The sequence below is a fragment of the Cannabis sativa genome, chromosome 2 (assembly GCF_029168945.1).
Source record: "Cannabis sativa cultivar Pink pepper isolate KNU-18-1 chromosome 2, ASM2916894v1, whole genome shotgun sequence".
NCBI lineage: Eukaryota > Viridiplantae > Streptophyta > Magnoliopsida > Rosales > Cannabaceae > Cannabis > Cannabis sativa.
The window spans coordinates 56542580-56614668 of NC_083602.1; the positions used below are offsets into that span (position 1 = coordinate 56542580).

At 32.7% G+C, this 72089-nt stretch overlaps 4 protein-coding genes and 2 long non-coding RNA genes across 8 annotated transcripts; 5 read left to right on the plus strand and 1 right to left on the minus strand.

Annotated features, from left to right (window-relative positions):
• Positions 1-14: 14 nt before the first annotated feature.
• On the plus strand, positions 15-2178 carry LOC115721425 (PHD finger-like domain-containing protein 5A). Of its 3 annotated transcripts, XR_009686308.1 has the most exons (3): positions 15-200; positions 536-1852; positions 1991-2178. XR_009686308.1 is itself a non-coding variant. In XM_061110660.1 (2 exons), exon 2 carries the CDS (start codon positions 542-544, stop codon positions 872-874), a length of 333 nt encoding a protein of 110 aa, XP_060966643.1. In that variant the 5' UTR covers positions 41-200; positions 536-541; the 3' UTR covers positions 875-1168. The 3 variants fall into 3 exon arrangements, 2 of the variants coding, with proteins under 2 accessions (XP_060966643.1, XP_030506578.1); XM_061110660.1 differs by lacking the exon at positions 1991-2178 and having other exon boundaries at positions 41-200; positions 536-1168; XM_030650718.2 differs by lacking the exon at positions 1991-2178 and having other exon boundaries at positions 41-196; positions 536-1168.
• Positions 2179-12232: 10054 nt separating this feature from the next.
• Positions 12233-13687, plus strand: LOC133034000 (early nodule-specific protein 2-like). Its single transcript, XM_061109034.1, has 2 exons — positions 12233-12756; positions 13077-13687. Exons 1-2 carry the CDS (start codon positions 12663-12665, stop codon positions 13424-13426), a joined length of 444 nt encoding a protein of 147 aa, XP_060965017.1. The 5' UTR covers positions 12233-12662; the 3' UTR covers positions 13427-13687.
• A 10720-nt stretch (positions 13688-24407) lies between these two features.
• Positions 24408-27499, plus strand: LOC115720374 (early nodule-specific protein 2-like). The gene is made up of 2 exons (XM_061110659.1): positions 24408-24764; positions 25095-27499. Exons 1-2 carry the CDS (start codon positions 24659-24661, stop codon positions 26078-26080), a joined length of 1092 nt encoding a protein of 363 aa, XP_060966642.1. The 5' UTR covers positions 24408-24658; the 3' UTR covers positions 26081-27499.
• Positions 27500-34239: 6740 nt separating this feature from the next.
• LOC133035022 (uncharacterized) lies at positions 34240-36004 on the minus strand. Its single transcript, XR_009686307.1, has 2 exons — positions 34956-36004; positions 34240-34488 (listed from the first exon to the last, which is right to left on the minus strand). It is a non-coding gene; the product is annotated as an uncharacterized LOC133035022 (long non-coding RNA).
• An 18349-nt stretch (positions 36005-54353) lies between these two features.
• On the plus strand, positions 54354-55458 carry LOC133034001 (uncharacterized). The gene is made up of 3 exons (XM_061109035.1): positions 54354-54512; positions 54811-54972; positions 55249-55458. The coding sequence occupies exons 1-3, from the start codon at positions 54419-54421 to the stop codon at positions 55323-55325; spliced, it is 333 nt and encodes a 110-aa protein (XP_060965018.1). The 5' UTR covers positions 54354-54418; the 3' UTR covers positions 55326-55458.
• An 11708-nt stretch (positions 55459-67166) lies between these two features.
• On the plus strand, positions 67167-70590 carry LOC133035023 (uncharacterized). Its single transcript, XR_009686309.1, has 2 exons — positions 67167-69109; positions 70316-70590. It is a non-coding gene; the product is annotated as an uncharacterized LOC133035023 (long non-coding RNA).
• Positions 70591-72089: the final 1499 nt, after the last annotated feature.

The following is a 72089-nucleotide window of genomic DNA, read 5'->3' on the forward strand; positions in this document are numbered from 1 at the left end:
AAATGAATTGGGCTGCCACATATTTTGGCCCAACCCAACATCTATTCTCTTCTAGAAACCTAACCTCAAATCACCTTACTCAGCCGTCATCACCATTTCTCACTCGCACCTTCTCCTACATTCTCACTCTCCCCAACCCGATCACCCACGCCCCGTCTCTTCAGTCGAACCCGCCGCCGAGTGTACTGCATATCCTGTAGGTAATTTCAATGATTGGTACTGCTGTTTCTTGATGCGTTTATGTTTTTTCTTTCGCAACTTTTGTATCATTTATGTTGTTCTTTTTTTCTTTCTTGATAAATTACTAATTGGTTTATAATTTTGTTCGTAACTTTATTATTTTTGGGTTGATTTATATTCATATACATAGTCCAATTCAATTTCAGTTATATATTCTCCCAGCAACTCTAAATTTATGCATGCCTAACTTTTTTTAGTTTGATTTTCATTTAAAACTGCCCTTGAATTTAACCCTTTCCGTTTTGGGGGGCTAATGAATCTAACAATTATAAATGATGGGGCACTGTGTCTGCAGATTATCATGGCTAAGCATCATCCCGATCTGATTATGTGCCGGAAACAACCGGGAATTGCAATTGGAAGACTATGTGAGAAATGTGATGGAAAGTGTGTGATATGCGACTCGTACGTGCGACCCTGCACTCTCGTGCGGGTCTGTGATGAATGCAACTATGGATCCTTTCAAGGTCGGTGTGTCATCTGTGGTGGAGTTGGTATATCCGATGCTTATTACTGCAAGGAGTGTACTCAGCAAGAGAAAGACAGAGATGGGTGTCCTAAGATTGTTAATTTAGGAAGTGCCAAGACTGATTTGTTCTACGAACGTAAGAAATATGGCTTTAAGAAAAGATGATGATGATGATGATTAATGCTGGTGAGTATCAGTCTACTCTGCTATTGATGCCATTTTCTTTTATGTAAAGTTTATTATATAAGCATTGGCTAATATTTTGACTTACTATTGTGTACCATTGACACTGTCAAGTTTAGGATTGTTTAGCACTAATGTAGATGATGGACCTGAGTCTGTAGTGTCTATATTGCTACTACTATTAAGTTTGGTAGACGGTCCTGATTTTGTACTTGTAGACAGTATAGTAACATTTCATGATATACATTTTATGGCCTCTCGAGTCCCTTTACTGCATTTGTGTTATTTGGTTTTAAGTATTTTATTCTTTACATCATCTTGTTTATCATGTCACCAAACATGGCTGGAAGAGATTCAGCAAAAAAAGACATGGCTCGAAGAGTTGTGTTTGGAGTTTGCGGTTGCGAAAGCTTTTATATTTAGTAAAAGTTTTTACTTATATTTTATTTCGTCAATTATAATAGGGTAAATACCATTTTGGACTCTGTTTTACAAAAGTTACCAATTGGACCCTGTGTTTTGTTAAATGACAAAATGGATCCTGTATTTTTTAAAATAGTACAAATAGAACCCTGAATTGATTTTTTGTCAAAATAAAGTTTAATTATAATCTGATCTAAAAGTGCTATGACAAAACTGTTTACATTTTTTGTATTAAAAGTATTAAAAAAAAAGTTGTCAAAAATTAAACTCAGGTCCTATTTTTACTATTTTAGAAAATACAGAGTCCATTTTGTCATTTAACAAAATACAGGGTCCAATCTGTAATTTTTGCAAAACACAGGGTTCAAAATGGTATTTACCCATTATAATAATGTTAGTGTTTATTTTTTTCCTTTTTGAAGTGTTGGGCTTATGCTAATGGGAGCCTTTGTGTATAAATAGGGGCTTAGCTGCCTATGAATAGGGTTAGGGTGGGATTCAATTTTCAATTTAAAAGTTGCCAAAGAGCTTTGCAAGGTCTTTGTTAATATTTTTTTTTTTTTATTTAAGCGTTTATTTATATATTACAACATGTTTTATCTAGGACTCGAACTCAAGATCTCCAAGACTCACACACCCACCTATGGCCACTTGAGCTAGTCTCAAGTGGTTAAGGTCTTTGTTAATACAAGAATCGCAAGTTTTTCCTCTTAAATGAAAGTAGAGTTTATTAATGGCCAAACTACCATAAACCTTCTTGTTGTTTCTTCTCTAAATCTTCAACCTATCTAGTTTGACTTCAAATCCAGCTTATGCAATTTTAAAAATATATTTGTATAATTGTATATCCGTTTCTTTATCTATTGTTTAATTTTCATTTCTATAAATCATTTTTATTCTTTACAATCATCTCATCAGGGTGGTTTATTCTTAAGTAAATGTGTTTATTGACCAATTACTTGTTTTATATACATACATTCTTTTAAACCTCAACTACTTGTTTTATATACTCTCTTTAAAACTTTAGTTGTGGTGAAGAAATTACTCCTCGTGGGTAGACTCATCCTTTTCTTCACGTTTTTAGACAAAAACCCATAAATAAATTATTGAAATTTTGGGATAATTTATGAATTCTAGCTATTTCGTCTAAGTAGGATGTTTGCTTGAGAATCTGATTGTCGTAGCGGCCTCTCGTTGATTCAATAAATTCACTTCTAATGTGGATGAAAATTTAGGGGTACGTTTTGGTCAAAGTTTGAAGGATAAGATTTGATACATATTAAAATTCGGGGGAAATAATTTGGTAAGGATAATTATTACGTTAAACAATATTAATAGTTTTGAGAGAATTTTTAGCGGCTTAGAAAGTAGGTGTATGATTTGGTTTATGTTAAAGTTCGTGGTCGAGTGAATTCTAATTAGCTTATAAAATTATAATACAACATTTAATGAGAATGAAGTTGAATGCTCTTGTTAATAATTGACGTAGAATAAAAGAATGGGGAGGAGAGTAATAATTTTCTTAAGTTGTTTGGGGATTTATTTATGAAATTAATATAGTTTTTAGAATAATATATTATTTCTTATAGAAATTTACAATAATATTTTAATAATATATTAGATTTATAAACTTAAAACTATTGAAGTTGGAGAGTGGATATCTAAGAGCATCCCCATCAGCTGCTTCAAAACACTTATATCTTTAAAATAAAATAAAGAATGAGTAAAAATAGCCTTCCATCAGATGAGTCATTTTATCTTCATTTTACATATAGCTACAGTACTGTCGCTACATGTGAAGATTACTGTTCATGCTTCAAACTATATTTTATTAATTTATCACACTTCTTCTCTTTCCTCTCTCTATTTTCTTCACTTTTTCTCTTTGTTTCCCTCGCTTTCTCAGAGGATTGGCTAAAGAAAATATTTTAAATTGAATAAAAATGTATTAAAAAAATTAATATTTAAATGAGTTAGAGTAAAAATAAAGAAGTTGTTGTATGATGTAAGGTAAAAATTTGAGGTAAAATAGAAAAAGTAGAGTTTTGGTGATGTATTTTAAAGAATGGAATAAAGAAGCTGTTGGGAGTGCTCATTGGAGTTTTAAAAGGATCTACTGTTCATCAAATTATCTCTGCCCGTCCTCAATCAATCTTGACAAACAATAACACCATGTTTGGTAGGAGAGATAAGTGGATGGATGGAGAGAGGTAGAGTGATGGAAGAAAAGACTGATTCTCTTGTTTGGAAAGAAAGAGGGGGAGAAGAATGTTGGAAAATCTTCTCTTTCTAAAATTTGCAAATTTATTCTCTCAAATTTTAAAAGAATTGTAGAAAATGAACAAAAAAAAAAATTGCTAAATACAATAAGTATTCCTTTAAAAAGTGATAAATATTTATGTTCAAAAAAAGGTAATATTGTAATTATACTAATTAATTTTCACTTATCATTCCAACTTCACGCCTAATGTCAAATACAATTATCATTTCCATTATTTTTTTCAACTTTCTAGGCTCTCCATCCATCCTATTATGCATCCATTCTACTAAGCATAGTCTAAGAAATTGTCATATCCTTCCATCTCTCTCATTTCTTTCCTCTCCATCTACCAACTTCTCGATTCTATAGACATAGTCTAAATTAGGGGTGTTCATAAAATAGCTGATTTAATCCAATTTCCACGATTCAATCCAATTCAATCCGCAAAGTGCGGATATATTCGCACTTGAGATTAGATGTTGATTGACATGTAAAATTAAATAATCTAATCTAATACACACATATTTATAAAAAAAAAAATAAAAAATTATATATACAAATAACATTTTAATGTAAAGAAAATAGTAATTTAAAGGTCTAATACATATAATACAATTATATTGCAAAACTTAATAAATCAAATGTATATTCTACTCTTGTATATATTTTTCTTTCTACATACAACTGAAAATAAAATCAAATATTTTTTTATACATACAATTTTATTTTCTTCTTTTGAATTTGTTATTTGTTATTTTATTTATTTTAATGTATTGTTGGAGACATAAAATAACAATAATTTGTTTTATTTTGTTGCTAGTTATGTGAAAAAAAAAATATTTTTTAATAAATATTAAATAATTTAATATTAAAAAGTAGCCAATCCAATCCGTACTTTTGCAGATTGGATTTGAGCTATTGTGTGAATTACTGAATTGGATTGGATCCAAAAAAATGAAATCTGCATTTAGTGCAGATCGGATGTACTATAAGCAAAATAGTACAGATTAGATTGGATGAACATTCTTAGTCTAAATATAAGTTTAACTAGTTATAATAAAATAGCTTGTTTAATTTGTTAAAAAAAAAATATACTGCTTAATTGAAAAGTAACATTTATTAACTAACATAACATTTATGTGAACCATTATTAAAATAGTTTTTAGATTTAGCTTAACAAATCACATGTTTTATTTTGTTCTATTATCCGATTATCAACTAAACACATTTATTATATTCGATTTTTGAGAAATTAAAATAGTCAAATTTTAAGACTTTGAATAAGACGTGAGAAGACTTGATGGGTCAGAACTCAAACAATGGACTAGATGGCACCTTGTTTGAGTGCCACATGGCGCATGAGGAGTGTTAAGTGAGTACTGACATCCCTGAGGTGTCAATACTCGCTCCTTAGGGTTAGCATTATTCATAAATCTGAGATAGGATTATTTAATATGAAACCCTAATTATATGAGAAGAAATCCAACAAGTAGCTACCAATACTTAACTTATTGGAGTAGAAGAGCATACATGACAAGATGACATCACCAAATGCAAAGAGAAGCAGTCATACACGACTATTGACACTTCCTTGGTGTCAGCATATCAAGAAATTCTCAAGGAGAATTGCTACTTTAACAAAAATATCACATGCATGCACCAAGTCTTGAATCCTATAGTCAAAAGTGCACAAGAAATGAAGGGAAATGGTGCTACATGAACACTCCCCAAGGGGCAGTTTTCGCATAGCACAAGTGAAGTCCCAAAAGGGTATAGGAGTGCTATACATGAGTACTGACACTCTCTTTGGGGCAATACTCGTGTAGGTTAGGGCGAAGGAGGTCCTTGGGTGTTTAAAGCATAAACCCTAGGAAATGTACTAATCTTCAAAGACTTGTCAAAGACAATCCAAGAAGTCCAAGTAGAGAAGTGCCACACAAGTATTGACACCAACATAGTTTTAGTACTCGCCCAAATTAATACCACACATACTAACACTCTCTTAGTTGTTAGGAATCGCCTGAGACCACTTCTCTCCATGAAGGAGCCTAAACAAGCACGCCACACGAGTACTAGCACCTTCCTAGTGCCAGTAGTCACCCAAATAGTCCCTTACACCAGTAATAACACTTCTTTGGTGTCAGTTTTTGCTCACTATGGTGCTCTCCAAAGGAGAAGCCCTTTCAACACATCCTCAACTTATCTCTTGAAGATGAAGTTTCTAGAAGACTTTCAACGCTTAACTATCTCCAGTAAGATATTTAATTTTTACGTAATTCCTTATTATTATTAAATGTTAAAGTGCGGAATAAATGTAACATTCTCCCAGATTATGGGGGAATGAGTAGCAAACCCTAAGCGTATATAGACATAATGTTTAGACCTAGGAAAGGAAGGAGATCTGAGTTGATTATCTGACTTAAGACCTGGCGCCTCTCTTTTTCTCTCTAACTCTTATGCATTCCTAGAAATATTCAGTCGTTCACATCAAATAGAATTCTGACACGTTGGCCTATTCTTCTAAAGTCAATCACAAAGACACTCAAAGAGATCTTATTTTTAATCTTGCTCGATCTAATCTCCCTAAACGCACTCTTGAGAACATAATTCTGGTGTGTTTGGGTCTTGATTAATAAAACGACTAGCCCATTACTGTCAATCAAATAGGGTGAATTACTATAAAAATTGTTGTCTCATTTTTTACGATTTATTTCTGACAACCACTGATCTTAGTCTAATCTCTTTTTTTTTTTTTAACGACCTCCTTAAGTTAGATTGATGAAAAACCGCGTTATTGTTGAATTAAAATTCTATTTATGGGCACATATGTATAATGTATTTATTATACAGTGATACAAAAGTAAGTGACCAATTACTTTATGGGTATCAAAAGGGTATTAAATTGTCATGGAAATATGTTGTGTAGATACCATAAGTTAATTTATAATTTGTTGAGGGGTCAAATTAAAAATACTCAAAACTCATTCTATAATGAGCCTGTAAATAGGTAGTGGTCTCCAAGAAACACTAAGGTTCTTGTATTTTCTCCTTCCCCATAAGAAAAAATACGTGTATTCTTGGAAGATTATAACCTCATGAGCAATCTCCACAATGTTTTCAGTTTAGTACTTCTGCTTATTTGCATTCATATTATTTTTCTTTAATTTAGCAAAGGTTATATAGAAAGATAATTTAGGAGTTTTTTTATGTTAAAATACTTTTTGAAATATGATTAGATTTGTGTGAGATATCTCCAACAATGACTTCAGTTTAGTGCTTCTGCTCATCTGTATTTATATTATTTTTCTTTAATTTAGCAAAGGTTCTATAGAAAGATAATTTAGGATTTTTTTATGTTAAAATACTTTTTGAAATATGACTAAATTTGTGATTATTGTATTTCTGGAGTGTTTTATAAATTCTAACATGTGATATCAAAGCCACATTTATCAAATTGATTAAAAATCTGATGATTTTCTTTATGAAATTTCGAAAATTTGAAAATTAAGGTTATGATTTTTGTTCGAATAATACTGCCATAAAGTTTTAATATATTTGCTGATTGATATGATATTTTGATTAATGTATATATATTGGCATGTAGGCCGGCAAAATGGTCAGATACGATAACATGACTCGAAACCCGCATGAGAGTTAGTGGGTTTGGGTTTACCTTAATTTGGTTCGGGTTGGGTTCGGGCCGAGCTTGAGTTGACTCGTCTAACCTGTTTAATAAAATGGGTTGTGTTCGGGTTGACATGACTTACATGAAATTGACCTGTTAATGACCTATTTAAAGTTATTTTAGTACTTTAACATGTTATAAATGTGTTATAAACGTGTTGAATATTTTATAAACGTGTTATTGGTTGACATGTTTAAATAAAATATACTTATAAACAGGTTACACGGGTTGTGTCGTGTTAACCTGTTTATAAACATGTCGTGTTCGGATTTTATTTTTTGACACGATTATTAAACGGGTTGCCTTCGGATTGAGCATGTACTTGTTGTACATGGGTCTCGACATGACACGAACACGACCTGCGATTATAAATTACCACCCCTATTGGCATGTATATAGATAATTATAGGTGTATTGCTTTAGTTTCCTTTTGCCTTCAATAATTATTTGTATATATGTCTCATGAAATTTTGTTTATTAATTAATGATTTTTGAAATCATTCATATTTTTGTTTGGATTGATTTATATATCTATTCTATATAAAATGTGGCCATATAACAGAATTCCTGGTTTATGAGAAATTATTGGGTGACTTTTTTTTTAAATAAAAAAATATAACAAATTATTAGATGTTGCCACGTAAAGGTCAGCATCCATGTAGTTAGTTAAACCTAAATATAATTAATCCACCTAAAGTGTTGCAATTAATAATAAATTTGTTCGTTTATTTTTTTATTAAAAATTATTTTTGAATTTTGATATTTAGATCGAATTAGTTAAATTTTAAATTAAATTTGAATGTTTTGATAGTTTAACCAGATGAACATTTTCATTAATTGCGAAGATAAATTTGACGAAGAATAATTTTTTTTAATTACTATTACAAAGTATAATAGTAATTTTTATTTTTATTTAAATCACTATTATGCTTTTAAATTTCAATGATTATCACTACATTAAATATTATTAATTTTAAAATTATGATATTAAAAAAAACTAAAAACTAAAATAAAATTAACATACGTGACTTGGCACGTAACATCTATCTAGTATATATATATATATGATGCGCATGATATTATATTCGTGGTTGTTGTAATTGACGTGTGAGGAGTGAGATTTAATGAGTATGATTCAAGCTTCTATCACTTTTGGTTGAAAAATTTCTCTTTTATTAATCAATTAACTAAATTTACTTTTAATTTTTATTTAATTAATACATCTTTTTATAAGTACTGTACTTAAAATGATTAAAAAAAGAGATAAAAATGATACACTTTAAAAAAAGTGAATAAAAATAAAAGAGAATAATATAAAAATAGCATAGAGTCTAAGAGCATATTTGGTATTATTTTTTGTTTTCAAAAAATTGTTTTTAGAAATGAGAACAAAAAATAGTTTTTGAAGTTTTTAAAAACAAGTCATGTTTGGTTAGTGTTTTTTAAAAACAATATTGACTAAAAGTAAATTGGTTTTTAAAACAGAAAACAACATTTTGTTGTTTTCAAAATTCTTGTTTTTTGTAACTTTGTTTTCTGAAAACTGTTTTCAAAAAACAAGGCCAAACAAGCCAAATTATTTTTTGACAAAAAACAATTTTCTGTTTTTAAAAACAAAAAACAGTTTTTTAGTTATGATGCCAAACATGCACTAATTTCCCCTACTTTTCTCTTAAACTATAAAGTATCACTTTTCTCAAAACTATAAAAGTCCAATCCATCATGTTTTAGTATTATTATTTATTAAAGTTTTTCTTTTATAGATTACTAGGGAATTAAGTTGCGATTCGCGCGGTGTTGCTTAATTTTTATAATTTTTTTTTTATTTTTTATGATACAATTTAAAATATATTTATGTGTATACTATAAACAAAGTAAAAGTGTACAAAATAGAAATGTAATTTACTATTTTTAAAATATATAAAAAAATAGTAATATTGTGACAAATATTAAAATTAGTGAAATTAACAAAAAAATTGCAATAGCATACTTCTCTATTTGCGTCTTGACTTCAACAATGTGGAGTCGAATCAAATTGTCAACATGTTATTTATGTCTTGTAGAAAAGATATTTGTTCTTGGATGAATTTGGCTTGATTTTTAAAAATATTTATACTATTTTTAATCGTGTTAATGTTTTTAATTTTTTTTTTGTAATCATTCTGTTAACTCTTTAGCTCACACACTTGCTAAATTTGTCTTGTCTATAGATATGACAAGAGTGTGGTAGTCGGGTCCTTGAGACTTAATTTGGCATTTTACCTTTTAATGAGAAATTCATTCTATTCGAAAAAAAAACCCAAGAAATCACAATGTGTTTTTAAAATACAATAAATGAAAAGATAATAATTTTTCAGTTTAATAAAATGGGCTTGTGATTGACTATGTAATTGCTTTTCAAAGACTATTTAGACTTTTTTTTTTCAATAAAAAGAAATAATTGAACTACTGTTTATGAATTTTTTTACATTTTCTTTTATGATTTTGTTGGAATGCTTTCTCCACAAAAGTAATTGTAACTGGATGATAATTGTAAAATAAGTCGCAAAACTTAATTTATTTTTGGAGAATTTATATAAAAATGTTAGTGTTAGAAGTATTTACCTGAAATATTTTGATAAAAAAATAAATTTTAATAAATTATGTAAATGTGTAATTTATATTTTAAATTATAATAATAAAATTTCATCCGCGCCCAATATTAATAATTTCTTAAAATTATATATTAAACTAATTAATTTATTATTTATGAATTAAATTTTAAGTCTAGTATTTTTAAATTGCTTATTAATAAAATAAAATTATATAATATATTTATATTATATTTGATTAGTACAAATATTAATCATAATACAATAAAAATAAAAATATAGATTGTACGAAGTTATTTATAATAATTAAAAACTATCAAAAATAAAAATTCATTTTAAATAGTCAGATATTAATAATAATTAATAAAATATTTATTATTGTAGATTACACATTAGATAATTTTAAAAATTATAAATAATTATTTGAAAAAAATAAAAATGGCAATTTTTTTTAATATAAACATATAAATATATAAATACATATTATTATAGAGTATAGATTAGATGAATTAAAAAAAAATCACAACTAATTAATTGGTTATGTGCGATAAATGTAAAGTTATTGCTGAACGACAATGAGTTTGGAGCTGGATGAAGATTGTACATATCGAGACAGTTCAACTTGGAGTGTTGGATCTTTGGAACAGCCAGAACTCACGATTTTGTAGTCGATGTGCGACATCTTTTGATTATATATATAGTTAAAAAATATAGATATGAGATTCCATATTTTACAAATAAAATACAATTTATGTTTAGTAATTAAAGTTTAAATTAAATCACCTTTACATTAAAGCTTTTGATTAGCAAAGGTTGCATAATAATTGAGAAAAGTACCGTAGCATGCCTAAACTAATAGGATGTTACAGTAAGCTCGTAACCCTAAGAGTAAAATGGTCTAATTCCATTACCTTGATATAACTCGTATCCATGTGACTTAAATTGTTGTTCGACCTATTTCTACTATTATCGGGTAGAAAAATATAAAAATATTTTATACATAGCATGCATATCACACACTAGAATCTCATAAAACACAAAACACACATATAACCACGTAATACAATTAATTAGTGCTAAGTGCCTTACTAATCTCATGTCTAAGTATGACAGTCATTACACTTGGACCTGAACCCCATCTCTAGACCCCGACCTTAGACCCGGGACCTAGACCTAGACCCGTACCCCAAACCAGACCCAGATCAGGACACGAGACTTGAACTCGGGACTCAGACCTAGACCCAAACCTAGCCTCAAACTTTGGACCTGAACTTGAAACCCCAGTCAGACTCGAGGTCTAGGGCCTGGGTTTGGGTCTGGGTTTGGGCCAGGGTCCAACTTTGAGTTTCGGGTCAGGGTTAGGGTTTGGGTTCGAGTCGGGGTCTAAGTCCGATTCTCGGGTTTGGGTAGGTTTTAGGGTCCGAACTAGGTCCGGGGTCTTGTCTCGGTCTCGAGTTTGGCTCGAGGTTCGGGCTGGGTCTGGGTCTGTGTCCAATTCTAAGGTCCAACCTAGCTCTAGGTACTGAGTTCAGGTCAGGCTTTAGGTTCGAGTCTAGGGTTGAGGTCCGAGGTTTGGGGCCAGGGTTGACCCCAGACCCTTTGTAAATATCATAATACAAGCTAATACAAATAATTTGTTATGTACGAAATAATACGATTCACATTGTATTAAAATATAAAGTCATGATGATTAATACAATACAACATTTTATCAAAATATAATGTTATTTGTTATTTAATACAGTGCCACCCTTATATGGCCCACTAAGTAAGCCGAAAATTTATAAAATAATTTTTTTTAAAAGGAGAAGATTATCTATATGTAAAGCCTCTACTACCAAGAAAGGTGGGTGTGAAGAATCGTAAAAGTTTGCAATTTATATATTTTTATATATATATATATAATATTTTAATCTTTAATAAAAAAATGAAAAAAAATATTCAAGTATTTAATAATTTTTTATTTAAATGATTTTTTAAATAAACTTTTATGATGTGGACCAATAAATTTTTTGACATGTGGCAATTTTAAGAATTACAAACAAAGCTGTTAAATTACTTAGTATTAACACTTGGTACTTTTAGAAATAGTTAATGAATCATTTGACATGAGGACTAACAGACTTACAAAAAAAAAAAAAATAAAATAAAACTATTACTACTATTTTTTAAGATTGAGAATAAATCTACATCAAAATAAATTTTGGGGACTTATGCTGCTATTTTCCGTAAAATTTATAATTTTTAAATTTTGTATGAAATCCTATTATGTTAAAATATATAGTTTTTTATGGAACTATTATGCTAAGTACTTAATCCAAAGAACATATATAATCTTTTCTTCCCAAAAAAAGAGTATATAAATTCTATAACATTACAGAAAGATAAACCGAACAAGTAATTATTTAAATTTTAAAAACATAAAAAGAATATATGAAGTATTATTTCAAAAAAGTAAATCAAATATAAAATCCTCAGTAACATATAGCAAATACACCTTTCTTTCTTTTTTTTTTTCTCTAGAAAAAAAAAATCTTCTGAAAAAGAAAAAAAATATTTTTTACATGTAAAATTAAGATTACCAGTTAAATTTGTTTCCCTTTTAAGTGGTATAAAATCCTAATATGCATCTTTATTTTTTTTTTCAAAAAATAATAATTATAAAAAACACCTGGTATGCCAATAAAAAGACTAGATTCGTAACTTAGGAAAAAACTATAAATAGAGAGATATGAAGTGCAAGTGTACTCAAGTACCATTATCTTAGTTTCTCATCTTCTCTATGTATATTTGTGAAAAGGAGTCTAGAGTATGGGTTTTAAAGCATATAACTCTGTTCAGTTCTTCTTCTTCTTCCTTGTGGTGGTTTTTGCTTTCGTTTGCTTTGCTCAGAACATTCATACAGGTATTTAAACTTATACTGTAAATTAATTTGATATGATTAATGTGGAAGATTATGAAGATATGCTAGTCACTACGAACTATACAATAGTCCTCGGACTAGCTCTGAGACATACAATAGCTTAATTACAATGTAGTTAATACATTTTTAAATTAATTTTTGGTTAGTAATATTAATCTATAGTATATCAATGGTAATATGCAATTGTTTTAATGTAAATATATATAAACATAATTTATTGCTTCGAAAATTTAGAAAGATGCACATGCATGCCTAGCTACAAAATTATGAATTTAATTAGTTATTATATTTATGTGTGTTAGGAAATGAAAACATGTTGATTGGCGAAGAGTATAAAGGCCCACAGTTTAATCCCAGTGACACACATCAACTACCACCATTGATACTCCAAGACTATCCTCCAGCTGGACCTAACCCTAGACACAAGCCACACCTTCCCCCACCTGCAAATGAAAACAATTTGAGTGTCCAAGACTATGCGGATCCCAAGCCTAACCCTAGACACAAGCCTCCTCCTCAACAACCTACAAATGAAAACAAATTGAGCATCCAAGACTATGCTGATCCTGGGTCTAATCCCAGGCACCAGCACCCGCCACCACTAATGACAAATGAAAACGAGTTGATACTCCAAGACTATCCACCTGTTTGACCTAACCCTAGACACAAGCCACACCATCCACCACTTGCAAATGAAAACCAATTGAGTGTCCAAGACTATGCGAATCCCGAGCCTAACCCTAGACACAAGCCTCCTCCTCAACAACCTACAAATGAAAACAAATTGAGCATCCAAGACTATGTTGATCCTGGGTCTAATCCCAGGCACAAGCACCCGCCACCACTAATGACAAATGAAAACGAGTTGATACTCCAAGACTATCCTCCTGTTGGACCTAACCCTAGACACAAGCCACACCATCCACCACTTGCAAATGAAAACATATTGAGTGTCCAAGACTATGCAGATCCCGAGCCTAACCCTAAATACAAGCCTCCTCCTCAACAACCTACAAATGAAAACAAATTGAGCATCCAAGACTATGCTGATCCTGGGTCTAACCCCAGGCACAAGCACCCGCCACCACTAATGACAAATGAAAACAAGTTGATACTCCAACACTATGCTCCCATTGGGCCTAACCCTAGACACAAGCCTCCTCCTCTGCCACCCATAAATGAAAAGAAATTGAACGTCGAAGACTATACTAACTCTCAACCTAACCCTAAACAACAACCTAATCCTCCACCACTATCTTCTTCATTAAATCCTTTACATGCATGAGTTGTATGTCCACATCCATAAAGATACATCTATGAATTATGATATTCCGAAAGTAATAATTATTTGTATCATAATTTTTTTATAAGTTAATAAAATGAATAATTAACATAAAAAAAAGTGCAAATTTATACATTATATTTATTTTTATTTATCCTTACATGTTAAAACTGTCTAACATATTGTCATATTCTTTATTTAACAATTTTTATTCTGTATCTTTAACAAAATACTATCATTATTTTTTTTGAATGGAAAATCAGCATTTTATAAATCATTAAACTCAGTTACCTACTATGCAGCCATGTCCTACAAAATACTCAAGGAATAGATACTGATGCCAATAACCAACAAGTGCCACAAGACCATCAAGCCAATTAGCTGAAGGTACCTATCCGTAGGAATCAACGACAAAGGCCTAATTATTATGTCTGTTCTTACGTTCCTTAGACGTTCCTCATGTCCATAGTGAAATAAGAGATTAATGAGAATTAAACAATTATTATATGTTGGCAAAATAAATAATAAATATTATTTGTGGTAAAATATTTGAGAAATCAAATTTGGACCTTAAAATATGACCCACATGTGTTGGGCCTATCTTACATGTGTCGGGTTACATATAAAGGCCCATGGTAATTTTATTTGATTATTTTATTATTAAAATAAATTAAATTAAATTAATTAATTATAGTTTAATTATTGTATTAAATATATTGTTGGATAATCTATTTAATTAAAAGATAATATTAAAATAAAAGGATATAACTAATCTTTGTTAATTAGTTATATGATATTTATATTTGAATTTGAATTAAATTAAATATTATCTTTTATTTTAAAGGATTAAATAAAAGGTTTGTCTAACCTTACATATATATATATATATGATATATATCAGAATAACGACTAAGGAATTAAAAAGTGAAAACAAGTGAATTAAGCGTGACTTTTCACAGAAGAATTAGGTTGAAAAATACGACTTTGTTTTTCACTCTCTCTCCTCACTCACGCACGACTCTATCTATCTATCTATCTCTCTCTCTCTCTCTCTCTCTCTCTCTCTCTCTCTCTCTCTCTCTCTCTCACTCTCACGCCACATGTGTGTGAATTTTGTGTTCTTTCCTATCTTATCATAGTTCTCATGAGTTGAGAATATACCGTGATTATAAAATTATACTCATCTGATTAGATCTAATAGCCTACTATATTCCTAAGTGTTGATACTGACTTGAAAGATTGTGGTGTGAACTCTTTAACAAGTTCTTGGATTGGATGTTCGATAAATTAAATTAAGATACCATAAAAATTTATGAGGATTAAAAATCTTTGCTCAAGTCATTCGAATAGACTATGCAAGAATTCTTCTATCTTATTCTCATAATTTTGATAAGTTATTTCTATCCACATGAATGGTTAGATTTACTTTTTCAGTAGTGTTCTTAAGTTCCTATCACAAGTGTCAACCAAATGAAGATGGGTAAATAATTTTAAAATTCTCCCACTCAATTAAGGTAGTGTAATACATTGTGAAATAACTTTATTGGTATCAATTTCTATTACTACAGTAAATATAAACTGGGACATATAATTAAGATCAAGAATTTATTCTGATAATTGCTAATTTATTATATTACTTCCATATTTAAAATTATGTGTGACAAAGAGTTGTGGTATATAGTCAACCCCTAAGTATATAGAGATTATGATCCACCCCTAAGGGATATAGAGATCACGGTTGGAGTTTCGAATATAATCCAGAGTTCAATAGATATAATAGATCGTTGAACTGCATATTATTCTTAACTTTTTCTCCACCCCTATCAGATCAAAAGATCTTTCTATTAAACAAATTCTTAACAATTGTTTTAGAATTAACAATTATTCATAAACATAGAAAAATAATTCTAAGTGTTTATGTAGCATTAACTCTTTGAAGAGTTTAAGATACTATAGAATTTGTATCAATAATAAAAACACATACACATACAATTATTAAAACATATAAATATAATTAGTATTGGTTACACAAGATAAAGTAAATGAAGCTCAAATCATAAATTGCAATTTATCTTTAAAATGGAAAACTTTATTATAAAATCTTCCAAAATTAAAGGAATTGTTTGCAACAATATAAAAAAATAGGGAATAAAATCCCAAACTAATAATTGAAATCCAAACTGTTATGAAACTAAAACAATTAATTCAAAAATAAATAAAAAAACGAGCTTCATCTTCATCTTGGACGAACTCCACCCTTTGTCCAACTTTCTGTTTCAACTCGCTAAGATAGCATCTGAGTTCAACCAGCTTGGGCTGTAATAAGAAGAAAAACAAATAAACATGGTTTGTAGGTCCAGAATTAATAATCCAAATGGATAATAATTCACTAAAACTCATCAGTTTATAGGAAAAAAAATACCTTGTTTCTTTGCAAGAAGTTTAGGACATTGGGGTTTCCAATGGCCTTTTTCATTGCAGTAGAAACACTTTCATTTTAGTGTATCACCAGGAGTAGCAACCTTTTTCTTTTTAACTGTTTTCACAGCTTGAACATGCTTCTTGCTATTTTTCCACTTCTTCTTTGTCTTAGGTCTGGAAGTAGAGGCAAGGTGTGCCTCAGCTTTAATTGTCCCATTACCATTTCCAAAATTATGAGGTTTACTCCCTTTCTTCTTGGGTCCTCCAATCAAATTTTCATATGTCTGAAGGTCATTAACTAACGCGTGAAAGTCTTGTTCCTTCTTATCCATGACATAATTTGATGTATAGGGCAGAAAAGCTGGAGTCAGACTATTCAAGATAAGACTCACTTGAGTTGTCTAATCCATTTCAGCTCCATGATTCTGGGCTTCTTGGAAATAACTTGCCATCTGGAGAAGGTGATCACACACATTCTGATGGGGTTTCATCCGTGCATTGATAAATTTCTTTGTCGCATCAAAGGGAGACAGAATTGATGCCATTGCGAATAGCTCAGTTAACTTCGTCATGATTTCTGCAGCCGTGACAGTGTTTGCAAACCTTGTTTTTAAGGTGTCAACCATGCTGGAAAGCATGAAGTATCGAGCTTCGTTGTTAGCATTCTGCCAACGCTCGTACTTCTCTTTAACAACTTTAGTTGCATTGTAGCCCGACTGTTCAGGAGATGGCTGAGTTAACACGAACAAGGCACTTTCACCTATGAGAGCAGTGTTAATGTTCTCTTTCCATTTTGGGAAGTTAGATCCATTCAGCTTATTATCAGTCAACAGTGATAACATGGGATTGGCCATGGTCATATAGGATACTACAAAAAACAATAAATAGAAATCAATTAAGGTTTAACACAAAATCTCATTCAGAAATTATTAGCACATAACAAGTAGGAATGACAAGTGAAAATACTAAAACATACAATCCTAAATAATTTCCAAGGTTTTCAACAAACTGATATCAGTGTCCCGTTTAGGCGAGAGTCAAACTACCATCCATTGAATAGAGTTGTCAGCTCATCTAAAATGATAAACATTCTAGCAACCTTTTATTCGATCAAGATTTGAATCAAGCGTTGTCCCGTTTAGGCGAGAGTCAAGGCTATTCTATCTTATGAGCTTCCACTATTGTTTCATACTTTTGTAAGCCTTACTAAAGTCGCCACCATTAGGGTGATCCATACTAAAATAAAATGCTTACAAAGAGTACTTATCTTTCGAGATTCTACGACGCTAACTTGCTAATGAACGTTCCTCCATTAGGGAGGATTACTAACTAAAACAATAGCTATGTAAAACAAACAATGGAGATCGAATAGCCTAATAATAATAAAGCTCATTATTTAAAATGTATTTTCTTCTATTATTTATTTAAATCTATTTATTTTAAATATATATATTTATTTAATTAAAATTTCTAATTTAGAATAAAATTCTAAATAAAATTTAATTTAATATTTATAAAATTATACTTAGATGGATATGAAAATAAAATGAATTATTTCCATCTTAGTAGTAATTTTTCAATAAATATTAAGAAAATTATTTAATTTAAGTTGTATTAATTTAAATTAGTTTGCAACTCAAATTTAATTTTCTATAAATATATATTGCATTTCAAAAACTTAAAGTATATAACTATACAATTTTCGAAATTTTTTAAAATAAAAGAAAATAAATTAAAAATTACTAGAAAAATACTTCAAGCAAAAAAAAAAAAAAATAATATCTATCTAGATTTTCTTTGACTAATTAATTCAATTTCTAATTATAATATATTTTAGTTAATTAATCAATAAATGAAAAAATTATTGATTTAAGTTGGTTCAAAATTAATTAAAATAATTAATTTACAACTTTAATCTATTTTTCAAGAAAAATTCAAAATTATGTTGCATAATTAATTGCAATTTCAAAAATTGATTAATAAAAAAAAATATATTTTGAAAATTATTCAAATTTAAGCGGTTATGAAATTTTAAAGAAAATTTTCAACTTAAAATAATTCTCTATTTTAATTAAATAACATGAAAATAATAATATTTAAGTACTATGATGAAAATCATCTTAGATATTTAAATTTTCAATTTAATTAAATGTATTAAATTCAAGAAATAAATAATTAAGTATAGAGGAGACTTAATTATTAATTCTAGTTTAATACTAGGAAAATATACTTAACTTAAATTGTACCAAAATTAATTATTAAACAATTAATTTTACAATCTAAAATATTTTCCTAATTTAATATTAGAAAAAATAACTAGTACTAGAAATAACTATCTAGAATATATTTCAATTTAACTAAGTGTTTCTCTAAAATTTGAAAAAGAAACTAATTTAAGTTGTTATAGAAAAAAAATCTAAAATATCCAACTTAAATATTTTTCAAATAAATATCAAAATTAAGTTGTAACCACCTAATTTTTAAAAATATTCCATTTTAAGTTGATTTTAAGAATTTTATAAAAAATATCAATTTTAAAAAAATATCTTAAGAATCTTCAATAATCAATTCCTAGAATTCATCAACTTAGTTTTAAATTCAAAAGATATTCAAATTTAAGTTGATATGAAGATTAGTTAGAAATAACTAATTTATAACTTAAATAGGAATATTTAATGAAATAATTAAAATAAGCTTCAGAAAGAATCTAGTTAGTTATAATTCTTTATTTAATTAAATACAAGAAAAATACAGATACTTTATCTAGAAATAATTTCATTAAACTAAGAGTGTTTTTCTTAAAATTAACTTTAAAATATTAAAATGAAAAATAAATTTCATATATTTTAAAAGTTAATTATGTTGCTAATCAATTTTATTAGGTTAAACTAATTTAATTAACCTAGTACAGTTATTCAAATCAGGCAAATGGGTTCAGTATGTCGTACCCACTACTATTGGCCCCCTAACTCTCACATAAGGCCCAAAAAAGAGGAATTTAACCTTATAATGAACAACTGTTATTAATTGAATAGGCCCAAAAGACTAAATGAGCCTAAATAAAACCTATCATGGTGTGACATTTTATTTAGCAACCTAGTTCATTAAAAAATGAACAACCTATATGCATCTATAACAAAAAGTAAACATATAGGCTCACACAGGCACACAGATTTGGATGGGTCCTATCATGTTACTAGGTCATACACAGATGAAAGAAGAATGTAAAATTTACATGTTACAAATTATTTACTTGACCTATTGACAATTGAACCATGGGTTAAAATCACATCATTGGATCTGTCAACAAGTTAACCATGACAATTTAGATCAAGCAATAATAGGTTTTATAAAACTTACACACAAGCTAAAACACATATTCCTGCAACAAGTTGAATTGGATAGTTGGATGCATGATTTATTTAATTTTAAATTAATTAATAAAAAAATTTAAAATTAAAACCTACAATTTTGAAAAATTAGGTTTCAACTAACCTAAATATCATTGCAAAAATTTGCCAACCATCTTTTAAATTTCATGTTATTTTATAAATTAAATATTCAATAAAATAAAATGATAATTAAATATCCTTTTCTGATTTTATAATTTAATTTAAATAAAAAATAACAAAATTTAAAAGTTAGCAAAATATCTTATTTCTATTCTAAATATCATGATTATAGTAATCTTATTTTAAATTTAAATAAGGTCAAATAATTTTAAAAAAATAAAATAATTTTAAAAAATATTAATATCTGACTTTAAATTTTAAAAATAAGATAAAATAATCAAATTTAAAAATAAGATAAAAAATTAAACAAAAAAGATAGATTTTTACCTATTTTCAAGTTCTAATTACACTAATATCTTAAATTAATTTTTCAAAATTCAAATTAATTTGTTTCTGATAATTAGATTTGAAATATGAAAAGTAAAAATCAAAATACAAAACTACACAAAAAATCAAAAGTTAATTCCATGAAATAGCATGAAAAATCGAAGAAAACGAAAAAAAATTGTAAGTGGTACGGACAGTATGCATTGCATACTGTCCACACGCACGAAGAGGGGGGCTTGACCGAGTGGACACGGCGCAGGAGGCTGCAAGCAACCTCTCCGCGCGCGCCCAAAGTCGATTTCAGACATACGCCCGTGTCCTGACCGAGAAAACTCGAACAGCAGGCTGTCTGAAGCCCACACGTCCTAGGAAATAGCCTCATCCGCGCGCGAGCATGGGGTGATGACACCCTGATTTTTTTCGATTTTCAAAAATTCATAACTAATTCAAATAAAATCGAAATTAAGTTCTGTAAAAAGATGAATTGCTTAATTTTTTCTAAAATATTAAATAAAAATAATTCCAGGAACGAAAATTCAATTATTTTTCACAAAATCTCACAAACATCAATCAATCATCATATAACACACAGATCAACATGAAACCATCCAAATCACACTCAAATCGTTTTAAGTCCAAATTTCTTGCAAGCAAATCAATTACCATGGCTCTGAGGCCAGTTGTTGGAAATTTATTTTACCAAGATCTTAGATCTACTCACAAGTATGTTGTTTAACATCCTAAATATGAACTTCTAAAACGATAATAAACACATATAAAGTTTAGGAAACCTTACATTGGTTGCAGTAGAATAATATGTCTCCTTCCACTCAGATCTCTAACCCTTGTATCCTTTCTATCGCAGAGTATCACCAAGATCTGAGTCCGAATGTCCTTCTCTTCAATTTGGATTCTTCACGATCTTTCAGACTATGATTGAGGTACCACTTGATGTGTGTGGGCACTACTCTTTCACTCAAGGTATTCGAAATTAGAAGAATAAAAGAGAGAGAGAGGGGGTCGGCTATAGAAGGATAGTGAGTGGCTCAATTTTCTGAAGGCAATCTCTTGAATCACTTGAAAAACTTATTTTGGTGTGAGCCATCACTATCTATTTATAGGTAACCACTAGGTTTAGGTTAGCAATTATTTGGCATTAAAATAATGAAAATATTAATTGGAAAAATCCTCTCCAAGTGGCCGGCCATGGTGTTAATGGGCCCCACTTGGAATTTTACAATTTTAACAATTTTCATTTCTATTTTCTCAAAAATGTCAATTTTCCAATTATAACCATTTAAATGCCAAAACTAATTATTTAATAACTAAAATAAATTATTAAATAATATTGTCATTTAACATAATTATTAATTAGACATATAGAGTCTCTTAATTAATAAATAAAACCTAGAATCTCTTTTCTTCACAATTTTGCCCTTGCTTAGTGAAAATTCATAAACTAGACATAGTCTAATTCTAGAATTATAATTGATTAATCAAAATCAATTATCTGAGTCTTACAAGCAGTATGGTCTCAACTAGAATGGGGACCATGGACCTATATTATTGAGCTTCCAATAAGCTGAACCGAATTTACCAAGTAAATTCCCTAACTTATTAATTCCTTGTTGAATCCACTTTTAGAACTTGGAATTGCACTCTCAGTTATATAGAACGCTCTATATGTTCCACCATATAGATACGCTATCACATTTAACCATCGTTATAATCTCAATTGATCAAAGATCCTCTATATAGATGATTTACACAGAGTAGGGATAAATTTACCGTTTCACCCCTCAATGTATTTTGCTCCTTAAAACACTTAGCTACCTTTAAATGATATTTTAGTGAACTAAAATATAATCACTGAAACAAAAGCTCTTCCATTTACTTCTATTTAACTAAGCTCGAAGGAAATCATCACTTGACTTCTAAACACCTATAGAAGCTATAGATTCTATATTTATGTTTAGCGCTCCGACTCAATCATACTATCATGTTCCCAAAATATACGTATCACCCTGACCCAAAAGTAGGCTTAACTAACAAATCAAAGAACATGAATAACACTCCTGAGTTGAGCCTAAGCATATCAGGATTTAGATCTTTCGATCTAAGATCAACTAGTGATATTGACTTGGAAAGATACAACAGTAAGTATTATAATATCTTAACTAAGATCAATATCGGTCCAGTCCAATGTATACTCCATACATTCGAAACTAGTATACTTTTCCAATGTTTTCGAAAGAACATAACACTTATGCAAAGTGTAAGTATACTTTATCGCTGATTATGACATCAGTGTAAATCCAAAACACTGATGAAACAAGGACTTAGTCTTTCGAATCATATAATCACAATCACATTCCACTATGTTGACATCACTGCAATGGTGAATGACTATATGTTCTGGACTTAACATATTTTGTGCATATATTAAACCATAAGCATGAAAACTATATGTTAACATAAATCACTTTTAATTCTCTTATTAATAACAAATCAGATTAGATTGTAATGGGTTTTATTTAGGGCATGAAATCCCAACATAACAGTCATTACACTTGGACCTGAACCCCATCTCTAGACCCCGACCTTAGACTCGGGACCCAGACCTAGACCCGTACCCCAAACCAGATCCAGATCAGGACACGAGACTTGAACTCGGGAGTCAGACCTAGACCCAAACCTAGCCTCGAAATTTGGAACTAAACTTGAAACCCCAATCGAACTCGAGGTCTAGGGTCTGGGTTTAGGTTTGGGCCAGGGTCCAACTTTGAGTTTCGGGTCGGGGTTCGGGTTTGGGTCCGAGTCGGGGTTTGAGTCTGATTTTCGGGTTTGGGTAGGGGTTAGGGTCCGAACTAGGTCCGGGGTCTCGGTCTCGATCTTGAGTTTGGCTCGAGGTTCGGGTTGGGTTTGGGTCCGGGTCCAATTCTAAGGTCCGATCTGGCTCTAGGTCTTGAGTTCGGGTCAGTCTTTTGGTTTGAGTCTAGGGTTCAAGTCTGAGGTTTGGGGCCAGGGTTGACCCAGACCCTTTGTAAATATCATAATACAAGCTAATACAAATCATTTGTTATGTATTAAATAATACGATTCACATTGTATTAAAATATAAAGTCATGATGATTAATACAATACAATACTTTATCAAAATATAGTGTTATTTGTTATTTAATACAGTGCCACCCTTATATGGCCCACTAAGTAAGCCAAAAATTTATAAAATAATTTTTTTTTAAAAGGGGAAGATTGTCTATATGTAGAGCCTCTACTACCAAGAAAGAAAGGTGGGTGTGAATCATAAAAGTTTTTAATTTATATATATATATATATACATATAATATTTTAATCTGTAATATAAAAAAATGAAAAAAAAAATATTCAAGTATTTAATAATTTTTTATTTAAATGATTTTTTAAATAAACTTTTATGATGTCGACCAATAAATTTTTTGACATGAGGAAATTTTAAGAATTACAAACAAAGCTGTTAAATTGGGTACTTACAGACTAACAAGAATTTTGAGCTTAGAGACTATTACTATAATTTTTTGAGATTAGATTACTTATCTGCATCAAAGTAAATATTTTAAGAATTTATGCTCCAACTTAGTATTAACACTTGGTATTTTTAGAAATAGTTGATGAATCATTTGATATGAGGACTAACGGACTTACAAAAAAAAAAACTATTACTACTATTTTTTAAGATTGAGAATAAATCTACATCAAAACAAACTTTTGGGGACTTACGCTGCTATTTTCCGTAAAATGTATAATTCTTAAATTTGTATGAAATCCTATTATGTTAAAAAATATATTTTTTTTTTATGGAACTATTATGCTAAGTACTTAATCCAAAGAACATATATAATCTTTTCTTCTCAAAAAAGAGCATATAAATTCTATAACATTAAAGAAAGATAAACCAAACAAGTAATTATTTAAATTTTGAAAACATAAAAAGAATATATGAAGTATTATTTCAAAAAAGTAAATCAAATATAAAATCCTCAATAACATATAGCAAATACACATTTTTTTTTTCTCTAGAAAAAAAATCTTCTGAAAAAGACAAAAAATATTTGTACATGTAAAATTAAGATTACCAGTTAAATTTGTTTCCCTTTTAAGTGGTATAAAATCCTTATATGCATCTTTATTTTTTTTTTCAAAAAATAATAATTATAAAAAACACCTGGTATGCCAATACAAAGACTAGATTCTTAACTTGGGAAAAAACTATAAATAGAGAGATATGAAGTGCAAGTGTACTCAAGTACCATTATCTTAGTTTCTCATCTTCTCTCTGTAAATTTGTGAAGGAGTCTAGAGTATGGGTTTTAAAGCGTATAACTTTGTTCAGTTCAACTCTGTTCAGTTCTTCTTCTTCCTTGTGGTGGTTTTTGCTTTCGTTTGCTTTGCTCAGAACATTCATATAGGTATTTATACTTATACTGCAAATTCATTTGATATGATTAATGTGAAAGATTATGAAGATATTCTAGTCACTACGAACTATACAATATAGTCCTAGGACTAGCTCTGAGACATACAGTAACTTAATTACAATGTAGTTAATACATTTTTAAATTAATTTGTGGTTAGTAATATTAATCTATAGTATATCAATGGTACGTAATATGCAATTGTTTTAATGTAACTATATATATAAATACATAATTTATTGCTTCGAAAATTTAGAAAGATGCACATGCATGCCTAGCTACAAAATTATGAATTTAATTAGTTATTATATTTATGTGTGTTAGGAAATGAAAACATGTTGATTGGCGAAGAGTATAAAGGCCCACAGTCTAATCCCAGTGACACACATGATCAACTACCACCATTGATACTCCAAGACTATCCTCCAGTTGGACCTAACCCGAGACACAAGCCACACCTTCCTCCACCTGCGAATGAAAACAAATTGAGTGTCCAAGACTATGCGGATCCCGAGCCTAACCCTAGACACAAGCTTCCTCCTCAAAAACCTACAAATGAAAACAAATTGAGCATCCAAGACTATGCTGATCCTGGGTCTAATCCCAGGCACAAGCACCCGCCACCACTAATGACAAATGAAAACGAGTTGATACTCCAAGACTATCCACCTGTTGGACCTAACCCTAGACACAAGCCACACCATCCACCACTTGCAAATGAAAACAAATTGAGTGTCCAAGACTATGCGGATCCCGAGCCTAACCCTAGACACAAGCCTCCTCCTCAACAACCTACAAATGAAAACAAATTGAGCATCCAAGACTATGCTGATCCTGGGTCTAATCCCAGGCACAAGCACCCGCCACCACTAATGACAAATGAAAACGAGTTGATACTCCAAGACTATCCTCCTGTTGGACCTAACCCTAGACACAAGCCACACCATCCACCACTTGCAAATGAAAACAAATTGAGTGTCCAAGACTATGCGGATCCCGAGCCTAACCCTAGATACAAGCCTCCTCCTCAACAACCTACAAATGAAAACAAATTGAGCATCCAAGACTATGCTGATCCTGGGTCTAACCCCAGGCACAAGCACCCGCCACCACCAATGACAAATGAAAACAAGTTGATACTCCAAGACTATGCTCCCATTGGGCCTAATCCTCGACACAAGCCTCCTCCTCTGCCACCCATAGATGACAATAAATTGAACGTCCAAGACTATACTAACTCTCAACCTAACCCTAAACAACAACCTAATCCTCCACCACTATCTTCTTCATTAAATCCTTTACATGCATGAGTTGTATGTCCACATCCATAAAGATACATCTATGAATTATGATATTCCGAAAGTAATAATTATTTGTATCATAATTTTTTTGATAAGTTAATAAATTGAATAATTAATATAAAAGAAGTGCAAATTCATATACATTATATTTATTTTTATTTATCTTTACATGTTAAAACTGTCTAACATATTGTCATATTCTTTATTTAACAATTTTTATTCTGTATCTTTAACAAAATACTATCATTATTTTTTTTGAATGGAAAATCAGCATTTTATTAGTCATTAAACTCAGTTACCTACTATGCAGCTATGTCCTACAAAATACTCAAGGAATAGATACTGATGCCAATAACCAGCAAGTGCCACATGACCATCAAGCCAATTAGCTGAAGGTACCTATCCGTAGGAATCAACGACAAAGGCCTAATTATTATATCTGTTCTTACGTTCCTTAGACGTTCCTCATGTCCATACTGAAATAAGAAATTAATGAGAATTAAACAATTATTATTTGTGGTAAAATTGAGAAATCAAATTTAGATCTTGAAATATGGCCCACACGTGTAGGGCCTATCTTACATGTGTCGGGTTACATATAAAGGCCCATGGTAATTTTATTTAATTATTTTATTATTAAAATAAATCAAATGAAATTAATTAATTATATTTTAATTATTGCATTAAATATATTGTTGGATAATCTATTTAATTAAAAGATAATATTAAAATAAAATGATATAACTAATTTTTATTAATTAGTTATATGATATTTATATTTGAATTTGAATTAAATTAAATATTATCTAGGTTTGTTTATAACCTTATATATATATATATATATGATATATATCAGGATATCAACTAAGGAATTAAAAAAGTGAAAACAAGTGAATTAAGCGTGACTTTTCATAGAAGAATTAGGGTTGAAAAATACGACTTTGTTTTTCACTCTCTCTCCTCACTCACGCACGACTCTCTCTCTCTCTCTCTCTCTCTCTCTCTATCACTCTCTCTCTCTCTCTCTTTATTCATTCTCTCACGCCACATGTGTGTGAGTTTTGTGTTCTTTCCTATCTTATCATAGTTCTCATGAGTTAAGAATATACCATGATTATAAAATTATACTCATCCGATTAGATCTAATAGCCTACTGTATTCCTAAGTGTTGATACTGACTTGGAAGATTGTGGTGTGAACTCTTTAACAAGTTCTTGGATTGGATGTTCGATAAATTAATATGAAAAGATAGCGAAGAAATCCTGATAAGAGGTATTGTTTCTCTTTTCATGTAGTTTAGATTTAATCTATATATATTATGTTGAGATCCTTGGGATTTTGGTTCATATTGGATCAAATTAATTTTAATTTAATTTGCTTCCACTTTTCTAACTCTGATATGGACTATAAAAATTAACAAGTGGTATCAAAGCTATCTTCATAATCATATAAATTAAATACTGTGTTGGGTAATTACTCATTCATATATATATATATATTTATGTTGATATATTATGAATGGATGGATATTTTGTGCATGAATGTGAATCGTTAATTATATGGTAAAATTATGTTAGGAATTATATTTTTTTATTAGAAAAATTTGTACACCATATTTACGGTATAAGAATTTTCCTTGTAATTTACGTTAAATTTATTTGTAATTTTTTGTTGAATAATGTAAATTAAAAATTCTACATATCTTCCATTGATGAGTGAGCTCAGGTTTAAGGAGTAAATTTCGAGCTCATTGAGACGATGTTTTGAACGTCAAAACAATGAGCCACAAACCCCGAAGGGTGCGGCTACAAGTCGTAAGGCTCGAAACTGAGACACGTCAATTATTTCACGTGTGCATCATGCACGTAGAAGTTGAAGGAGGAGGTGGAGACATGGCTTAGACCCGACTCTTCAAAGTCTAACAAGAGGATCGATCGGTCCCATGGCCACTTTATGGTGGTCGACTGAACTTCCTTAGTCCACTGGTCGACGTGAATGGCAGGTGGGGAGGACATTTTTGTCATGGATTTTTTGTTCTGTTTGGACTCAACTCGGGTCGTATAGACCTGTTCTCCTATTGGAGCTCCTCAAGCCACCTCTCGACCCGATCAATAATGGTGGCCTTAGGGTTGCCGGTCGAGGTCGTCCATCCTCCTTAGCCACACCTCTGCCTCTTCCTGGTCGAAGCTCCTCCATCGTGTATATATATTATAAATTATTTTTATGAATTAATTAATTTGATTATTAATTTTAAAAATAAGATTTGAGATATTTGAGATAACTAAGTTGAAAATGTGCATTAATCTTTTATGTTAATAAGTTAAAATAATTTTGAAAAACAGGTTATTATTTTGTTATATATATATTATTTTTAAATAATAAAAATATATAGATATTTTTTTTTTCTTCAAATTATATATATTGTATAAAATAACTTTTTTTTTTTTTGAAAAATTGCTACCTGATATTTTAAAAATATGATTAAAATAATATTTGTTTGAAAAGTAGTTATAAAATTATAACTATATTTGTTAATTATAATTTTGAATAAATATGATAGTTATTTTATAAATATTATTTATTATTAAATTAATTATTTTTCTAAAAAGTTGTTATAGGTAGGTTATAACCTATTTTTCTAATTTAAATTAAATATTATTTTAACTAACTTAAATGCACATATATCTTGTCTTTAGTTAGATAATTAAAAATTATTTTTAAATCCTAACTATGTGTTATTTATAGGGTAAATAGCGGTATAAATACCCAAAGTTTTAAGTTTGTAAGTGGCATAATCCTAATGTTTATTTTTAGTGGCATAAGTACCTAATGTTTGTAAAACTGTAATTTTTCTCTAATTTTGTCAATACAAACTCTATTATTTTCTTAAGGGATATTGGCGGCTAAACCACCTAAACTTTACAGTTTGTAACACTTAACCACAAAAACTAAATTTTTGGCGGCTAAACTACCTAAACCCTGGTTCCGTTTTGCTCTGCACACCTCTGTCCAAAAATCACAGTTAAGTGCCACGGTGGACTGTCCACGTGTACGCACATGTACACGTTGCAAATTTTTAGTGGTCCACGTAATTTTAATTTTAAAAAATAATTATAAATATTTTAAAAAAATTTAAAAAAAATTATAAAAATTAAAAATAAATCTTTTTTTTTTCTCTTTTTCTTTTTCTTTTTCTTTTTCTTTCTCTTTCTTCTCGAATCTCGACAGAACCCCTTCTTCTTCTTCTTCTTCTTCTTCTTCTTTTTCTTCTGCCATTCTCACCATGCTCGTAAATCACCACTGCCTCTTCCACCTCCGAAACTCCATTCCTATTTTCATTTTGCTCCAAAACATCATCTGTGGATTCACGACCATACTTCTCTTCGCTCTTCTTTATCGAAAAACTCACCGACAAGAAGAACCCACAACTCTCCCCACCTCTCAACCCCTCAAAACGCACCACTTTTCGGTGATGACCACCTCGATAAGCACAAGAAACCGAGACGGAGTCCAAACTCGGATCTAAATTCGAATCAAAACGAGTCTTTAACGTAATGAAGGAAACGAGGGAAGGAGGAAGAGAGTAAGAAGGGTCGACGAATAAGCCTCCTCTAGGGAAGAAACAATGGGAGGGGTGAGAGTTGATCAAGTGGGAAAGGAGATGGGTATTCTCTGTTGAGTTTGGCATTGTGAATAAACAACGTCGTAATTGAGATATAACGGTAATAGGTTATGAGACTGAGACATGAGAAGGAGAAGGGTATGGGTTTTTTTTTTTATGTAGAGAGAGAAAGCTTGAAGAGAAAGAGAGAATGGAATAATATTAATTAAAAAAAAAAAGCCAACAATGTTTTGAGAGTGACTCAAGGTAGAGACAAGTTGCTCAATGAAGATGAAGATTTAGGTTCCTCATCTTCTTCTTCTTCCTAGCTTTCATCGCCAAGAGAAGAGAAGAGAGGCAAAGAGGTTTCTCTCTCTTCTGTTTTTTATTGGTTTCAGTGGTGATGGTGGTTTCAGGGGTGGATTTAGGGATTTTGGGGTTCTGATTGTAGTAATGGCAGAAGAAGAAGTAGAAGAAGGGGTTCTATCGAGATTCGAGAAGAAAGAGAAAGAAAAAGAAAAAGAGAAAAAAAAGAAAAAAGATTTTTTTAATTTTATAAATTGTTTTTTTATTTTTTTTAAATATTTATTATTTTTTTTTTTTGAATAGATTTTTTTTAAATATTGTTTTTTTTTATTTTTTTTAAATATTAATTATTTTTTTTTGAATAGATTTTTTTTTTAAATATTTATATTTTTTTTTTAAAATTAAAATTACGCGGACCACTAAAATTTTGCCACGTGTACAAGTGCGTACACGTGGACAGTCCACCGTGGCACTTAACTGTGATTTTTGGACGGAGGTGTGCAGAGCAAAATGGAACCAGGGTTTAGGTAGTTTAGCCGACGAAAATTTGATTTTTGTGGTTAAGTGTTACAAACCGTAAAGTTCAGGTGGTTTAGCCGCCAATATCCATTTTCTTAATCAGGCCATATATAAGGTCCAGATTCTTAATTATTGGGTTTAGTAAAAAATATATAGTATCAGTTACTTATAAATGTTAATTTTATAAATTCAAAACAGAGTCTGTACTGACAAAACTAGAAGAAAATTACATTTTTACAAACATTCGGTACTTCTACCGCTAAAAATAAACATTAGGTTTATGCCGCTTACAAACTTAAAACTTTGGGTACTTATGCCGCTATTTACCCTTATTTATATTATATATAATAATTAATTTCAGAAATTAATTAATAATTAATTGTGTAGTGAAATAGTTTAAAATATTTCTATTTAAATAATTAAGTAAATTTGAATTATTTAATTATTTAATTACAATTAATAAAAACACAAGATAAATGGATTGAAATTAATTCATTAAAATAAATTTATAATTAGAAAAAGTACTTCTAGTTATATGCTGGTGGATTATTGAGGATGGTATGAAATTTCTAAAGCTACATTGAGGAACAACAAGAAGAGTTCTTAATGAGAGATATTGTTCTAGTGTAGTTTATTTTTTTTTTTATTTCAAAGGTTGTAATTTTAGAAATACCTAATTTTTAGTCGGTTCATATTTCATTTAGTGTTTGATTAATTGTTTGCTAATAATTTATTAGTGCATGCATATTAATTGTTATACATAAAATCTTACACAATTTTCTTTTTTCTCCATAATCACGCATCTCATACTAGTGACATGATTATTTAAGATTGTCTTGTATGTTTTATGTGCATTGCATTTTAGGAAATCAATAACATAAAATGTTAAGTTGATTTAAATAGTTTAATAATCTAGTAGTTCACACCAATTGACTTTCTCCTAAAGCTAATCACATAAATAACTAATATTTTCTAAAAAGTTTTTTTTTTTTTTTTTCAGAAGTAAGAGTAATATGGAATTAATTAAATTAGTTTTAAGCATATATCATATTAATTTAATTAATGTATTACATGTGGTTAATTTTTGAAGATTAAAATCTATATTTCAAAATAATTTTAACAATGAAGAACACATTTAAAATAGTGAGTAGAAAGGGTTGTCCTCTGCTATGAAAAACTCATGGACTCTATTATTTGTCCAGCACAGAGGGTATGGGAAGGGCCTCGAGATGGCTTAATTTTCGTCCCCCTAAGGAAGGTGTTGAACCATACATTATCAAGGCTGACTTCCTCTTAAAGATAGGATAAATTGATGTATTTTAGTACGGTATCAACCCTAAGGTAAGACTACTAAGTTAAGTCATAAATTTTAAAATAATAAGTTATATTTACAAAGTAATGTCCCTGTATTTGACACTAGGAGACATAACTTGACTAAACAAGTACTTTATTTTGTAAAGAAAATAAAAGCTATTCTAGTTATAATTAATAAAGATAAGAACAAGTCTCGTAGATTATTTAATATTAATTAACCGATCTTAAGGCGGAACTTCAATCTTTGAATAATCTTATCGTAGAATTTCTAAATTGTTTTATGTTTTTTTATATGTGCTCATGCATTATATTTAGATTTCAAACAATACAATCAACATAACAATCCCTATTATAACATAACCGAATTTGATGGTGACTTTCTATCCAAATAGAGAATTGAAATTAAATTTCTTTTACGAAAATAAAATCTATTTGAACTTGTCGCTATACAAACTCGCTGGCATGATATACGTGAACATTCTAATTAAATAATTAAACATTTAAACGTTCACTGGTTCAATCTATTGAAATAGATTATAGCTAATAATTTAAATCAATGTGAAATATGATTTAAATAAATTAAAATTGTTTTAATGGATCTATTTAGAACACAATAAGATCTTGAGGATAATAGATTGAAATTGTTCAAACAATTAAATCTATAGAGATAACTACTACAAAAACCCCTTTTAACGGCGATTTTTAAGCTCTTTCAGCGTCGGTTTATATGAACTGACGCCATAGGGGGCTAAAGGGTTTATATGAACCGACGCCATAGGGGGCGTACCAACCGACGCCAAAATCAAGCGATTTTCAGTTTTTTCAAATCTTTTTTTTTGTAATTTAATTATATAATTTTAATTATATATTTATTAATTTATATATTATTTTATTTAATTTAAATTACATATTTATTTTTTAAAATGTAAATTAAATATTATTTAAATTTGGGTAAAATACATAATTTAATTTCATAAAAGTAATTAAATATTACACAAACACTAATGTAAAATTAGTTAAAAATATTAATAAGTTAATAAATCTAACTATAAGTTAATCTATAAAAATTACATAATGAAGAAAAATTCTTGGACCTTTCAACCTCGATCGTCACCGTGAATCACCGCCATCAATTGTTCGATCCACTTTCGCTGTAGTGGTAACAATTCTGTTTTTGGATCGTATTGCTTCTTACCCCCAAACTGTTAAAAAAATTAAAAATTTATATTAATTTATGTATATGTATATTATATATTTGTTATTATAGAATTTATATACTATAATCAATAATTAAAACTTACAGCTTTTTGATCTTGTATGTAACAGCTGGGATTGGCACGTGCGACGATGTCAGTGATATATTTCAAAACATAAAAACCGCATTCTTGGCTTTTAGGTTGTCTTGGACAGTTTGCTTGGTTAATTCCTAGCCACGGGCCAAGATACTCATGTGCGTTCCCTATATACATGAATGCCCTTTTTTGGAAAATTATATTAGCATTTCAATTCGTTAGTTAATTTAAATTCGTTACATAAGAAGTCATTAAATTATTACCTTCCGATCATTTGTTCTATTACTTCGGGAATTGGGCGACCACTTAAAGGGTTTAAATGGATAATTTTCCTTGGCGTAACCACCACTAGCGTCCAATGCATCCTAGAAAATCATATTGGAATATAAGTAAGATAGTATAAAAATAATTTGAAGACATAATATAGAAATGAACAATTAGCATTAAAGAATTTAATAAAGTTTACCCGATATTCTAAGGAATAAAGAACATTTGGTGGTTGTTGTTCATTAATGATAACCAATTAGCCAATCGTCTTGCCGCAAAAGACTGACTCTTTTCTTCATCGGTGATCCCATGCATTATGAGAAGCTCTGGGTCGTAAAACTTGAAAATTTTCCTCAGACCGTTGATGCTCTCCCATATGTGCCTGCCAAAAAAAGTGTTAGTGTCTTATAATAATTTGACTATAATTTGATATAAGGTTAATTAAATTAAAGAAGAGTATACATCATTCCAAACAACATTCCCTGGTTGCCGATGTAGTCACACGTAGCAACCTGCTGCAAATCCTTTCCAGATAACGTGATCTGGGTACGCGGTGCAATGAATCCTCGGGGGACAGGAATTGTGATTATATCACGTTTATCTTTGAGCCTCAGGAATTCATGAATCATCCATTTTAGCGAATTAGGGATCAACGCCATCTTCTCTTCCGTGAACAAGTCATCTTCCCGTGCACCACGACCTTGTGGAGAAAGCATCGGAGCTTTCCCCTTTAACGCATCACGTCTTGAGGGCGGTTGTGTAACGCCCTAAGATTTAGGCACGCTACCCAATATGATTAAGAAACCCTAATCCCCTAAACGGGATTGGTTTTAAAATAAGCGCGGAAATTAAAACTTTAAACGAAAACGGAATGAAAATAAACTTGTAATAATTTTAACCTTACAAACAAAAGTTACATGTTTCGGGATCCCAAAAAAAAATCATTTTACAAAATATTACAAGTCTTTTCTCCTTAGCCGACCTAAGCGGCAAAAATAGAGTTACAAAAGTTTCAACGCAGGTAGACCCCAACCCGCTTGGTCTAGTGTGGCCCGAACATGTACATACATCGCCCAACTCCCATACTCATGGCTGATCAGAGATAGATTTACCCTTTCCTGCACAGTAGAGCACCCGTGAGCCAAGCCCAGCAAGACAGTAAGATATATCGCTAATCATATATAACTCATCACATAAATAATAATAATAATGCCATTTCATATTTGTCTGTATGACACAGACCTGCGTGTTACGCTCATACGCCTATTTATGTCTATGTGGCATAGACCTACATGTTACGCTCACACGTCTAATTACAATAAGGCCTTAGAACAGTTCATCTCGGTTCTAGTTACCGAGTCCAACCTGATTATGCCTTGAACACATAACCCTTTACTTCAATATACAGCTATATACATCATGGCATAACAATTACATATTAACAATTCACTTGGGTAATAACCCTAAGCCAATAAACCGCTCACTTTAGAGTAATAACTCTAATCCCGGTTTCTAGTTTCTCATATAAATCACATTCCATATAAGCGCCATTGCGCATATCTCTACGTGCTAACTACTGTCTTACCTGATGTCCCACAAATATGGAGATTCCAAATCCCCGGGTGCTCCTGACCAAGTGCCGGTAATCCTAGTCACAATTCCGGGATACACAAGTATAGGGTTAATCCCAAAATCCATTTCCACAAATTAAAAACTGGGCATTTAAATTCCAGATATTCAGATAGAGCTCGGAACGAGCTTTCCAACGATATAAAGAACGTCCCAAACGGAGTCCCGAGTCAAAAGTTATGACCAAAACAAAAACCCGAAAAAAATACAATAAGCTGCCAAAAATGGCCGCGGCTACTGGGTTTAAAAACCCAGGAAACCCAGTTTCCAGCCACGAAAATGCATCCAAAAACACCAATTTTCATGCTATATCAACCCACAATCATACCAAACTTTCACCTAACATAAACCAAGTAATTAGAGAGGAATTACACCTAATTCACTGTAACACCCTAACTAATTTAGGCGTATTACGTGATTTTTAAACGTACTGTGCAGCTCGTTGCTAACCAACGAGGTTTATGGAAAAACGTGATTAATTAAAATTTTGCTTTTTCATTAAACTTATAAACCATTTTACCAAAAAGTCTCGGGATCCCGATTTATAAAAATATTTACAAACGTTTTTACTATTCAACTTTTACATCAAAATAAGGTCATCTAACGACCGTTACAAAAATCTCAGCCCTGCTGTCCCGAGGATCGTACGCTCCAGGCCTAACCGCCCCGACATGTACAACCCCATAAGCTCGCTCACGGTCCATCAGCAACTGCCTTGCCTTTACCTACACATGAACGTAAACTGTGAGTCGACAGACTCAGTAAGAAAAGCATACTAATATCATACATAAAACTGACTGCCGTGTCCAACACGATACTGAGTCCCGCTACTGCCATGTCCAACATGGTACTGAGCACTACTGCCATGTCCAACATGGTACTGAGTTTTGAACGTTCAGGGGACGGTACTATTGACAAGTATCCTCCTGATCGGTCGAACCGGTCATACTCCGGCTGCTGGTCATACTCCAGCCTGTACCGACGGGATAGGTCAATAGCACTGAACCACCAACCAGTGTCGCCTGACGGCCGAACCGGTCATACTCCGCCGCTGGTCATACTCCAGCCTGTACCGACGTGACAGAGTTGGGTGGTTCGAAGCCTAAATACATATCTAATGTAAACTAACAGGCTTCCTACATGCACGCTAAACATGTAATCTACATATGCATACTGTTATACTAATCTTACCTGGATTCCGATTTCAGGTGTGCCGGTCAACCTGACTGGAAATGAAGCTGAACGGCGGATTACTGGCTCCTAAACCATAAAAATCACAACGCTATAAGTGACACGCTAAATCACTTCCCGGGGACTAAAACTTGAAACTAAAAGTTTCCCTATCGATAAAAAGCATGGCAATACCCCTAAAAACCCAAAAACGAGGAAAACTAGGGTTCTGAAAAATCCCCAACCGGAAGACCGGTTGCCCAACCGGAATTCCGGTTCTGGAAAAATCTGAACCCCCATCCGGAATTCCGGATGCTCAACCGGAATTCCGGTTCCTCGCAGGCAGCAACCAAAAATTCACATATCTTGACCAATTCGAACCCAATTGATCCCAAACTTTCCAGACCTGCTCTATAGGTCCCAAATGACCATTCCAAGGCCTCAAACCTACCCAGAAACCTCACAAGCAAATTTCACCATTGGAGCTCAAGCTTTGAGTTCCAAACTCAAGCTTGAGCAAACCATCAAAACAAGCATGCAAACCAACTAAAATCAACCTAAACCAATATATTATAACCTCTGAAAACCAACAACAACATCCAACAATTCACAGAAACAAAACATCACATTTTCTTTCCAAAATTCATAACTTTTGCTAAGAAAACTCAAGGCTTTAACAATCTAACCTATATGCTTCTAACATAGCTTAAACAACAACAATAATCATGCTTTAAAACCACTTAAATCAACAACAAAACACAACAGAAACATCTCTCAAAAATCACATGCATTATCATCCAATTTCATCATTTTTCTTCAAGAAAATTAAAGAGAAAGAGTTAGAATTTACATACCACAACCTAGAGTTCACAATTAGAATGAATTTAGCTTTGAGAATTGATGAAAAACCCAGCTTTGCACCCCAAAGTTCCCAGCCGAAAGTGAAGAGGAAAAGAGAGAGTTTTCTTTGAAAATTTTCTATTTTTGACTAAGTGTGGAAAATGAAGGAAAAAGGGTTTTTCAAGCATATATTAACCTTTTATTAAATCCATTTCAGCCAAAAGATTATTTAAAAAAAAATAAACATTAATCCATTTATTAAATCATATAAGACAAAACATCATTGGGGCAAAAAGACCATTTTGCCCCTCCATACTAAAACCACATAATAATCACTAAAGGGGGTATTTTTGGGACATTCTAAATTCCCGGCCATTCCCGACATTCCCAATGTCTAAAACCCGTCCCCAAAATACTAACATACTAAGTTGTGATTTCTACTGAGCCAAACGCCGAGTTCCAAAATACCGACACCGAAATGCGAAATATAAAAACCGCCGATGACATAATTATGCATATCTGAATTCCATAAATAACAATGATAAATTATTTAAATAGCTATAAATAATTTCCTGATTAACATAAATAACTGCTAATTTCCAAATTAACTAAGCGGGCTTTACAACTATCCCCCCCTTAAAAGGATTTCGTCCCCGAAATCTAACTCCGAATAACTCTGGATATTGAGCTCGCATATCCGATTCTAGCTCCCAGGTGGCTTCTTCCACCTTACTGTTTCTCCAGAGAACCTTGACCAACGCTATGGTCTTATTCCGAAGGACTTTATCCTTTCTATCCAGGATCTGCACTGGCTGTTCCTCATAAGACATATCTGACTGAAGCTGAAGGCTCTCATAACTGAGTATATGAGAGGGGTCTGAAACGTATTTTCTCAACATTGAGACATGAAATACGTTGTGCACAGTTGATAAAGCTGGAGGCAATGCTAACCGATATGCCACTTGACCTATCTTCTCGAGAATCTCGAAAGGTCCTGTAAACCTAGGGCATAACTTGCCTCTTTTCCCGAAACGTTTAATCCCCTTCATCGGAGATACTCGCAAGAACACATGGTCCCCTACTCGGAACTCAACATCTCTACGTTTCGGATCTGCGTAACTCTTCTGTCTGCTCTGGGAGGCAAGCATTCTAGCTTTAATTTTCTCTATTGCCTCATTGGTCCGCTGAACTGATTCTGGACCTAAATATTTCCTCTCCCCTGTCTCATCCCAGTGGATAGGGGATCTGCATTTTCTACCGTACAGCAGTTCGTAGGGTGCCATCCCTATCGTGCTCTGGTAACTGTTGTTGTAAGAGAACTCTATCAACGGTAGATATTTATTCCATGAACCCTCAAAGTCCATAACACAGGCTCTCAGCATGTCCTCCAATATCTGAATTGTCCTTTCGGACTGACCATCTGTCTGAGGATGGAATGCTGTACTGAATTTTAGCTTCGTACCCATTGCCCGTTGCAAACTTTGCCAAAATTTGGAGGTGAATTTCGGATCCCTGTCCGAAACTATAGACTTCGGTACCCCGTGAAGTCTCACTATTTCCCTGACGTATAACTCTGCCAACTGATCCACTGTAAATGTTGTTCTGACCGGCAGAAAATGAGCAGATTTCGTAAATCGGTCCACCACTACCCAGATGGAATCATACATACCCGTGGTCCTAGGTAACCCGACCACAAAATCCATCGAAATATCCTCCCATTTCCATTCTGGTAGGGTTAGAGGCTGCAACAACCCTGCTGGTCTCTGATGTTCAGCCTTGATCTGCTGACACGTGAGGCATCTCGAAACGAATTCTACCAAATTCTTCTTCATACCGCTCCACCAGAAGTACGGTTTCAAATCTTGGTACATCTTGGTGGTGCCGGGATGTAGAGAATATGGAGTAGAATGAGCCTCCTCAAAGATCTCGTTCCTCAAGTCCACACTGTTCGGGACACAAACCCTGGCTTTATACAAAAGCATCCCACTGTCTGTCACTGAAAAGTCTTTGGCTTGACCAGCCAATACCTCATCTCGGATCTTCACTAACTCCGGATCTGTCGTCTGAGCAACCTTTATTCTTTCTAACAGATCAGATTGCAGTGTTAAGTTGTGAAGCTGACCTACCACAAACTCAATGCTGGATCTAACCATATCCTCTGCTAGCTGAGGTGAGATCTGAACCATGCTAGCTACTTGCCCGGGACCCTTTCTGCTCAGGGCATCGGCCACTACATTGGCTTTCCCGGGATGGTAAAGGATCTCACAATCATAGTCCTTCACTAATTCCAACCAACGCCTTTGTCTCATGTTCAAATCTTTCTGAGTAAAGAAATACTTGAGACTTTTATGGTCGGTATAGATCTCGCACTTCTCCCCATACAAGTAATGCCGCCAAATCTTCAGTGCAAAAACCACTGCGGCCAATTCTAAATCATGAGTCGGGTATCGCTGTTCATAATCCTTTAACTGACGGGAGGCATAAGCGATAACCCGATCGGCTTGCATCAATACGCACCCCAAACCCTGTTTGGATGCGTCACAATAGACCACGAACTTCTCCTCGTCCGAAGGCAAAGCTAGTACCGGTGCAGTAATCAATCTCTGTTTCAGTTCCTGAAAACTAGCTTCGCATTTATCTGTCCAGATAAATCGCTGATTCTTCTTTGTAAGCTCGGTTAGGGGCATTGAAATTTTGGAGAACCCCTCCACGAACCTACGGTAATACCCAGCTAATCCCAAAAAGCTTCTGATCTCTGTCACTGTCTTCGGTCTCGGCCAATCCCTGACGGATTCGATCTTCCCGGGATCCACCTTGATCCCGTCCTTACCCACAATGTGTCCTAGGAAGGACACCTGAGACAACCAGAACTCACATTTCTTGAACTTGGCGTAGAGTCTATGTTCTCGAAGTCGTTGCAGTACCATCTGAAGATGTAACTCATGCTCCTCTTCTGATTGAGAGTACACGAGGATGTCGTCGATAAACACAATCACGCAGATATCGAGGAAATCCTTGAATACTCTGTTCATCAGGTCCATGAATGCTGCAGGAGCATTGGTTAGTCCGAATGACATAACCAGGAACTCGTAGTGTCCATACCTAGTGCGGAAAGCCGTCTTTGGAATGTCCTCCTCTCGGATCCTCAACTGATGATAACCCGAACGGAGATCAATCTTAGAAAAGACCGTCTTCCCCTGAAGCTGATCGAACAAGTCATCGATCCTAGGTAATGGATATTTATTCTTCACCGTCAGCTTGTTCAACTCTCTGTAGTCGATGCACATCCTCATAGATCCATCCTTCTTCTTCACGAACAAAACCGGGGCTCCCCAGGGTGACACACTGGGCCGAATGAACCCTATGTCAAGCAACCCTTGGAGCTGAATCTTCAATTCCTTAAGTTCAGCTGGAGCCATCCTATACGGGGCTTTAGAAACCGGATCCACCCCTGGTGCCAAGTCAATCACGAAGTCAATCTCCCGTTGAGGTGGTAACCCTGGAAGTTCTTCGGGAAAAACGTCCAAAAATTCCCGAACCACACTGATGTCCTCTGGCCGAATGGTGTCTGGCCGAGTGGTGTCCACCACCACGGCCAGAAACCCTAAGCACCCACCGTGCAATAATTCTCTCGCTGACATAGCCGAGATCACCGGGATCCGAGATCCCTGAACCGAACCCACAAATACGAACGGTTCTTCACTTTCCGGTTGGAAGACCACCATCTTCCTCTTACAGTCAATGCTCGCCGAATATTTAGATAGGAAATCCATTCCTAAAATAATATCAAATTCGACTAAGCTCATCTCTATTAGATCAGCGCTCAACTCTCTACCATCTATCCTGATCGGCATAGACCTAATCCACCTATTGGAGATAACCAATTCTCCGCCAGGTAACAGGGTTCCAAACCCTGATTCATATCTATCAAAGGGTCTACCCAACTTACTAAAGACTCTGGCCGCCACATAAGAACGTGTAGCCCCAGAATCAAACAGCACTGAATAAAGCGAGTCGTTAATAAGAATCTGACCTGTAACAACTGATGGGCTGGCATCTGCATCAGCCTGCGTGATCGCGAATACCCTGGCTGGAGTGGGTATCGCTGGAGCTCTCGGTGCTTCTGGCCGGAGCTGGGGACATTCCCTCTTGAAGTGCCCGGGCATGCCACAATGAAAGCATCCCTGCCCCTTGCACTCACCCCGATGGTGCCTCTTGCAGCTAGGGCACTCTGGATAGGAGAAGCGAGTCTCATTACCACCAGGACGACTCCCTCTGTTCTGGTTCCCCCGGAACCTCTTGTTCTGACTCGAGCCGCCGGAAGCAGTGGGTGCCCTCTTCCTCTGATCAATGGCCGAGCCACTACTCCCCCTGCTAAATCCTGATGCAGGAGGGGTAGGAGCTCCGCCACCAACCGGAGTACTGGCTGAATCTGACATACATCCCACTGCGCCCTCGGCTCGCAGTGCCTTCTCCACCATCTGAGCGTAGGTGGTGCTGTCGTCAGTGGTAATCATCAGGTCATGCCTGATCTTGGGATTCAACCCGTCCAGATACTTCTCCTTTCTGCTGAAGTCGGTTGGCACAATTCCCGAGGCTAACCTCGCCAACCGGTCAAACTGAGTAGTATACTCAGTGACACTCATGTTCTCCCGCTGGGTCAGGTGAACGAACTCTTTCCTCTTGGCGCTTCTAACCGCCTCATTGTAGTACTTCGCGTTGAAGAGTTCTTGGAACCTCTCCCAAGTCATGGTGGTGACGTCATGGATCTGCGACACCATGTCCCACCATACCAGGGCGTCCTCCTGGAACTGAAATGTGGCGCACACCACTCTGTCGTTGCCGGTGACACCCATAAAGTTCAAGATTCTGGTGATCACCGTAAGCCACTGCTCGGCTTTCGACACATCTGGACCTCCCAGGAATACCGGAGGTGCTTGCTTCCGGAACCGCTCATATAAAGGTTCCAATCTGTGGGCCGCCACTACCATCTCGGCACAGGCGACGGGGGCTGGTGCCGCTGGAACTACTGGCACTGGAACTGCAGGGGCACCCTGCTGTCTCAACCTCTGAATCTCGAGGTCTTGCTCTTCGATCCGGGCTTGCATTTCCGCAAACCGCAACTCCCAGTTCGGGGCTCCCTGATCGGCTGGGGGAGCCTGGGCAGCCTGTGGCGGGTTTTCATCACCCCGGCCACGAGCCCTGCCTCGGGGACCTCTGCCTCGGCCCCTAGCAGGTGGGGGAAACTGAGCTCCCTGTCCCTGATTCGACCCTACGGAGTTGCCCTGACTCCTCGTGGTCCGCCTGGCGTCCATCTAGTTAGAACCGCCTGCGAAACCAAGAGTTGGCATATCAGGTCGTATTCAGGGCGAGCTTACTAATGCCGCTTAATTTGGAAATTAGAAATGAAACATGCGCCTATTCTACTATCAGGCTACTAACATGCTTCCTAACAGGCTTTTCTTTTTCATAACTGAATAAAATAAACTACTAAAGCAATAAAGGCTTACTGAACCGTGAACCGAGCTAACTGCTGATGATGATTGTACATGTCGTGACGATCTTCGGAAGACAACCTGGCGGCTCTGATACCAAGTTGTAACACCCTAACTAATTTAGGCGTATTACGTGATTTTTAAACGTACTGTGCAGCTCGTTGCTAACCAACGAGGTTTATGGAAAAACGTGATTAATTAAAATTTTGCTTTTTCATTAAACTTATAAACCATTTTACCAAAAAGTCTCGGGATCCCGATTTATAAAAATATTTACAAACGTTTTTACTATTCAACTTTTACATCAAAATAAGGTCATCTAACGACCGTTACAAAAATCTCAGCCCTGCTGTCCCGAGGATCGTACGCTCCAGGCCTAACCGCCCCGACATGTACAACCCCATAAGCTCGCTCACGGTCCATCAGCAACTGCCTTGCCTTTACCTACACATGAACGTAAACTGTGAGTCGACAGACTCAGTAAGAAAAGCATACTAATATCATACATAAAACTGACTGCCGTGTCCAACACGATACTGAGTCCCGCTACTGCCATGTCCAACATGGTACTGAGCACTACTGCCATGTCCAACATGGTACTGAGTTTTGAACGTTCAGGGGACGGTACTATTGACAAGTATCCTCCTGATCGGTCGAACCGGTCATACTCCGGCTGTTGGTCATACTCCAGCCTGTACCGACGGGATAGGTCAATAGCACTGAACCACCAACCAGTGTCAGCCTGATCGGTCGAACCGGTCATACTCCGGCTGCTGGTCATACTCCAGCCTGTACCGACGTGACAGAGTTGGGTGGTTCGAAGCCTAAATACATATCTAATGTAAACTAACAGGCTTCCTACATGCACGCTAAACATGTAATCTACATATGCATACTGTTATACTAATCTTACCTGGATTCCGATTTCAGGTGTGCCGTCAACTCCGACTGGAAATGAAGCTGAACGGCGGATTACTGGCTCCTAAACCATAAAAATCACAACGCTATAAGTGACACGCTAAATCACTTCCCGGGGACTAAAACTTGAAACTAAAAGTTTCCCTATCGATAAAAAGCATGGCAATACCCCTAAAAACCCAAAAACGAGGAAAACTAGGGTTCTGAAAAATCCCCAACCGGAAGACCGGTTGCCCAACCGGAATTCCGGTTCTGGAAAAATCTGAACCCCCATCCGGAATTCCGGATGCTCAACCGGAATTCCGGTTCCTCGCAGGCAGCAACCAAAAATTCACATATCTTGACCAATTCGAACCCAATTGATCCCAAACTTTCCAGACCTGCTCTATAGGTCCCAAATGACCATTCCAAGGCCTCAAACCTACCCAGAAACCTCACAAGCAAATTTCACCATTGGAGCTCAAGCTTTGAGTTCCAAACTCAAGCTTGAGCAAACCATCAAAACAAGCATGCAAACCAACTAAAATCAACCTAAACCAGCATATTATAACCTCTGAAAACCAACAACAACATCCAACAATTCACAGAAACAAAACATCACATTTTCTTTCCAAAATTCATAACTTTTGCTAAGAAAACTCAAGGCTTTAACAATCTAACCTATATGCTTCTAACATAGCTTAAACAACAACAATAATCATGCTTTAAAACCACTTAAATCAACAACAAAACACAACAGAAACATCTCTCAAAAATCACATGCATTATCATCCAATTTCATCATTTTTCTTCAAGAAAATTAAAGAGAAAGAGTTAGAATTTACATACCACAACCTAGAGTTCACAATTAGAATGAATTTAGCTTTGAGAATTGATGAAAAACCCAGCTTTGCACCCCAAAGTTCCCAGCCGAACGTGAAGAGGAAAAGAGAGAGTTTTCTTTGAAAATTTTCTATTTTTGACTAAGTGTGGAAAATGAAGGAAAAAGGGTTTTTCAAGCATATATTAACCTTTTATTAAATCCATTTCAGCCAAAAGATTATTTAAAAAAAAATAAACATTAATCCATTTATTAAATCATATAAGACAAAACATCATTGGGGCAAAAAGACCATTTTGCCCCTCCATACTAAAACCACATAATAATCACTAAAGGGGGTATTTTTGGGACATTCTAAATTCCCGGCCATTCCCGACATTCCCAATGTCTAAAACCCGTCCCCAAAATACTAACATACTAAGTTGTGATTTCTACTGAGCCAAACGCCGAGTTCCAAAATACCGGACACCGGAAATGCGAAATATAAAAACTGCTGATGACATAATTATGCATATCTGAATTCCATAAATAACAATGATAAATTATTTAAATAGCTATAAATAATTTCCTGATTAACATAAATAACTGCTAATTTCCAAATTAACTAAGCGGGCTTTACATTCACTCTCCAACAACACCAAAAACCAGCAACTAAAAATCAGCCTTCAACAATGAATTTCAGCTCCAAAAACTCATCTATTTCAACTCAATTCACAACCAAAACTTAAATCCATTAAATAGATTTTCCAGTAATTAAATCAAAAGCTTAAAACACAATTCATGCATTAAAAATCCAATGGTAAAAACCCCAAAAATTCAGATTAAACATCATAAACTTCAAAGCTCCAACTTAAGCAAAATCACCAAGAACTTCAAGCTCAAGAACTTGAACTTGAACAATTAATTTCAAAGTTCAATAACAGAATAAAAACACAATAAAATTCCTTTTAAATTCTGTCTAAACCTAACCCAACATCAATTCAAAAGATCCAAGTACAAACATGCTCAAATCAACAAGAAAACACCAACATGCATCTCAAGACCATCCCAACCTATTTCATGCTTTTCAACCATAAAATCACAGCAGCAAATTCATTAAATTTCAGCAATAGAAAAACTACCTCAAGCTTCAATGCAGTGATCAAGCCACAACTCCTCAAACAATTCTTCAATTTCAAGCTTGAATACCAAGCAAATCACCAATTTTTCAACCAAATACAAAGAGAGATAGAGAGAGAGAGGGAAGGGGGCTGTTTTAGGGTTAAGGTAAATGCAGAAAATGAATTTCATTTTTTTACAAATAATGCCTTTAGTTGAAAATAAATCCAAAAATACAATTTACCATTTTGCCCCTAGGGCCATTTCTCACATACTCAAACAATCAAGGGCATTGAATTCATTTCATATATAACACATATTTAAATAATTTCAGATTATTCACACATAAATAAAATGCCAATAATTTATCCCAAAATTATATTTCGGCCCCGAACCCGGTTCAGCCCGAAATACCCGATTGTGACTATACCGCGCCAACTTGTCAGAACACACCTGAAAAAGGACACACCAGATATACTATATAATAATATAGTTCATAAGCACATAAATAAATTAAATTCACAGTTTTACCCTTCTCGGGTCAAAATTACTAAAATGCCCCTAACTCACCAACGGGGTCTTAACATGTCATTTCTCATATTAATTCGCATATAATAAATTATAATATAATATAATTCTACAATAATACTCAATTAACTAGTTAGGGCTTTGCTAATCCATTTCCTTAATTCCAGGGTATTACAGGTTGAGCGAGTGGACCCTAAACAAAACAGAACATAATATATATATATATATATCAAATTTTATCCAAATTCTACCGAAATTTCGGCAGCATAACGGTTGTAATTGAATGACCCCAAAAATTTTAAACATACCTGTATAACGACAAATAACACATATATAACAGTAGTTTGTTCATCCATCCCACCGCAGCACATATATTCGCAGAACCTACTTCCCTACGGATGAATATTGAAGATATTCAAACTCCACTAATCATTAATAATAAATTTATAAGAGAAGTTACCTCGGTTGTTAGAATTAAGTGTTTAGGCCAAGGAAGGAACATCTGGTATACGTCCCTAACATATCTGCACTCTTCAATTGGGACTGGGATTTCAGTGTCCTCTTGCAGGATTTCCAAAACCATAATCCGGGCATGTGAATCATCGTAGTTCTGGCAGTGAACTTGGATTATACCAACATGCTCGTACAAATACCCTCGGGCCACAATGTTGTCAATGTTGTCAGAGCAGAGATGTACTTGCTGATTAAGGGCCGCATGGTCATCGAAATTGTACAGGATACCTTGGTCGTTGAGGGAAATAAACTCCTCAGCATAAGTTTGTGGTTGTACCTCATCCTGAGGAGCGTATGGTTGTGGAACATACGCCTCACCAGCCACCTCTCCTTCTTCCTCTTGTTCGGTAGCGTTTCTCTGCTGCTTAAGGGATTGGACTTCGGCTTTTAATTTTTCAATCTCCTTCGCTTGCCGAGCCACAACATCAGACACTTCCCTTTTCTTCCTGCCGAACAGTTGAGATGCCCTGGTCAGGAACCTACAAATCATAAAATAATGCAAATTAGCTACGATTTTATTTGTGTAACTAAATAAATAACATTTCAAGTAATAGCATACCCAGTAGCCCTGACACGTCCAGGATGCTCTGGTGTCTCGAGCGCCTGCGTCAGGATATCGTTTTGGCCCTGGACCTGAATTTGTCCCTGACTAAGCTTCTCCTCTAATTGAGCCTAATGCACGCATATATTCAAGCAATTAGTATATGAATTATATACACTAACTCATGAGTAGAACTGAATTAAGGGTTAATATATACTTACTATCTTCTCTGCAATTTCCTTGTCGTAATCAGTGACAAGTTTTCGACTCTTGGTGGGAGATTTAATCCAAACACGGTGGCGGGGGGATCTGCAACTTCGAGATCCTTTTTCTACACCACGTTATAATAATTAAATGAGTACCAATTAAATTTTATAGCAAATTATAGCACATTAAATTTTAAGCATTACTTACCACAACTTCCCGTACGTTCACCATTCCACTCCGACCACTACGATGTCTGGATTGAATTTTCGATGAACGTTCACGTTGCACCTTACTCAATTCCTACAATGCCAAAAAAGTACATTAGATACATGTACTTGTATTTAAGAGTTTATCTTAGTGTTAATATAATTTGCGTACCTAAAATTTAGGAGTTAGTCGACTTTCAACAAAAGTGCACCAATCAGCAGCGTCGATCTCGGGGTGCTTTTCAGGGACTTGTGCCAGTCGTCCCAGATCCTTCTCTTGCAACGCGGGCATTATGATGTCTTTTGTCATCCTATTCTTGAAGTCTTTCATTAACTTCCCAGCTAGGATGAGACAATCATGTTTGAAGGAGTCCGGCTCAATGAACCCCGTCTAGTTTGAAGGGAAACAAACACGGTTAGAGTGAACATTTGAATTAATAGAAAAACAAATCAAAATTCTAACAAATAACAACTTACTTGTATGTCGTTCCAAATTTTATTTTTCAGAGTCGGGTTGACTTCTTTCCAGTTTTTATAGGACAACAATATTGTCTGTCGGCATCTGACACCTAGAGTGGATACGAGCTTAGCATAGCTTTTCCCGCAGTATTGTCCTTTGTCATTAACCTCGAGGGCCACTCTTTTGCCTTGATCCATTAGCTTAGATATTTCATTCATTTGAGTAGGTCCTGTTGTAGGTAAGACTGTTGGACACTCTGCCTCTGGGTCTGAATCAGATCCTGAACTCGAGTTGGCCATATCTACACCATTAACAAACAAAATTGATAATCATGCTACTAACACTAAATTCTACCGAAATTTTGGCAGCATAACGGCTGTAATTGGACGTTCCCAAAAATTTTAAAAGTGCCTAAAGTAACAAACAAAACAAATATAACAATACAGAACAAAGAAACTAACATAAACAATACAAAATTTATCCACCAATCCGACCGCAGTACATGTATTCGCAGAACCTACTTCACTACGGATGAATATTTAAGATATTCAAACTCAACTAAGCATGCATTGATAATTAATTATAATAACAAAAGGTTAGGGGATGGATATACCTATTGCAAATCCGATTAACACCGAAATATGTCGATCGACTCTCAAATATTAGCACACAACCTATAACATAATGCAATATACAACCAAATTAAAATTTTAATTATTAAATTACTTACTAGTTATTAAACAAAGTAGGAAGTTACTAGTTACTAATTTCCATAGTTTTTTTTTTTAAAAAAAAAATAACATATGCATATATAATCAATTAAATATCACACTACCATTATTTTAAAAACTTTAACTCTAAACTAATTAAATTCCTATTACCTCTCATTCCCATTCACAACAAATATATATACAATACAAATACACAAAATACACAAATAGTATATACACAATATATATACACACAACATATATATAAACACATATTCAATAATAAAATACAAAATATATACATATATATTATATATCAAGTAAATAAATATTTACCTTATAAACGCAATCCGGCGACAAATTGCGACCAAAAATCCGGCCACATATAACACACACAATATAATATTAATAAAATGAAAAAATCCTAAAAAAAATTTACAAAAACGAAATAATACCAATGTACATTAATAAAATGAACAGAAATCATATTTATACCTTAATGAACGTTGAGATTGAACGATTTCTCCGCTAAAATCGGTGGTCGGAGTTAAACCACCACCTTTTTTTAAAATAGGTTCGGGTACAGTGTAAATGGGTGAAAAAATAAAACTTTTTTAGTGTATGGGATTAGATATTGAAAATAGAAACTTTTAAGACAAAAATGAGGTGAAATGGTGAAGAAATGAGAAAGATATGGGAGTTTTTAGAGGTGGTTGGCGAGGGTTTTCGTGGGTTTTCTCTGCTGTAGAAGTAGCTGGGTATATGCTGGAGAAGAAGAAGTGAGGAAGAAGAAGACGATGCAGAGGTTATACTTTGGGAGACCCTATGCCGTCGGTTCCTAGCAAAGAACCGACGGCATAGGTGCACATGTGTCAATAAAGTGTGCACTTATGCCGTCAGTTCTTTGCTAGGAACCGACGGCATAGGGTCTCCCAGAAACCCTTAAAAAATTCCAATTTCCAACCGACGAGATAAGGTTTACTAATATATATACTTACGATTTTTACTAAAAAACCGTCTCTAAATGTCAATTTCAAATCTGGTGGGTGTTTTCACACCTTTTAGCTTCCCTTTTTATAAAATGGGTTAAAAAAGGGAAGCTAAAGGCCCATATTGTAGTAGTGTTGATGACAATTAAAAGGAATTAATTTTGAAAAGTTAAAAATTAAATTTTAATAGTCAGAACGATCAAATATATACAATGGTAAGAAGTATTTTAGTGAGAGTTTACTACTCGTTAAAATAGATGATATTAATGAAAGAAAAATAGATTGTTCTTAAATGTATTAATTAGTATTCCTTAACGAAAATCTTGAGTTCAAAGAACTAAATAGATTTGGATAAATGAGATTTATTGAAATACTAGATATACCAAGAGTGGTTTGAATATCTAACTAATTTAAATTAGTGAATCAAACCACAATAAAAAAGAAATTAATGAGAAAGTTAATACTTTCAAATTTTGAACATTGGAGTTGAAATATGATTATTCAATAATTATATATTAATAGTCTCAGTCATTATTTAATAGATTCAAATGATAATGAATATAGAAGTTTAATAAGTGAGAAACTTTGACTTTATTAAAATAAAATTGATTATGATAATCAACAAAGGTATATGAGATAGTTCAAATATAGTATCTATTAAGAATGCAATGAATGATTGAATCATTTAGTTTAGGAGTCAGATATTTGAATTATTATATGAAGACTTTGAATTATGATATGATTAAATTCAAACAATATAATATACTCAAGAATAGTAATTATTTGTTATCAAATATTCTTAAAAAAAAAAGAAAGTATATCAATAATGAATAATTACTCGTCTATAATGTTATTAAATATAGATTTAATAATGCATCATGAAATTAGGGATTAGGGATGTTAATAGAGTGTTGAATAAATAATTGATAAGATATTCATAGTATGAGATACATGTATTGAATATAATAATTGTTTAATTATTGAAATTTAGGGAACTTGTACAATGAGATTGAACAAGTAATAAATTTCAAATCTGTTAATTTTGGTGTGCCTACTAATACCCATGTTACCCTTCCTTGTATCTAGGACACCAACTGACATAACTGTTTTTGACAATTATGTTAGTTATGTGTCATTACTGTTACTTGTGTGTATAAATAGCCTATTGGCCATCTAGTTTCTATCATCACTTGTAATAAACACTAAGTATCAATAAAGATATAATTCTCTCTCAATTCTGTCTAAGAGTATTCGAGTTCCTAAGAGTAGGTTCAGTTGTTGAACCTGTGTCTGTTCTGGTAGATGAAAGTAACACCAGCTGGTGTGATCGAATTGGTATTAGCTCAACAAAATCATCAATTGAGAAGAAGTTTAAATGACATGATTAAAGGCAGCAGACAAACATAAAACTGTCTAATTAAGTGTGAGTATTAAATATACTTGTAGTATATTAAAAAACCATTCAAGTGGCGAATCTATTTGTAACATGTTATTAAAATTTAAGATTAAGGAGCTAATTAATAAATATATATTAGAGTATCGTTTATGAAATGAGAAATAAATATTCTTATTAATTAAGTTATCTTAAATATTAGAGTCACTTGAGATTGTCAGTGATCTAAAATAAGATAGGATGTGAACTGAAATTATTCATTGCAATATCTGACTTGATTAGTCATAGAATCTAATGAGTTTATTATTAATTGTTATAAATAATAGATTAATCACTTAGATGTGACTAATGAAAGATTCTAGATTAATCAATTTTAAAATAATGGATTTTGAATAAAAAATTATTTAATATTCAGAATATTAAATGATAATCAAAATATTTATTAATTGTTAGCTCAGAACATTTAAGGATGTTGATTCGTAAATGACTTCGCGAGATCCAAATACCTATTTGGGATCCCCTATGTCAACCTAGGCTAAGGACCCTTCCTCAAGTTGAATGCTATGATCACTAGGGATACTAGACTCAAGGAATATTTTCCTTCTTGTCACGTGTCAAAAATAATGTCCACATCACCAAGGTTAGTTTCTTGGTAAACAACTTTCATTTAATTGTATTTTGTGATCAATACATTATACAAAAACGTGCTTTCAACACCGATTAATGTAATGGTCAACGTTGTTAATCAAAGTTATTGAATAAACTTAAAATGTAGCATTGGTGATTAACCTACTTGTTGGGTGATCAACAACGTTGGCCATAACACCAACACTAAGCATTAGTGTCAGTTGTGCACTAATACTGTGTTCAACACAATATCAATTTTAAATTACAACACTCATTTAATACAAAAACATTATCTACCTAAAAAGATTATAATTATTGTGCAACACTACGCGAAACACATATTAATTTCCTAATATAAAGATAGAAAATTTTTATTGTGAGGATATTACTTTTGTCCATATCAGTAGTTATATGAATATCTTTATTTATAGCACTTAGAGAAATTATAACTTAAATTTAAATTATTTTTTATATAATTATGTACATTATGCTTATAGCAAACATTATTTCACCTCTTTTCAAAAAATTTAAAATAATTTATTATGTCGGAAATAAAATTCAAACATTTAGTTGTACTAGTATTTCTTTTAGTACGTGTGTAAATAACTTTTTCGAACTCTATTTATTTTCGGTATCGTAAAAATGAGTAAGAATATCTAATATAATTAGGGAAATTTGCGGCAAAAGTCCTCAAAAAGTTCAGCTTGATACAGATTAGTCCCCAACTTCGAAAAATAGCGACAATAGTCCTCAAGGTCATGCTTTTTATTTGTTCGTTAGTCCTAATTTTAACTGAGACGTTTAAGTGCAAACAATTGCCACGTGTCAAAATATTATTCGTCCAGATTATTATTTTAATTTAAAAAAAAAATAAATTATTTAAATTTTTTTTTTCTTTTCTTCTTCTTTCTTTTTCTTTCTTTTCTTCTTTTGTCTTCTTCGTTTTCTTCTTCTTCTTCCAGAAACAACCAAAATCCACCATTTCAATTTGTGTTCTACTCATCTTCATCCCTCTCCTCCTTTTCACACTCTCAACTTTTGAACCAAACAATAACCAAACTCACCAACAACAACCAAGAAGATTCCTTACCCAAAACCCTAAAAATTTCCCCAAACACAACAAACCCAAAAAGGTCGGCAACGGTGGTGGCGGCGACCGTGACTTTCTCTTCTCATCGTCTCCATGGTTTGGCAAAATGTGGAAGCAAAAACCTCGATTCCCGTCAGCTCTTTATTGAAGAAGAACCAGAGCAATGGCAGATCTCACCGTCGACCATATCTCTGACGATTTAAAACTCAGCGAGCTTCGCTTATTTCTGAGAAGAAGAAGAAGACGGTGGTTGTGCTGGTTTGGGGTTGGGGGCCGGTTGGTGGTTGATTGTGTTATGGCAGTGAGAAGAAGAAGAAAACAAAAACGAAGAAGACCAAGAAGATAAGAAAGAAAAAGAAAAAAAAAAAAAAATATTTTTAAATAATTGATTAATTTATTTTTATTTTTAAAAATTAAATAATATTCTGGACCAATAATATTTTGACACGTGGCAATTATTTGCACTTAAACGGCTCAGTTAAAATTAGGACTAACGGACAAATAAAAAGCATGATCTTGAGGACTATTGCCGCTATTTTTCGAGGTTGGGGACTAATCTGTATCAAACTGAACTTTTTGAGGACTTTTGCCGCAAATTTCCCATATAATTATAATATAAACTGTTATATACATGTATATATAAGGGATAATTATATAAAGTACAATTTTTTGAAAAAAAATTACATTTTTACGTTTTAAGATTTTTTTTTTATATATATTTTTACAGTTTTTTATAGAAACAACACGAAAACAATAATTGCACGTTTACTCTACAGTAATCAGAATCGGAATAAATTAATGGAGAAATGTAACGGAATAAATGAAAAATAATCAGAATCAATATTTGTAATATGTTGTTTACTAAATTTTTTTAGAAATAGAATAGTTGTGATTTATCTTGTTTACTTTGTTAGGAAACGTAATCGGAATGCTTAAATTGACTAAATTGCCCTTTTGATTTAAACTATATTATATGGTAGTTTTGTAAGACATATTTTAAAGGACGAAATTATCATTATATATTTAATATTAAAAAATAAAATTAAAATAATAAAAATCCATTACCCTTAATGACATTCCTTACAAAATTGGTGGGGAAAGTTCTCCCTTTATTTTCTCCCTTATTTAATCAATTTCTCCCTTTCTTAATTTTAATAATGCAAGTAAACAAATGTAAGGGAATGATTACCTTACTATTGATTCCCATTACTTATTAATAAATATGCCATAAGAAAATTACATAAAAGTAAGAAGAAAATAATATTCAAACAAAAAAAAAACATTCAGATAACAAAAAATCAACAACAAATTAACAAGAGTACAATATAAAATGATCGTATTTTCTGTAAATAAATTAAAAAAAAATCGTAAAAATATTTAAAATTCCGTACAACGGTATATTTGTAATTTTTTTTATTATTTTTGTGTATTTATAAAATAATCTCTTTTATATAAATACCAAAAAATATAAATACACCGACCAAAGAAAAACAAAAAGGACACCTCTGTGGTTCCATCTTACGGACTTATCAGTTAATGACCTTTTCCAAAAAAAAAAAAAATATATAGTGTTAATGAAATATTAAAAAGAAGATTTAAGGAACCGAATAAAATCGTGTGTGAATAAGTCATGATTTTCAATGAAACACTTGTAATTCATTAGTTGCCACCAAATCCTAGAAAGTTAACAGAGACAACATAACTTTAATAGTAGACAAATATATAAATAGAGCAAGGGAGAGTGTATACTATTGCCTTAATTTAACTTTTCTTTTTTCTTCTCTTTTCAAAGGGATTTCTTTTTCCCCCTTTAGATGGAGGGTTTCAAATCACGTAATACTATTTGGTTGTTGTTCTTTGTGATAGGGTTCGCCCTTCTATGCTTTGCTCGGAACGTACCTAGTACAGGTAATTTATATCTATACATGCATTTTTTTTTTTAAAAAAAAATCATATAAAAAAAATTTACAAACATGATTTTTTTTTTTGTTATTTATTTTTATGTTTTGAGCATTTTTATTTACAAAATACTTCTTTAGTACAAATACTAAATAATTATTATCATGCACTAATTGATTTGCAAATATATATAAATCTAGAACAAAGTAATGCGATGAGCTGAATCTAAATAATTTAGTCTAGTTTTTTCATAATATTTATGAAACTGCATTAAATATTTGATTATAACATTTATAATATATGGTAGGGAATACTGAAACTTATTATAAGTTGGTGATCAACGATTATGAACCGCCCGGTCCTAATCGACCGATGCCACCTTATGAGACACATGCAGAAGACAATAAAGAATACAATTATAACAATGGTCAAAGGACGAACCTTCAACACGAGACCACTTTACCATCCAGTTAATAATTCTTTCACTACTTATAAATTATTCATGTATATAAAATTTTATTTTATTTCCCTTTAATTATATATTTTATCATAACTTAATTATTCTACTTTGTTAATTAAGTTATATATATCTATATTTTTATAGGTACGTTATAGGGTGATGATATATATTAATATTATTAGTTTAACATGATGCATTACAAAAATGTAATAATGTGCAGAAATATTATTGTTTTCAGTTATTATATGAAACTGATTAATTAATTATTGTTTTGTTTATATACAGGGAATAATACTAAGTATATCAAGGACTATGAAGAACCCCATCCTAATCGACCGACGGCAGCTAATCTGCATGCGTGATTAGCTAGAATGATTTAGATATATTATTAGAGCTAATAATAAGACAACTATGTATGTTTCATATGTTCAAATATGCATGAAATAATGAAAGCAATATATTTATATATATATATATTATTAATATTATTATTAACTTGGATTGTTACACATGGTCTCAAGAAATTCATATATTATTTGCAAAAAAAACAAAAAAAAAAGACACATGAGATTTATTTAGAAAAGAATAACACATTAAATTGAATTAATTATGATTTAAAAAGATATCATTTAAATAGTTTTAATATCTTGAAAGATGTTCAACCTTCCCAATCCCAAGCAATATCACTACTAATATTCATATATAAATGCATCATTTATTAGATTTTGTAGGGGAATTTGAATTTGTATCGGGAAATTTGAGAAATTATGCTTAAATATGTTGTATCTTCTCATAATATTCAACCCTTTTAAACATTATACTAAATGGAACACTTCTTAATGGGTATTATCCATGAATGATTACTAAACAAATTTAACTATAAATATTAATTTTAAAAATATCAAACCATCGAATTTTGATCTAATAACGAATAATGAAATCACAAATTTCAATTTCTATGCTTAATTTAACTACTTAATTAAAAAAAATATTAAAAAATATCTTTTTTTTTTACACTATATCAAAAATATGTTCATATAAAAATATTTAACTCAAACTCAATTTTTTCTTTTCTTATTTTTCTTGCAATTTTTTTTTATTTATTTTTTATCGATGGAATAATCTCAGCACTTATGATATAAAAATTCAAATTTTTTTAATTTTACCCATTCATGGGTAATACCCATTAAGAGTGCACCCTATACTAAATATACTATTTATAATTTTCAGTTCCAATTATACTTTTAAATAATAAAACTAAAACTTATCTCCCTTTTCTTCTCTCATTCTTGTCTCTCTCTCTAGAAAACACGCACACCCTTTGTCGGAGCACTCTTTGTCGGAGTCCATCAACTTAGCTTGACAACTAAGTGTGCAACCCAAACTTTCTTACCAACATAAATCTTGAAAAAAATTATGAGTATGTAATTTATTTTGTAATTATTGTTGGATGTAGTTGTATTTAATTGTATTTAGGTTAATACAAATAAATCTACACATATCATTCGAATTTCTCAGATTGGTGTGTGCTGGAGCTTGAACTGCTCGGATTCTGCGTTATCTGGTTTTTTTTAGTTTAGCGATATTTAGTGATGTTGTTATCGATATCTAGCGATATTGGTGTGTGCTAGATGTTAGGGATGACTTTTAATGACATGTAGCGATAAAATTACCGACAAATAAAAATATTTGCTTTCCACTTACAATTTTTGTGATGTCTATCGACATTATCTGTGATATGTATGGATAGTTTTACAAATAGTGTTCAGGAGCCATTTGTAAAATTTAAGACAAAAAAAAGAACATATTAAAACACATAAAAATGTGTCGCTAAATTTCGCAAAATAAATTGCAACATATCGTGAACAAAGTTGCCACATATCGATAGTAATCGCTAAAACATACACATAATCTGTGAGAAAAAATCCCCAAGGCATAGGTCGCGACATGTCGACAAACGTGTCGCCACATGTCACTAACTATAGCAAGGCAGAGCAAACAACTAAAACAACATCAAAATTGCAAATGATGTTGACAACATATCGCTACATATTGCTACATATCGCTAAGGGTTTTAACTTTCAATTCAATCATAGCTAATATTGTTAGATGTCACAAACTATGTCGACTAACATTGCTAACTATAACAACTTTCTAGTCTAAGGTTGATGGTTGCAACACCCTAACTAACATAGGCGTATTACGTGCTTTTTAAACATGCTGTGCAGCTCATTGCTAATCAACGAGGTTTATGGAAAAACGTGATTAATTAAAATTTTGCTTTTTTAATTAAACTTATAAAATAATATTACAAAAGACTCGGGATCCCGATTATAAAATCATTTACAAAAAGATTTAACTGATTAACTGATACATAAAATAAAAGTCGTCTAACGACCAGTTACAAAAATCAGCCTTGCTGTCCCGAGGATCGTACGCTCCAGGCCTAACCGCCCCGACATGTACAATCTTCACAAGCTCGCTCACGGTCCATCAGCTTTAGCCTTGCCTTTACCTACACATCAACGTAGAACTGTGAGTCGACAGACTCAGTAAGAAAAGCATAATAATACTCATACATAATTCTAACTGCCGTGTCCAACACGATACTGAGTCCCGCTACTGCCGTGTCCAACACGGTACTGAGCCACTACTGCCATGTCCAACATGGTACTGAGTTTTGAACGTTCACAGGGACGGTACTATTGACAAGTATCCTCCTGATCGGTCGAACCGGTCATACTCCGGCTGCTGGTCATACTCCAGCCTGTACCGACGGGATAGGTCAATAGCACGGAACCACCAACCAAATGTCAGCCTGATCGGTCGAACCGGTCATACTCCGGCTGCTGGTCATACTCCAGCCTGTACCGACGTGACAGGGTTGGATGGTTCGAAGCCAACATACATAACTAATGTAATCTAACAGGCTTCCTACATGCACGCTAAACATGTAATCTACATATGCATACTGTTATACTAATCTTACCTGGATTCCGAATTCAGGTGTGCCGGTCAACCTGACTGGAACTTTAGCTGAGCGGCGGATTACAGGCTCCTAAACCATAAAAATCACAACACTATAAGTGACACGCTAAATCACTTCCCGGGGACTTAAACTAGGAACTAAAAGTTTCCCTATCGATAAAAAGCATGGCAATACCCCTTAAAACATAAAAACGAGGAAAAACACGGGTTCTGAAAATTCCCCAACCGGCAGACCGGTTGCCCAACCGGAATTCCGGTTCCGGGGAAATTCAGACCCCATCCGAATTCCGGATGCACAACCGGAATTCGGTTCCTCGCAGCAAGAACATCAAATTTTCATAACTCAACCAATTCAACCCCAAATTGATTCAAACTTTCCAGACCTGTTCTAAACCTTCCCTAGAACATTTCTAAGGCCTCAAAACAACCCAGAATACACAGAAACAAAAATCACCATTGGAGCTCAAGCTTTGAGTTCTAAACTCAAACTTGAGCAAATCTAAACAACATGCATACCAAGGAGCTTAATTCTACTTAAACATGCTTAAAATAGCTTCTGAAATCAACTAAAAACATTAACAACAACCCAGCAACAGATTCAATCATTTCTCTTTGAAAACCATATTTTGAGCTAAAAAATTCAAACTTGAGCAAAGCAATTAACATTCATTACTAACAACCTAAATAACCACAAATTAACATGCTTAAATTCCAGAAACAACAACAAGATTTCAGCAGCAACAAAATCAAAGATTCAAGCATGCATCAACTATTTTCATCATAAATTTCAAGAAAAACAAGGTAAGAAACTAAAACAAAGAATTACCTCAATGAAAATCACTTTGATTCTGCTAAACCACTAGAATCAATCAAGCAAAACCCAGCCCTTTGCACAGCCACAACCAGCCGAAAAGAGAGAGAGGGAAAAGAGAGAGAAAGCTTTTCCAAATTTTTTCTAACTTTTAACTTAGTAATTTTTTTGATAACATGACCTCAACCCACATTACATACATCTCATTTCAGCCAAATAATACAAAAAAATAAACATTTATTTCATTTAATAACTCACAAAAGACAAAACACTAATGGGGCAAAAAGACCATTTTGCCCTTCCACCATAAAACCACATAAATCATACTAGAGGGGTATTTTTGGGAAATTCTAAATTCCCGACCATTCCCGACATTCCCAATGTCTAAAACCCGTCCCCAAACTACTAACATACTAAGTTGTGATTTCTACTGAGCCAAACGCCGAGTTCCAAAATACCGGGCACCGGAAATGCAAAATATGAAAACTACTGAATAACATAACCATGCATTTCTGAATTCCATAAATAACAGTAATAAATTATTTAAATAGCTATAAATAATTTCATAAATAATCATAATTAACTGATAATTTCCAAATTAACTAAGCGGGCTTTACAATGGTATTGACAAAAGTCGCTAATATGTCGAGAAACATTACTTACTATAATCAGCTTCCTAACCTAAGGTTGATGATATTGATAGACATTGCTAATATGTCGAGAAACATCAATAAATTGTAGAAAAACTCAAAAATCAAACCCAAACACACAACTTTAACATAAAATCAAAAAAAAAATTATCTTAAACTTTTGATTGAGCTTTTGGATTCTCAGGTCTTCCAATGTACGTGGACTCCCTCGCTAAAATACCAAGACCTTTTAAAATTTTGAGGTGCTAGGTTTCGGTGGTGAGTGCGATTTGGGCGGTTCGTGGGTTTCAAATGAAGAAAATAGAAAGAGGGGGAGACAAGGCAGTTTGACTGTGTTCGATGTTGTGGATTGTAGTGATACGGTGGTTGATGGTGGTGGATACTGCTCTGGTGAGTGCGAGGGAGCGAGAGAGATTCAGAGGGAGAGAGTGTGAGAGTTAGGTGAGTTTGAATGGGAAGGGTATTTTAGGGATCAAATAAAATTGAGGTATATTTAGAGAATATTTTGTAAAGTAGAATACCTAAACCCATTTTAAGAATTGATTGTCAAATTTCCCTTTGCATTTGAATCAAAAGAATAATAATTGACACACTTAAATTACATACATATTTCTTATAAAAAATAATATATAATTAATATAAACTACACATCTAAAAGTAATGTGGTGCATTAAAAAATATAAATGTAAAATATTTAATATATACTACTATAAATTTGGACTTTAGAGGTAGTTTTTAAAGCCTTTCAACGTTAGTTTTGGTAAAATTTACTACCGACGCTGATTCAAGCGACGCCGTAGGGTCAAACATAACTGATGTCATAGTGTACACTATGGCGTCAGTTATATACTAATATCGATGTCATATGTAATAAGAATCGACGACAAAGGGTTTAAAACCGATGCCATAGTATTAAAAATTAATTTTTTTTTCAGTTTAAAATTTATTATAAATTCAGAATTTAATTTATTTAAATTAAATATTTATTAATTTAAAATAATTATTATTTAAATTGAATTAAATATTATTTAAATTAATTTCATGACTAGTCAATATACTTAAATTAATTTCATGGAAGCAATTAAAAAAATTACAATTATATTATACAAATATTTTAAAATTAGTCCAAGTATTAATAAGTTAATATATTTAATTAAACATATGAAAATTACAAGTTAACCTAAAAAATAAGCTAGGGAAGAAAATTTTTTATACAGTTTAACATCAATCGTCCAAGCCTTCGTGAATTACTGTCAGCAATTGTTCTATCCACTCTCGCTGTAACGGTAACAATTCAGTTTTTACATCGTATGCTTTTTTTTTCTCAAACTGTAAAAAAGAAGTAAATATTTATATTAGTATATATTATTGTTTATTAATATAATATAAATAAGATAATTGATAATGAAAACTTACATCTTTTTGAACGTTTAAATAACAGTTAGGGTTTGTATCTGCAACGATGTCACTCATGTATTTCAATACATAAAAACTACATTTTTAGTAAATTTACCAATCATTGCCACCGAGCTTCCAATAAGCTAATTTAGAATTTACCAAGTAAATTCTCTAACTTATTAATTTCTCCTTGCACCAATATAGATTTAGAATTGCACTCTCAATTATATAGAATGTTCTATATGTTCCACGATATAAATGCGCTATGAGATTATCCATTTGTTATCATCCCAATAATCAATGATCCTCTATAGATGATTTACCTTATGAGAGATTAATTTACCGTTACACCCTTCAATGTATTTTATCATTAAAACACATAGCTACCTATAAATGATATTTCAGTGAACTAATATAATCACTGAAATGAGTACTCAACTATTTATCTCTATTAAGCCAAGCTCTAAGGAAATCATCATTTGACTTCTATATCCGGATAGAAGCTATAGATTCCGTATTTATGATTAGTGCTGCCACTCAATTGAACTACCATGTCCTTAACCTATATGTCACAAGAAGAACCATTTGGTCGACTTTAACGAACAGATTTAAGAACACAAATAATGCAACTGAACTAGAACCTAACCATCTCAGGATTGAGATCACTTGATCTAGGATCAACTAGGTGATATTGAATTGAATAGATATTACGGTAAGTTTATCATATCTAGTTCAAGTTCAATATCGATCCCTTCTAATACATACTCCATGCATTCAACCCAAGCTTACTTTAACCAATGCCCTGAAAAGTACATAGCACTTATCCAAGGTGCAAGTAAACTACATTATAGATTATCCTATCAGTTAAACCCTGTGTACTGATAAATCATAGGAATACATTTAATCGCACAATCTTGATTACTTTCCACTATGCGGACGACACAATAAACAAGAATATCAATGTGACAAGGATTTGGATAAATTTATAAATCAAATAAACATATAAATGATCGCATGAACCAAATAACAAATAAATAATAAAAAATAAATATGTTTCTTTATTGATAATTGAATAGAAAAGATGACATTGAAATAGAGTTTTATTTAGGGCACAAAGCCCAATACCTACAACATAAAGAATTACTACAAAATTAAAAATCTAATTATTTAACTACTTACTAGTTATATAATTTATGAATACCTAGTTACTAACTAGTTAAGTTACTAATTTATTACTAACTAGTTACTAATGAATAACTAATTAGTAATAATACATGAATATAAATGAAAATTAGTAACTAACTAATAAAAAAATTAAAAATACATGAATAGGAACTAAAAAAATAAATAAAAGAGTTAATAGTTAACATATACAATATTCAACATATTTATTATACAAAACAATATACCTTAAAAACAAAACACCCAACAACTAATCTTTACCTCTCTTACCCCAAATCATGTAATTTGTTTATACCCATTTATATGTTCTTATATGTATACATATATATACATACCCAAACTACTTGATTATATATATAGTTGAGTGTTATTATCATTTCAATCTAATTTTTTAAAAATAATTATAACTAAACTATTAAAATATAGATTTTTACCTTATCACTGAAATTTGACCACTAACACCGACCAACATGTACAACCATAAGAACACAATCTGGGTAATCTAGGAAAACCCTAAAAAAATTACAAAATGAAAAATAAAGTAATTTACATTAATAAAATTATTAGAGATTAGATTTATACCTTAATGGACGTTGAGATTCAACGATTTCTCCACCAAAAGAGGCAGCCGAAGCTACAACCACCACCTCTAAGCTCAGTTTATCATATAAAACCAAACAAAAGACGATCAAACTCCATATATATTTTTGGGTATGAAAAATGCAAGATTTAAAAAACAAATCAGTAAAAACAAATGAAAAATGAAAAAAAAAAATAGGGAATGGAAGGTAGTGGTTAGGGAAAGGTTTCGTGAAGGAGTTGCAGTTATATTGTTTGGGGAGAAGACGAAGTGAGGAAGATGAAGGCTGATCATAAACCCTACGACATTGGTTATTTTGTAATAACTGATAGCATACGGGACATGCTTCAGCCAATGTGTGTCCCTATGGCGTCGGTTATTATAAAATAACTAACGCTATAAGTATTTTTTTTATTAAAATTTGTCACTTTATGACGTCAGTTATTACAAAATAACTCACACCATATGTCTTTTTCATTCCAGCTTCACTCTATGACGTCGGTTATCTTCCTTCTTTCATTAATTAGCTAAAAGAAATACCTCTAAAGGTTTGTTTTATAATAGTGTGATAGTATACTTGCGTATAACCAAACATTGTAATGTTGCTATCTTAGGTTTAAGATTGCGTTCATCACTTTTTAGGCAATCTCAAGTCTATTCTCATGAAATGAAACTTATATACCTTTAACCAAAAGAAATGAAAGAAACATGTATACCAATCAGCCCTGAACATAGTGTTTGTTATGTGGGTTTGAGTTGGAGGGAGTGGAGTTGAATGGACTAGACTTGTAGGGAATATAAAACTCAAGTATTGGAAGGGAGTAACATTCTCACCAATTTAATTTAAAAAGTAAAACCCACTTGAAAATACAAACACTTTAGTCACTAAGATTTAATTTACCAAACATGGATCTTATTCATTTAAGAAGAATTTCTTTTTCCTAAACAAGACTTCTCCAAACACTAAATCCCTTAGAAGTGCATGTACATAGGAAGCTTGTAGCACTTTAGCACAAATACAATTTGGGATTTTCAACAACCTCCAACACTAATTAGCGAGCATGACTTATTGTATTTATTGAAAATATTTGAGAAGAAAAAAAGAAAAAACAGAACAAAGAGTACTAACATATCAATATCTAATGTCAAATCTCTAATATTCTAATAAATAATAAATTTAGGTAGCGTTTGGTAATATTTTTATTTTTAAATTTTTTAATCACAAAAATAAAAGTAAAATTTTGTTTTTGAAAAACAAAAATGTGACTTATAACTACTTTTGTTTTTTAATTTTAAAAATAAAAAACAAAAGTGTGTCTTGTAAATTTCATTTTTATTTTAATTTCTTGATTTTATTTAAGTCGGGTTCGAGGCCGGGTCGAGGTTGGGACCGGGGGCGGGTCTGAGGTCGAGATCGGGGCGGGTCCAAGTCTGGGGTCACGTCCAAGTTCGGTTTCCAAGGTCTAAGTTGGGATCGGAGTCAAAAATATTAATTAAAAAAATTGTTTAAAAAAATTTTGAAAATAATTTTTTTATTTTGAAAATTTAGATTTTTAAATAAAAAATTAAAAGTAAAAATAATTTTATATATATGATTTTAGAAAATATTATTATTTTTTAATTTTAAAAAAAAAAATTAATTAAAGAAACGCTACCAAACGTGCTCTTAATTGATGGCGTAATTTGGTTTAATGGCTCCACTATCCGTCTTTCTTTCGAATCAAATTAATTATAAGAGCGCCTTGTTAATTCGTTTATCTCGTATAAATACTCCCGTGGAAACACTCCCATTTTTTCGTTGTCAAAATATTAGTTTCTTGAACAGTACTATAACATTAAGATATACTAAATGCTTTCAAAGAAATAAGATATAATAAATAAATAAATTATATAATATACAATACGCATTACTCTTCTTTTCTTTAATAATATTAATAAAGTAATATGTTACTTCAGAGCAACTTGATAATAAATTTATATAATATATTAATATAATCTTATATGTGTGTGCAGATAACCTTTGGGGCAAAGTGCTCTATGCCAAATAAATGATGAAATTTATTTCTCGATGAGGTGAAAATTTTAATAATTTCGGAAAAAATATTTAGAAAATCTCTTACAACTCTTACATCTTCAGGCCCAAATGTTTCAGGTGGAATCAATCACAATAGCTAAAAATCCTACACATCCACTACACATCAAATCTTTAGCCTTTTAAAACTGAAATGATTAGAATCTGAGAACCCTGAAAAGACCCGACATAAACAAATAGTTCTTTGCCCTCCGGTTGAAAAGTTATTATCTTCCATTTGCAATATACTTGGACAACAAATTCATTCCAAGTATAATATTAAACTTAGTTAATTCAAACTCCACTAGGTCAAAACTCAACTCCCTATTCTCAATTATAATTGTCATAGATCTAACCCACCTTTTGAAGATAACCAATTCTCTGCTAGGTAGTAGGGTTCCAAACCTTATCTCAATAATATCACAGGGCCTACCCAATTTATTAATTACTCTCGATGCCACATATGAATGTGTAGCCCTAATATCAAACAATACAGTATAATAAGAGTCATTTATAGGAATCTAACTAGTTACCACAGAAGGACTGGCTGTAGCATCTACTTATATAATGGTAAACACCCGAGCAGGTACGAGTTTCACCTCTTGTTTCTGTTCTTCCTTTTTCATTTGAGGGCAATCTTTTTTAAAATGTCCGACGATGCCACACTGAAAACATGCCTTCCCAATTACATTCTTTGGGATGATGTTTCTTACAATGAGGGCACTCAAAATAAGAATAACCCTGACATGCACCTCTACCTTAGTTCCCACGGAACCTCTTACTCTATCCAGCACCACCTGATGTTGTAAAAATCTTCCCCTCCTAATCAACATTGGAATCACCACCATCCCTACCATAACCAAAAGTAGGAAGGGTGGTGGTCCCACCAACACTTGGAGTCCCTCGGGACTCTTGAAGAAATTTTGCTGCACCTTCAACTCAAAGAGCCTTTTTAACCATCTCAATATAGGTTGTTGTATCATTTGTTGTAATCACGAGATCATGCATAATCTTGGCATTCAAACCTATCAAATATTTTTCCTTCTTACTGAAGTCTGTGGGCACTATATCCAAAGCCAACTTGGTAAGTCAATTAAACTTCGTTGTATACGCTGTCACTGACATGGTCTCTCCCTTAACCAGTTCAGTAAACTCTTTCCTCTTAGCATTGCGAACAACCTCATTGTAATATTTGGCATTAAAGAAATCCCAAGACACTTTCCAGGTTATTGCAGTGACATCCTGGGTGAGGGACACCATTTCCAACCACACAAGTGTGTCCTCCTAGAACTGAAATGTGGCACTAGTCACCCTATCATTCTTAGTGACACCCGTAAAGTTCAATTTTCTCTTAATTACTGTAAGCCACTGCTCGGCCTTCATAACATTTGTACCTCCTAGAAAAGCTACTGGTGCTTGTTTGCAAAATCTCTCATATAAAGGCTCCATACGGTTGCTAACAATAGGTTGTTCTATTGCACTGTTGGGACCGAAGCGGCTGACACTTTTTGTGGAGGCAATTCAGAAGGACCCTACTATCTTAACCTCTGAATCTCCTCATCTTGTTGATTGATTTGGGATCACATTTCTGCAAACCTTTTCTCCCAATCCTGAGGAGCCTATGGTAGGTTTTCCAGACCGCCTCTATAAAACCTTCCACGACCTCTGCCGTGTCGACAAGGATTCGAAGGATTTTGACCTCCCCGACTGCCTTTGGTCTCGACCATATTACCTTGACTCTTTGGGTTTTGATGGGCATCCATATTATAGGACTTAACCTGTGAACCCATAAGTTGGGTAGGTTAAACAACGATCACATATATTCTAAATATTGCATTTTTATGGATTTTAGGCAATGCATTTATACAACTAGCATATTACTAACATGCTCCCTATCATGCTTTTCTAATCAAATAAATTACCAATCAAGTAAAGGCTTACTGAACTGTGAATCGAGCTTCTCTTAGACGAAGATTGTATATATCTTGGCAGTCTTTGGTAAATAACCTAATGGTTCTGATACCAAAAATTGTAACGCCCTACTGCTTAGGCACGCTACAATGACTTTCTAATTACTGTTCTTACCTTTGCTAATCAAAGGGTTTCTCAAAAAACGTGTTAAATTTAAACTTTTTATTTAAATTTTAAACCTTTATAACTATGTACGTATATCCAAAAAAAAAAAAATGGATCCTGCTTTTAAAACTTATATTCATAATCAAGATACACTTTATATAAAATATGTCGCACATCGACTACAACATGAAGCCCATGTCGTCCCGAGACTAAATTCTTTAGGTCAAACTACTTGACATGTACAACTATCCCCGAGCTGTGGACTCATGATTGCTCAGCCTTAGCCTGTGCATTACCTCCACATGAAAACAATATATGTGGGTCAACAGACTCAGTAAGAAAACCATATAACACATAATATATTACTGACCTGTACTAAGGCACCCATACAACTATCCATAAGACTTAACAGATGATAAAAAATATTCTTAATAAAAGTAAGATCTCTATACCACATGCACTAAGTACTGCTACTGTACTAGTGTTCGTAGGGCTGAACCGTACCGTGAGTACCCCTGATTATTGTACCACATGCACTACGTACTCATCCCGTAGTAGTGTTGGTAACACTGGACGATCATACCCATTAAAATATCATATGTTATACCAATGCACTGAGTACCGCTACTATACTAGTGTTAGTAGCATATGAATTACATAAATAACATGTATATAATACACATACACATATACATATACATGTTCTATGCTAATCTTAAATTGTTTCTAAATTCAAGTGTGTCGGTCGACTTGAATGGAAAATCACGCACTGAATGAAGGCCCTATGTCACAATCACATAAATTGGCTAACAACTTACTAAACCTTTCTGGGGATCTAAACTCAAAACTAGAAGTTTTTCTATGGATAAATAGTAAGGAAATGCCCTAAATATCGAGGAAACAAGAGAAAAACGACATTACGGGAAAACTATCTAAAAAATAGTAATCTATTTTCTATAAAAACAGGGAGTCATTTTTCAGGTTCTACACTAGTAAAAACGGTATGTCATTTTTCAATGCAAAAAAAAAAAAAAGACTCCCAAAATCGACTCAAAATAACTCCAAACTCCATACGAAGCCCTTGATCACCTAATAACATCACAATAGACTAGTTTCAAGCAACAGAACCTCAAAATACGCAAAAATTCAAAAACCACCATTGTTGAGTCAAGTTTGAGTTCTTGAAATCAAACTTTCTAAACAACACAACCATCCCCAAAAAAATAATTGTAACAAGCTTAAAACATCAATTATAAACTGTAGAAACGCCCCAAACCAAACCCTAACTCGGACAGAACCAAAATCACCATTGTACATGCTTGAATTTAAAGGAAAACTTGAAAACTTAAGAAGAAGGGCTTAGGGTTCTTACCTTGGGTTCACACCTCTTGAAATCTTGCTAAAAACCTCAGAATTTGGTGAAAAGAGAGTTGGGTTTTCCCTAGTTTTTGGTTGGGCTAAAAAGGGGGAGAGAGAAAATGAAGATTTAATAATTTACTTTTTGGTTTTTGTTTATTTTCTTAATTTTCCTTAAAACACAAGCTAAATCTAAGTTTATCTTTTATTCATTAGTTGCCAGCTATAGAAAGTAGTGGAATAACCATTTATCTCTAAAGTAAAATGACTAAATTAACCTTTCCTTTAGCTTAAGTAATTAAATGGCTTAGGGGTAAAATAGTCCAATACCATAACCCCACCTAACTCGATATTTTAACATCAAACGTACAATTATTGTAATACCCTCAAGTTTAGTAACCGAATCAGCAACCCTAACTAAGTTAATTAAGTGTTAATGAGAAATTATATTATTATATGATTTAATATGTGGAATTATTGTAATTTACTACATTTTAAGATCCCGTTAGTATGTTAGGGGCATTTTCGTAATTTTGACTTGAGAAGGATAAAATTGTAATCTTATAATATATTGTGTTTATGGACTATATTATTATATAGTATGGTTATTCTATCTTTCTACATGTATTTTCTTACAAGTCGGTGCTGTATAGTCACAACGGGGTATTTTTGGCCGAACCGGATTCAAGATCCAAAATATATTTTTAAGATTTAGTTATGGCTTATACGTGTTAAAAGAAAAAATATAATTTATGTGATATATATGTGTGAGTGGAAATGAAAAATTACCCCTTTTATGTGTTTATGCCTTTATATGTGTTTTAGGGACAATTTGGTCATTTGACTAGATAATTTATTTTCAACAAAATAACAATTCACCTAAGATAAACTTCATTTTCTGGGTTTTTTCACCTCTAAACCGCCCACCTCTCTGTTTCTCTCTAGTTAATACTTTCAAACTCAAATTGTGGAAGAAAGCTTGAATTTGGTGTTGAATTGTGTGGTTCTCTTGCTTGGAATTTGGAGAGCATTAGGTACTATCTTGATCTCCTTTTTCTTGCTTGAATATTCTGATTTTTAAGCTTTGTATTGATGGTCTTGGTGTCCCTATGATTAGTGTTGCATGTTGTTGTAATTGAGGAAATTTGTGGTGATTATAGTATGATTTTGTTATTAGGTTCTTGCTAGGATCATCTTGATGTTTAGGGAGGTTTTTGATGTCTAAATTCTCAGAAAATGATTTGAATTTTTAGGTTATGCTTTGAAGCTTTGAGTTTTAAAGCTTGTGAATTTATGTGCAATAGTGATTTTGTGTAGCATGCCCAATTTGTCTTTTGTGGAGATGTTTTGGACTATTGGTAGAGCTCATTTTTCTTACCAAATCTAGATTGTTTATGTGAGCAATAAAATTGGGTTTATGTATGGTTATTGATGGATTTTGGTTTGAATTTGGATAAAATTTGAAGGTATGAAAAATTGAAATTTTTGGGGTTCTGGGCCTGTCGCCGCGCCCACAGCATGGCACGCCGTGACAAGGCTCCAGCAGGTTGGAGCCGTCACGACGAGGGCCTAGGGTCACCGCAGTGAGGACCCTTGTTTTCTCAATTTTTGTGTTTTTCTCATTTTTGCCATAACTTTTGACTCAGAACTCTATTTTGGACGTTCTTGGTATTGTTGGAAAGCTCATTTTGGGCTTTATATGTTAATTTATAATTAGAGTTCAAATTATGTTTATGTGTGAAAATGAATTTAGGAATGTGTGACTAAGATTACCAACGCTTATTCAACAACACCCGGGGGTTTAGAATCTCCACATATTTAGACTACCATGTAAGATAGTAACCTAGAAAAAAGAGTATAGCACAGTGGCACTCATGTATGTTATATTTATACATGCTATGCGAGAAAATGAGATTAGGATTATTACCCTAAAATTAGCAGTTATGTGATCTAGGATTATTATTCTAAAGTTTAAGTGAATATGAATGCAATAATGTATTGTATATGTTAATATAAAGAATTATGCAGTTAAAGCATAATCAGATTAGACTCGGTAATCAGAACCAAGATAAACCAATCTACGACCTTATTATAAATAGACGTGTGAGCGTAAAATGTAGGTTTATGTCAAATAAATAATAGATGCAGTGGCATCAATAATTAAGTGATATTAATTAGTATTAATATTATTGTTGATACTGTCTTGGTGGATCTTAGCTCACGGGTGCTATATTGTGCAGGAAAGGGTAAAGCAGTTATTGATCAACCATGAGGTCGAGGGCTTTTTATGGTACATTGTACATGTCCAAGTCAAGCTAGATCACGAGGGTTCGGTTTACCAAGGGATATTTGTATAATCTCCACTTTTACCGCTTAGGTCGGTGTGTACTAATAACTTGTAGTATTTTGAAAAAGTTTTTATGGGATCCTGAATTAAAATGTGTACTTTTGGATGTTTGTAAAGTTTATTAATTACAAATTATTATTTTTTAATTTTTATTTTTTAAAAGTTTAATTTTTGCTCTTGGCTCTAGTAGATTCTGGTTTAACGGGATTAGTATATGTTTAGTCGATGTACGTGACGTTTCAAATGTTAGCGCATTACATTTTGGTATCAGAGCGTTAAAGTTTTTAAACTTCTTGTAGAGCGACTGAACATGTACAATCATTGTCAAAGACAAGCTAGACTCGTAGTGCAGTAAGTATTGAGAGTAAATGCTTAACTACTTTTGTGATTAAATGTTTACTGCTCTCTGTTTTAAGCAGCATATGAGCATCTAGAAGATAACATGTTATAAGAAAAGCATGATTATTAATGATATTAATAAATATTTATTTTAAAAGAAAAATAGTATGAGTTAGGGTTAAGGTAATAAGTGTGTAAGTGTGGATTTGGTGTCTGACTCACAGGGGTTGTTGATTTTAGGGCTATTTAAGAGAAAATGGACCTTAATCAATCAACCAGATCACAGTGTGAGCTTGTAGAGCCTGGTAATGACCAAATCAATCCATCGACACCGCCTGTGCCTTCGTAGAATCCTGGGGATAGTGCGAAGGTTAACTATGTTAATCCACCTACTGATTGGCAGCAGATGTTCCTCAAAATATGAAGCATTATACTTCGTCAGGAAGATGAGTTGCGCCGGTTTAGGCAACCGACCCAGGCGGCTCCCGTTGAACAAGTGTTACCACCAGCTCCTGTTCTAGTGGTGGGTAACCCTGGGTTTGTATTGGCACACCGAGACTTGGTTTTTAAGCCTTTTGTCAAGCTATACAACCTCTGACATTTTTGGAAGGTACTGACATCATTAAAGCAGTTTAGTGGATGAGCACTGTTGCCCGTATTCTAGACAACATGGGAGTAACGGGAACTGTAAAGCCCGCTTAGTTAATTTGGAAATTAGCAATTATTTATGTTAATCAGGAAATTATTTATAGCTATTTAAATAATTTATCATTGTTATTTATGGAATTCAGATATGCATAATTATGTTATCAGCAGTTTTTATATTTCGCATTTCCGGTGTCCGGTATTTTGGAACGCGGCGTTTGGCTCAGTAGAAATCACAACTTAGTATGTTAGTATTTTGGGGACGGGTTTTTAGACATTGGGAATGTCGGGAATGGCCGGGAATCTAGAATGTCCCAAAAATACCCCTTTAGTGGTTATCTTGTGGTTTTAGTATGGAGGGGCAAAATGGTCTTTTTGCCCCAATGATATTTTGTCTTATGTGATTTTAAATGGAAATTAAATGTTAATTTTAATTATTATTCTTGGCTGAAATGGATTTAATAAAAGGGTTAATATGTGCTTGAAAATCCTTTTTCCTTTCTTTTCCAACACGAAAAAAATAGAAAAGTTTCAAAATAGAAAGCTCTCTCTCTTTTCCTCTTTTTCGGCTGAGCTTGGGGATTCAAAGCTGGGATTTTTGGTTGGTGATTTCTTGTGTTTTGGCTTGATCATAGTGATTTTAGTTGAGGTAATTCTTGTCTTGCTCTTCTATTTAGTTTTCT

Coding starts and splice junctions, on each gene's coding strand:
- LOC115721425 (XM_061110660.1), top strand. CDS start 542: ATGGCTAAGCATCATCCCGATCTGATTATGTGCCGGAAACAACCGGGA.
- LOC133034000 (XM_061109034.1), top strand. CDS start 12,663: ATGGGTTTTAAAGCATATAACTCTGTTCAGTTCTTCTTCTTCTTCCTT. Junction 12,757..13,076: donor TGCTCAGAACATTCATACAG/GTATTTAAACTT, acceptor TATGTGTGTTAG/GAAATGAAAACATGTTGATT.
- LOC115720374 (XM_061110659.1), top strand. CDS start 24,659: ATGGGTTTTAAAGCGTATAACTTTGTTCAGTTCAACTCTGTTCAGTTC. Junction 24,765..25,094: donor TGCTCAGAACATTCATATAG/GTATTTATACTT, acceptor TATGTGTGTTAG/GAAATGAAAACATGTTGATT.
- LOC133034001 (XM_061109035.1), top strand. CDS start 54,419: ATGGAGGGTTTCAAATCACGTAATACTATTTGGTTGTTGTTCTTTGTG. Junction 54,513..54,810: donor TCGGAACGTACCTAGTACAG/GTAATTTATATC, acceptor AATATATGGTAG/GGAATACTGAAACTTATTAT. Junction 54,973..55,248: donor CGAGACCACTTTACCATCCA/GTTAATAATTCT, acceptor GTTTATATACAG/GGAATAATACTAAGTATATC.